The 72089-nt window shown below is 36.4% G+C and overlaps 3 protein-coding genes across 6 annotated transcripts in view; 1 reads left to right on the top strand and 2 right to left on the bottom strand.

Annotated features, from left to right (window-relative positions):
- Positions 1-4137, bottom strand: part of cobll1b (cordon-bleu WH2 repeat protein like 1b) — a 66309-nt gene extending 62172 nt beyond the window's left edge. The window contains exons 1-2 of one of the 4 annotated variants that reach the window (XM_089133435.1): positions 4085-4137; positions 1911-1982 (exon numbers count right to left, since the gene is read on the bottom strand). In XM_089133435.1, coding sequence (XP_088989561.1) covers positions 1911-1966 — 56 coding nt within the window. In that variant the 5' untranslated portion in view covers positions 1967-1982; positions 4085-4137. Of the gene's footprint in view, positions 1-1903; positions 1983-3126; positions 3376-4084 lie in introns of those variants that run through there. The other 3 variants (XM_039683503.2, XM_039683502.2, XM_089133436.1) reach the window with 3 other exon arrangements.
- Positions 4138-5053: 916 nt separating this feature from the next.
- slc38a11 (solute carrier family 38 member 11) lies at positions 5054-12711 on the bottom strand. The gene is made up of 12 exons (XM_039683168.2): positions 12300-12711; positions 11785-11905; positions 10576-10650; positions 10238-10372; positions 10081-10146; positions 9047-9153; positions 8388-8467; positions 7822-7892; positions 7571-7732; positions 7351-7463; positions 6201-6332; positions 5054-6092 (listed from the first exon to the last, which is right to left on the bottom strand). The coding sequence occupies exons 1-12, from the start codon at positions 12339-12341 to the stop codon at positions 5805-5807; spliced, it is 1392 nt and encodes a 463-aa protein (XP_039539102.2). The 5' UTR covers positions 12342-12711; the 3' UTR covers positions 5054-5804.
- Positions 12712-30011: 17300 nt separating this feature from the next.
- Positions 30012-71848, top strand: scn1laa (sodium channel, voltage-gated, type I-like, alpha). The gene is made up of 26 exons (XM_039683613.2): positions 30012-30321; positions 31717-31835; positions 33037-33126; positions 33218-33346; positions 34987-35078; positions 36533-36751; positions 39124-39187; positions 39315-39456; positions 40605-40811; positions 40993-41244; positions 42662-43021; positions 44689-44797; positions 46544-46782; positions 46871-47047; positions 48451-48807; positions 50747-51181; positions 54264-54396; positions 55632-55786; positions 56035-56208; positions 57290-57412; positions 62072-62347; positions 63134-63187; positions 63279-63416; positions 63578-63682; positions 63912-64182; positions 67675-71848. The coding sequence occupies exons 1-26, from the start codon at positions 30058-30060 to the stop codon at positions 68817-68819; spliced, it is 5829 nt and encodes a 1942-aa protein (XP_039539547.2). The 5' UTR covers positions 30012-30057; the 3' UTR covers positions 68820-71848.
- Positions 71849-72089: the final 241 nt, after the last annotated feature.

Genomic DNA, 72089 nt, shown 5'->3' with positions numbered 1-72089 from the left:
ATAACTACAATTTCGCTCCGAGGTCAAATTAACAAACTGCAGCAACCATTTTTCTAGTAATCTCCAGTCTTATCTAAGAGGGAAATGAAAACGGTAGACCCTGTTCTTCGCTAGACGACTCTTGTCCGGTAAAGTAACAAATGCAATTACATCCTCATTTCCCCAGCAAAGAAATTAACCAGGAGAATTTTGTAAGAGACTCACTCCCCCTCCCCTAAAGTTCATTTCCCATGACCTCCACATGTGTCCAAGAGCGTTTCTCAGCTCTGCTCTGCAGGCCGGAAATGCACCGAAGTCAAAGGTCGAGGCAATGCCTGCGACAACAGAGACTGTCTTATAAACAAGCACACAATGTCTAAATCTTCACTCATAAACAGCCCAGTCTACAGTGACAGATCACACAAATGTCAATCCTGTCCAATGCATTGCATTCATACATTTATTTCTACTGTACATAAAATCGCTTATGCCAGATGTCACATTATGCATGTGCAATGAATGCTTGAAAACTGGAAAATCTTGCAGGAAAAATTGTACTAACTTTCCCCCCATAATCTTTAAATCCACAATACGGAAAAACAAACACACATGCATTAGTAGTATTACAACCTTTCATTACACTTTCCTACAGACTCAAATATCCAAACTTACTGTACACAACTGTGCTTGTAATGCAAAATGTTTTTATCGATAATCAATTCATAGCCTAGTTCAGCAGAATACCTTTTACTAACAAAAGCTAGTTGATGACATCATCCTCAAGGAAGTGACATCATGTTGAACAGCACAAACATATTTAATAACATTAAAAATCTGTTTGACGTCAAAACTTTAGAGGAAACTCTTAACCTACATTGATTGTGTAAAAAGGGCCACGAAATCAACCCAAATTGCGGAATTCGATTCGTGGTGAAGGTTTCAAGCGCGTTCCGTCTTTTCCAAGCAAAGTGTTTTTTAATTAAATGCAATACATTTAATCTATTAACTCGTTTCATCTGACTCCATAAAATGAAAAGGGTTTATCAATGATATCTGTGCATCATTAAATACGTTAATACTTGACTATTCCTTTTAACTCTAATGAAAATAAAGTCAAAGTCTGTTAGAATAGCCAAATATAACAATTTATTATGTCAGGTAAATGTATCATTAGAATTCCACAAGATAATCAGAGCAAACCATTAAATGTTTCAAAGAACAAAGAACTTTACCCAACATATTACATGAGCTGAGCCTTGAAGACACAACATCACGGGCTGATCTGAATACAGAAAGCAGCCTCGAACTCTCCCGCTGCACCCTTTACATAGCCAGACCTATACCTGATATGTTAATCACCAGGTTTCAATGGAAAGTTACTGAATCCCCCTACCATGTTTATCGGGGGCAGACCATTTGCTTGGTTGTAATTTGCATTCAGACAACAAGGCAGAAGGTGTTAACTCAAAGACCACACTCCTTTGTGTGACTGTGATTCCTAAACTTCTTAAAAACCTTATTACCTTTTCTTTTATTACTTTGGGAATGAGACATTATTACCAGTCACCCTGAGACCATCAAAATGATTCTAAACAATCCTTAAAGATTATCTGATTCAGATTAAAACCATATTCGTGTGTGAGTTTTCAGTATCATTGACTGAGAGAGTGAAAGAGAGAAGATGCAGATAAGATGTTCAGAGAATAGGGGGTAGGGTGTCAAATGTTAATTTGCAAGCAATGCCTTTTGTCTTTAGAGGCCACTGGTCAGATATTTTCTCTTTAACCAGTTTTTCCAGTCTTACAATTGCACGCCATTGTAACGAAAAAAAAAATCGAAGATATCGAGACAAACAAGCATATTTAAAGATAAACAACACAAATACTCAAACCCAGAGTTAAGGAGTAAATCTTTTAGTGCTTACGGTGTACCTTCGGTCAGGCGGTCGGCTGTGCGCGTTGCCATCCATCCCTGCCGCGGCCTGCATGGCTCTGACCCTGGCACTGAGGAACAGAAAGCAAACACTACTCACTCGTGGCTCAAAGGGAGTGCTGACAGATTAAGAGGTTAAACTCGACGAGTCAGTTTTGGAGAAGGTGGTTCTTCATGCCGAATTGTCAATAATGGGCAGGTTCCCTTGTTGAAAAAACAAACATCTTCAACTTAAACCAGACTAGCTGGTTTGCTGCTCTCCCAACTTGGGTCTATGGGCTGGTTTTAGCTGGAAGACCAGCTTAAACCACTCCAGACCAGCAAACCAGCTTAGGAAGTTTGATTTATTTTTGATTTTTTTGTGTGTTCCCGAGGAGGATATTTACTGGCTGTCACAAAGAAATCCATTTTTAGTCCATTTTAGAAATCCAATTTTTTGGGGAGTGGGATGGTTATTGTAATGACAATGGTAATAAATAATAAATGGTTACTATGTTTACGCATACACACACACACACATACCCACACTCACACCCGCTCACATACACACTTAGATCAAACACTCTTGTCACTGCTGGAATTATGGATTTACAAGATTGCTCACTACTGCACTATGTTGGTTTGTTTGTATGTATGTCTGACTGTTAAATAAAAAATAAAATTTAAAAAATCCAATTTAGTCTAGTGATGTGGTTCAAACGTGAATAATATACACCTCAACATAATATTATTATTTAACCAAAAACTTACTTGCAAATTAACTAATCGGCCAGTGATTCCCCTGCAGTTTTGTCTTATGGAAAATAACATTTTGAAAACTAATTTTATATGAAACAGGCAGCTGTCAACTGTCAAGAAAATGTCAAAAAACATCATCATGCAATTATAAAAACGATATATATATATATATATATATATATATATATATATATAATAATAATAAAAAGAAATACTATTTCTCTAAAAAAAAAAAAAAAAAAAAAAAAAAAATGTTGAAAAAACGAATTCGTTTTTAACAAATTAGCCGGTGTGATTGTGCCACCCAAGTTCGAATATCCAGACTCAACTTACTTTAAGCAAAAGAAAAAATAAAATTACAGTAAGTCATCACTGGGAAGCAATTTCGGCATTTTGTATCCATAACTCATGTTGTGCTTCACGAATAAATCGGTCATACTAGTTTGAATGAGAATGACGCAACGAACGTAACGTTACCTTGATCGCCTTTGAAGTTTTGCGCGGCTGTCAACTGTCATCAGTCTCGTCAAAACACCATCATCAACAACAACTTCAGCACGTTTTGGAGCGTTTCAGCAGACTTAAAGCACTCCTTCTTGGTCCCAGCACCACTTCTGTCCCGTTACCCCATTACAATTCTGCAACTCCCACCATATTTTCCAAAGTCCTCCCCCTGTCAACAGACGCTCCTCTGTTCCTATTTAACCGAGGGAAGACGGCACTTCGCATATTCAAGTCATGACACGATGAGTTACAGTTACTCCCATCTTCACGACTGTTCACACTCCGGATTTACAAATGTATGTGTCCCCCCCGACAAGAAAAGTCCCAACAAAGCAGTGAATGTGCTCTAATAATCCTACGTACAGTAATGCCATGCGAGAGCCTTCCACAGTCTTCTCAAACACAGCATAATTCATTCATAAGTATCATTATGATATATTACTAAAATGTTAATTGACATGCCAATGGTGTAAACTAAAGGATGATCATTAAGTAGGCTACATTTGGTCATGGAAGATTTTAGATTTAGCCTACACTTGACGTGGCGAACCAAAAATGGCAAAATAGCGACATCTAGTGATAGAAATGCTGTAGTACGTTATTTATTTCTCTATTATTCAGACGCCTTCACCAAGATTACATTTCTTGTCACTATACTCACCCTCATGTCGTTTAAAAGATGTATGCTCATACATTAAAGGAGAGTTTCTGAAGAATATCCCATGAGAAATATTTCATAAAATAGTAATAGACGTTGTCACGTTTGTCAAGAAGACTCAAAAAAGTCTCGTGCTTTTGTTTTGGCCTCGTGCTTTTAGCGTGGACCTTTTCCCCGACTGTGATGACGCGTTTTAGTAAATCCTGCAGTTATTTATTTTATCTTTCTTTAATGTATGTTCATTTATAACATTATACTTTGTAATTACATTACCTTGCATCAAATGACAACAGGCTTAGTGAACGCTGCTGTGAGAGTGTTTCTTACACGGCGTTTGTGGGAGTGACAGTCAAATTGACGTCTTTCTGTCTTCTGACCCGTTATCATTCTCCCTCTATATTTTTCTTCCTTTTGAAAGTTGTGAAAATACTTTTGTGGAGTTTTGCTTTTGCTATTTCAGCAAATGGGAACACGAAACGACTTCCGCTTCTGAGAACCGGAAATTTGAAAAGTCAAAGTTTAAAAAAAGGGAAAATATAAAGGGTCAATATATTTTTCAGATTAACTGCTCAGAGTCAGCTGTTGTCAAGCAAGCATTTATGGACAATACAGGAGTTTATAAGCAAAGAGGTCGTCAAAATACATGACAGACTCCGTTTGGAGTGTCGTGCTATTATATGGTAAACTATTATGTTTACATAGCCTATTATTCACAAAGTAGCGAAATTGCGGTCGACATGAAGTCTCAATTTAATTGCTTATGAATTTCAAGTCATTTTGTTTGCGAGTCAAGTTTCATAACGTATCTCCGGTTAGCCAAAGGCGGCACACCACACTTCCCACACACACTAAGGTTATTTGACCAATTAAACCTAACCCAACTACAGACAAACACAGGGGGATCTTCTTTTTCTAAAAGTCATAACATTTCCATAACATCCTGGGGAGACAGCTCAAATATGTTTTTGAATAAACTGAATAATCTTGAGACTAATAGGCCTAGCGTTTCATATCCAATCGTAGGCCTATAGGGAAAAATGTTGTTTTAAACATGTAGCCTATACGTTTTTTTTTACGGTTAGACAAAAGATTATATTTTTAAGAATGTTGGCTAAACAGTTTCTGGTCCCCAATTATTTTGTTTTCATACTAGCCTACTGTATGGAAGTAAATGTAGAACAGAACCTTGGTTGCCAACGTCCTTTAAAATATATATATATATTTTTTTTTTGTTCAACAAAACAAATAAACTCATACAGTTGTACCGTAAAGCAACATGAGGGTGAGGAAATTATGACAGAATCTTCCTTTTTTGGGTGAACTATACCTTTAAATAATAATAAATAAATAAAAATAGTTTTAATAAAAATCAATCCAACAACAAAATAGTGGCTGAAATCAATAAACACCTCCATATAACTCGCAAATATGCAGCTTTCCGTTGTTATCTTTTACTTTGTTTATGAAACAGATTGATTATGGCAGTGAAGGCTTAATTTCTTTCATTGCAGTAATTCAAACTGGCACACCTCGTTTAGCTAAGGTTCAAAGAGGAAAAATTATCAGTGAATCAACTTAAATTTGGGTCTGTTCCTTATAATAAAGGCAAGCTACTGTATGGGTTGAAAAGACTTAGAACATGCACATACTGTATACTTTAACTTAAAATTAGTGGTGGCGGGTATGCAGATAGACCTATAACTATTATGGTAAATATTATATATAAATGTCGCAAATTTTTTCACAAATTTTTGGAAATTACCACCACAAAATCAGTCATTTTGATCGCAAAAATCACAAAAAAAATCGTGAAATCCTGGAGGGACTGTATATTGAAAATATGCCACTGACAGTTAATCACAATAACACATTTTTTTAAGTAAAATATATATTGTAGCCTTTTTATGATGTACATTCTTTAATATAACAATTGTAACAACAATGTATCACTAGAAAACAGCATATAATATGATTCCAGTAAAATAGATTTAAGTCAGAAAGTGCTGGCACTCTGTGTGGTGTTCATAAACTGCAGCACACTGGGTGAAGTGGTGCTGGGAACTGAGGTGTTGGAGACGGTACAGTAGAACATCTCTGCTCCGTGTGAACAGTCCTGAGGGAAGAGCACCATCATGACTAAGCCGATTATCATAACACAAACACCTGCCGCCAGGATGATGCTGGGAATGAGGTTTTCCCCACGAAACCAGCGGTCATCCGAGAGCTTCAGAAAGCAGGCGGCGGGGAAGATGAACATGAGAGGTATAGCACTCAAAACACCCTGAAAGAGATGGAAAAACAGACACAAGATTTACAGACATCTCTGAATGTGACTGACCAGCAACATCAACTACTGTTGCTAACCACATATCTTGTCAGAAAAACTCACATTTAGTTCCAGTACAATACCCAGGCAGTCATATGAGAGGGATATGGCAGTCGCTGCTGATATGATCACCACGGTAATGATGAAATGGACGATGTTACCGAGTTCTCCTTTAAAAAAGACATTGGAAATCACCTGGACACCATCAAGGAACAAATTTAAAGTAAGTTAAACAAATACTAAAACAATCAAGTTAAGTATGTCGGACTTTAAAATTAATTTTAAACATTGCATTGTCATTAAAGAGTCAAGATGAGTGTAAATGGCATACAGAAAGCTCTGCAAATGTCTAAAGATTTTGACAATGTGTTGCAAAAAATGATTTTAACTTTCCTTTTTTAATGAATTATAAAAATGCTATACGTTTTTTTGCCATAGGAACCAGTGTTATTTTCGTGTAATTGAGATATGATTTTTATATGTTTTTTAAAATTCGTTTTTAATTATGACTTAGACTTCCTTTATTAATCCAAGAGAGGAAATTAAGGTGTTATAGGAGCAACAGAAATTGAGACAAAATGCATAACAAAAATAGACAATACAATCAATCAATAATCTGAATATCTATAATTACAAAAAGATATGGTATATATACTAATATATATACTATATATACTAATTGTATATATACTAATACTAATATATACTAAATAACTTGCATTCATGCATCTACATAAGTACACATAAACAAATATGCAAACCATACAAACCCGTGTTTTTTTTTTAAGTTAACAATCAACTACATCAAGTTAAACCAAATTGAAATATAATAAATAAACAACTGGTACACATGTATTATTTCACTTTATTTTTATTGTATTTTATGGTTTTAGTTTTTTTTTTAGGTGTTTAAGTTAGTTTCAGTTAACTATAATAACCCTGACACATTCAATTAGTTTGGTATTTATGTTTATAAATTTTACTTGTTTTAATTTTATTTGTCAAAGAATCACTGTCCCCAATACTGATGTCATTCCCATCACAAGTAATATAGAGAACAATATATATTTGATTATGATGGAAAATCAACTTGAAGGTTCTGAAGGAAAAATATAAGGACGTGATAAATGTTTTTGTTTTTACAAGCTATCAAGTAGCCAAAAGTTCCCCTAGCTGAAGATTCACCCGATATAAAAAGTTTAAATTATCTCACCTCACGGGTAACAAAGCACTCCAGAGGGAACGTGGTGATTATACTGACACCGTAGCAGAATCGACCGAATGTAGCCAAGTTATCATTCCTGCAGTAGTTCTCAAATATATCACCTTAACACAACAGGAAAACGTAATCGTGTTCTGGTTCTTTCAGTGCATAACATATTTATCAAAGTAATAGGTGCCGATATTGTGACCCAGGATTTACAACAATTTACCTTGTGTATAACCAGTAAAAGTTGCATAACCTGCAGCTGCAAAGACAACACTGACCAGCACAGCTGAGCCCACAGATACATGCGTGACAAGAGACCAGCTGCTCAACGTGGGCTCCTGCAGTGACCCATAGATCATGAAGCTGTTATGGTGGCAGATAAAAGCTGAAAAAAAGAGAAGTTTTTCAATTGAAAACGTTGAGAATGCTCATCTCTGACCACACTGATGAAGAAAGGTGTATGTAAAACCTCACCAAAAGACATGACAGCAACTGCCTGAATTGCATTCCACCGTGCAAACACCCATGCATCATCTGATGCAGGTCTGTGGACAAAAAAAGTGTAAGTAAACACATAAAGCTAGGAATTAATTGTATAAATATTGTTTAATGTTTGTGCATGCCCATGCAATATAATTAGTTACTTTTTAGCATGCCACAAAAGAATCAGTCACGTCCCTAATACTCTAATACTATAGAAAACAGTATTATAGTGATTTTTTTGCCTGTTTAATCATCTGCTAGGTGAAAATCACATATTTGTTCTGGGTTCACACGGGTTAGGTGTTTTCCTTATGAACTGAAGCATCACAAAACGTGTGTATTGTTTCACTGGAGTGTGTCACTATATGCCTTGTTACACAGAGACAAAAATGTGATGGAAAATCAAATAACAAATAAAAAAAAACCCCCATTGAGATCATTTCTCAGAAATGAGTATTTAAAAGGGTAAATCATTATCCTGAGCTGCGGTCAGCAAACACGAGCATATGGTGGACGGTGTGAATGAATGCACACAGACGGGAAGAGGGATTTTATACATCTGTGGTCCTAGTGTCGCAGCTCTCACGACCACTGTGATGAGGATGGCAAAAGTCAAGAGCATGGACAATAAAGATACCTGGAAAAGAGCAGGGAGAGTTTAAAGTGGTAGTTGCATATACTGTAGGTTGTCAATGGAGGGACAGAAAGCTCTCCAATTTCATCAAAAACAATTGAACGGAAAGAGAAAGTCATACAGGTTTGGAACGACATGAGAGTGGGTAATTAATGACATCATTTTGTTTTTTGTTTTTTTGGGGTGAAATCGCTCTTTAAAGGAATAGCTCACCCAAAATAAAAATATTCATGTTTTCCATGATGTTATTTTTCTGTGGAGCACAACAACACCTTGGCTTCAAATACCTCAAAATAGCACACAGGTCATATGGACTCTCCTTATAAAACTTAATGTAATTGTGTTTTTTTTGGTCAGTTTTAGAGCCTGATGTAGGTAATCAGACACAGTCACTATGAAAAGCTGTTGTATGAAAATATTGTCCTTTTGTGTTCCACAGAAATACAGCAAAATACATGTTTGAAAATACATAACAGGCGAATGACAGATATTAGGGTGAAATATTCCCTTAAAGCTACAGATCACAAGTGATTATATTAGAAAAAAAGAAAAGAGCACAGTGAATAGTTGGTAATACTCAACCTTTCCCAGCTTTGCTATGTCTTTATAGAGAGACAGGGGCAGCGTGAATAGAAGAGTGGACATCAGAATTACAAAATGTCTATCTGTAAGAATGTTTCCGGGACCAACTGGAAAAAACAAAGAGCACACAAAAAAAGTCAAGATTCTGCCTTTATCAATGGGTTCACAGAGAAATAACTGCGACTAATTTTTTTAAGGGGGCCTTTCAAACCATGGACACAAGACATTTAGAGCCAAGATGAATTTATTATACTTATACATTGTACTTTACTTCTAATATACTATGTTTTATGAATATATACTGTAACTCTAAACTTTAGAGTAAAAAAAAAAAAGCGCTAATTAAAACCAAGCAGAATAACAGTTGCTATAAAAACCTGAAATATTAACACAAAATAATCCACATTTGCATATCAATTATGCCTATAAGGCACATGTATGGGGAATCCTATGCCCCGCTTAAAGGGGTCATCGGATGCCCATTTCCACAAGTTGGTATGATTCTTTACACTCTTAGAAGAAATGGTTCTATTTAGAACCAGAAATGGTTCCATCCCCCGCTTCATATATAGAACTCCAAAATGGTTCTATATAGAACCATTTTTTGGTAAAAGGTTCTATTGGCCAAGTATGGAACCCCAGGGTTCTATATAGAACCCAGAGGAACCCTTTTTTTAAGAGTGTATAGAACCTTTTAGGGGTTCCAAATACGTAGCACTGACAGAACCTTTTAAGGTTCTATATTATAGAACCTTTTCTTCAAAGAGTGTAGGGTCTTCATGTAAAGCTTGTAACATACTTTGGTAAAAATTTCTCAATGGTTGTGTAAAACAACACCCTTTTCACCTCCTCAAAAACAGCTCTGTTCACTGCGACCCGTTTCGATGCATGTCACATTAAATTACAATGAGCCATATAATGAAAATAAATTGTGTCCACACACTGCAAAGACACATTTCTATGCAAACACCATATAAAAGTGACTTTTGCATCTGATGACCCCTGTAAAAAAGTAAATGTGATAACCAGCTCACCTCCTTGGATCCTCATAAACACTTTGGTCAGCGTATCACCTGTGATGATGTTGTAGCTGATCATTGCTATATGTGGGACACAATAAAAGGCAATCATTTTCTTCTAAATGTCACTTCACCTCACAATATAAATACAAGCACAGATGTCTGTGATTACCGATGAATGGGTAAAGAAACTGCAGAGCTGACACGATCAAATATCCTATCTGGCCAAATGTGCTTTGAACCAGAGACTGATAACTCTGAGTGCCAGACAGATTTCCTCCTCTGACCAGCAGAATGATGGAGTAATCTGCAGAAAGAAAAAAATCGTATCAAATCATGATGGGATATATATATATATATATATATATATATATATATATAGTTAAACTATCCCCACAACTTTATTCTAGGCTTTCTTTGTAACCAGTGCATGCAAGTATTTTAAAAAACAGATGATTATCATCAAGATGCATTCCTGTACCATAGGGAATGAACATTTGCAGTGCATACCTGTGATAAAGGCAACCAGAAAAAGCAGTAGAAGACCCATTGGGAGACCAGCCTGACTCAAAGAATACGGTAAACCTAGATCAATGAAACCAAGAGACCAGAGATGTGAAGGACTTGTTGAACACTATAGCACAATTTTTGGAAGCCAAATATTTCATATACATTAAAGAATCCATGAAACTATTCACATAAATGTGATAACTAGCCCCAGTCTCCTCTACAGGGTAGTGGGAAAGATCAGCTGACTAGATTTGTTTTTTCCCTCTGATAAGGCAGGTGATAAAGCACAGAAATAGCTACCGCCAAGAATGCATATATGCATTCAAATGTAATGCTGACCTTTTCTGGATCCCATGTCATTGGACCAGAAAAAAATATATATTTTTCTTTTTTTTCCTGCAGCAGAAGCATGTGAACTGACTGGGGCTGTTCACTAGTCATATGATCCTGTACCGCGTGGAATCTAAGCCAGTTCTTCTACTGACCTATTAAAATATGCACAAATGCGAGAAAATAATGAACGCAAATGCATCCAAATCATTAAGCATGCTTTTGTCTTAGGTATTTTATAAATATATTGTATTAATAGCTATTAGGAATATTCTGTTTTGTTTAAAAGTAATTAGACAAGACATAAAAAGACAAAACTATTGTTAACCAAGAGTCGTCAAAACTATGGGAATTATGTAGATTTTTTTTTTTTTAAACAAATCAGATTTACTCTATATTATACCACACTATTTGCTAGACATGCTCTCAACCACCTTCCTGAGATGCTTTTTAAACACTTCAGGAGTTCATGTATGGCTGGCTTTTATATGCTCCAACTCATCACTTAATAATGTTAGCTTTGAAACAACTATATCTATAAAAAAATACAATTTATCCAATTCCCACTATATTCGTTAGTTGCTTATTAGCATTAATAGAATATTGATAGTTTATTAGTATATATTAATGCCTTATTTTGCATAATCATATTCTACATCCCTTATTCCAACCAAAAACTTAAACTTAACAACCTTAGTAACTATTAATACGCAGTAATTAGGAGTTTATTGAGGCAAAGATGACCCAATTTGTCAAAAAGTTATTAAGATCAAGAGGAAAATATATTGGATTAGATGCGTCTAAAAATTTGACTGGTAGTGCATTTATTAAATTGATATTTAATAACAAATTATTTTACCATTAACAACAAAATATTACCTATAATTCCGGATCCAATAATGGAATTGATGAAATTAAATGAGGCAGATGATATAGAGCTAGTTCCACTTTTCCCTGTGTCCTTATCTGAGGACAACAAACAATCCCGGTCATCCTCCATCTGAAAAGACAAAAACTCACATCAGGAGCATGTTCAGTCAGCCCATTCTCACTCCCAAGGCGTCACCTAACTGACGCCTTGGGAAGCATTTGACCATGCTTCAATATCTGACGCTTTAGGCGCCCTTTAGCGTCAGTTAGATGACGCCCTAGGATCGCGTGTACCCTACCCCCAACCCATACCTAAACCTAACCGCGTCCTCTAACTGACGCTTTCCTTTAGCGTCTGTTAGATGACGCCGTAGGATCGCGTCATGTAAGTGACGCTGAAGGGCGCCTAAAACGTCAAATATTGAAGCATGGTCAAAGGTGACGCCTTGGGGTGAGAATGTGTTGGTTCAGTTTACCTCAAATTTATGATTATTCATCAATCAGCAAATAATGTGCAAACTCACCTGTTGAACTGTGCCATCTTTCTCTCTTTTGTGGTTTTCCATTAAAACGATCCTTCTGTGATGTCCCAGATGGATGTTCTACATGTTATGGAGTAAAAGTGCTCCACCTGATTCAGTCAGTCCGCCCACAGAATGAAAATACGCCCCTTCTTGCGTTTAAGCATCAGCTACAGGCTATCGGAAAAGCTATTTCTGCATGAATAACTTAATCTGTGCTTGACACACAAAGCCTGTTAAACCGTATTATAGCTGTTGGCCAAACATTTGCTCAATAGTCTCCCTTTCTGCTGAAATAATGGAAAGTGACTGCACTTATGCACAGATAGATAGATAGATAGATAGATAGATAGATAGATAGATAGATAGATAGATAGATAGATAGATAGATAGATAGATAGATAGATAGATAGATAGATAGATAGATAGATAGATAGATAGATAGATAGATAGATAGATAGATAGATGAAAGGACAGATAAGACAGATAGACAGATAGATAGATAGATAGATAGATAGATAGATAGATAGATAGATAGATAGATAGATAGATAGATAGATAGATAGATAGATGAACAGAAAGACAGATAGATAGATGAAAGGACAGATAAGACAGATAGATAGATAGATAGATAGATAGATAGATAGATAGATAGATAGATAGATAGATATATAGATAGATGAAAGGACAGATAAGACAGATAGACAGATAGACAGATAGATAGATAGATAGATAGATAGATAGATAGATAGATAGATAGATAGATAGATAGATAGATAGATAGATAGATAGATAGATAGATAGATAGATAGATAGATAGATAGATAGATAGATAGATAGATACTAAAACAAATAGGGATGCACGCAAGCTCTAACCATACGCCATATGTGCTGTAGTTTACAGTGTTTTGGTGTCGGTGTGTGTGTGTGTGTGTCCTGCAGAAAGTCTGGTGCTGCTGAGCAACTGTCCCGTGACGCAAGTCCACACTCTGAGCGCAAGACCAAAAACTGCACAACTTAGATAGATCAGTTGTGAACACTGGAGTATATTATTATACATTGTTTAGTAACATTATTTATACTTAACTATGCTATGCTATGCTAAAATACGCTTCTGCTTCAAGTGAAATCGAAATTATTCTTGAAGATAATAAATGGTGGAAGTAACACTTTTTACAGGATCATCAGTAACTCAGTAACTCAGTGGTTGTTTGTGCAAGATACACGGTAGCCACATTTGTCTACTACGAATTCAACTCCCTTGGACATGGACTACACATTTACAGATTATGTGAGTTGATGTCAAATAAAAGAGATTCGTTGTCACATCCTACCCCACTATAGACCTTATTCAGAGCAACGCCATGACAGGAATGAAAGTGAGGCTGTGAGGGATAGACTTACCGTGTTTCCAATGGCATCCGCTGTAAAAAGCTGAATAAAGCGGCTAGATTACTAACAATTTTCCACAGCTTACATTGTCGGGAGTTTGTCAACTGACATTTCGTTGAAAGATACTTTTCCAGTGTTTCATGAACAGAACAATCCGAAAACACATTAAATAACAATACAGCCAATTGAAGAGATGCAAGTATATTTTTAATGTATGTGTGGGTAAAACACTGAAAGACAACCAGACAAAACAGTGAATTTCTGGCAGCCATGCACAATATTGTTTTAATAAATATAAAATGTTAAGGTTTAAAGTTTAATCCACTAGGTGTCGCCATTCGGCTTCGCTGACCTCTCTCTGAACAGTGTGACTGACGTTTTGTGACAAGTTATTGTGAAACTGATTAAAACCTTCACAAACTTGCTTTAATCAACTAGTAGCCTACAAGATTTTATGAAACCTCAAAGAACTCAAGTTCAAAATTGTGTAGTAAGCAATCCAAATGAATCAATTAAAATGACGTCTGTGGGATGATTTGAAAGTAAATTCTTGTCAGATTTTGAATACAAGTTGCTTCTTATAACGACTTATATGAGAACAATTAATCCCTTTTTCACGTTTAAGAGTTCAAACGCGGGTAAACCTTTATGGTGAATGAGAGACTATATATTTTTCAATAAACTCCACAGTTGGCAACTTTCAAAAGAGAAGAGATTGATAACGGGAGTCAGAAGAGAGATGTCAACTTACCTTCTCTCCCAAACCCTCACAGCAGCGTTAACTAGTTTCTTTCTAATATTTGGTGAACAATATAATACAAAGTATGGTGTTGTAAATGTACATACATTGAGAAAAATAAATATGTAGGCCAAGGCCTATAATAAATATATAAACGTTACAGGATTTAAGATGCCGATGACCGTTAAAACCAAGAAAACACGTACGTCATCAGTCTGTGAAAAAGGTCCATGTCAAAAAAGCGGTTAAACCGACAAAAATGCAACAACGTAAACATGTCATTTAATTTAACGTGTCTTTTTTTACTTCAACTCTTTAAACAATACACTATCCCAGCTGGAATCTAATGGTACAGAGAAAACACATATAATATGCTAATCTTTAATTTTTGTTTAGCCTATGAAATGTTTGTATGCTAGCCTAATACAGCAAAGTTATTGCCTACACACAAAGGGTGGGGCAAAAAACCAAACATTTTCGTGACAAAGAATAGGCTACACGGACAAAAATTAAACCGAGAAAAAATGAACCGCGACGTTTTTTATGAGACGTTTTGCCGTCGTACTGGCGTCAGTGTCCGTCAATATCTTTAAGTATTCCTACTATGGCGAAGGCCAAGTTTTTAACATTCATTAGCAAATGTTCTCCATTGGAAGTTTAAGAAGCAACGTCGACACAATCTAATTAATACTCACGAGGCAAAACATCAGAGCCAACAGAAGATGTACGAAGCAACGTTGTCACTTCGTACTTTAATATTCATAAGCTCAACCTCCTCAGTCATAGTAGGGGTCGGTGATTTCGCTCTGGGTCTAATGAATAACCGGAAGCGCTCATCTTCGGATCTCAGGCACTTCGCTCTTTTTCATCACAGACTTCTGCGAATTTATTTCTCGCTAAAAAAAATCCCTTGGAGTTTTCTTCTGGCTAACTTACTTGGGTAAAGTTGCCCACACTGAATGTTTTCCTCCACCTTGGATCACTGCATTAAGTTTTGCTCCTGGACGCCGAGGATTATTTTTTCCCTCATGTTAGAAGAAATTCCCTGATTTTTATTTTTATTTTATTTTTTGCAGAAAGATGGTGAGTAGATCATGAAATGCTGATGAAAGCTATTCAAATATGATCAAGAAAACATGCTTCGGGTTATAATTAAATGCAAATAACAATACAATGCCTGACGCATAAAAAGAGTTTAGTTTAGCAAGGATTTTTAAAATGTTGCCTGAGTTTAACTCAATAACATGCTTAGTTTTTTGATGATTTTCTCATTCAGTTGGTCTTTGAGAGTATGCAATCTTGACAAGAACATTCAACTCCGGTTGTTTTTTTTCCTTTAGGCCTATGTAAATAGTTTAGGTTGTGATATTTTTAGTTTCTGCATACAGTATGTCATTGTTGTCATAACCGCATCCGATGCGCATGAAAAAAAAGTTATTTACATATCTGTGCATTGATTTGTTTCGTTTTCCGACATCCATTTGTATATGTCCACACTGGCCTCTTCTCTGCGACACGGTTTTTGTGCTGTAATTCAACGTACAACATTTTGTTATAGCTCGCTCCGTCCTAATGCATTTAATTAGTGCAATGCTCAAACGCCAATAATCTTGAAATAGATTCAATTCACCGTGGGATTTATTTTGGAGAAAGACATGTCAACTGTCCTAACCCTGGTTGACGCCCTGGAAATCCACTTTTCCAGTGATTGATTGAACCTGCGGTGGAAGAGATGATGCCACAAGATAAAAATAGTTCATTCAGCTCATACGAACTTGTATTATTTTATTTTTTTTAGGCTACTACACTGCTAAACCTGAATGTAGTTTAATGAACTACGTACAGTCCGACTCCAAGAATCGGTTCTTTCGAACAGTTCATTTCAATAAACCTCATCACGTGGCATAGCCTTGAACGTGATCTGTTTATCCTGCATTGTAAAATAATAATAATGTTTTATTATCTTATTGTAACCCAATGTGTACAGGTCCAGTTTGTTTTTAGCTCCGATTTAGCTCAAACTAAAAAAATAATTTAAATTAAAAATACATTTAAAAATCTATTCAAAATACTATCGTGATGTAACGATGAGACAAAAGCGACCATACCGTCAAGTTTAAACTTACTTTCCCCCATCTATCAAATCTGCACTCTAAATTTTTTATTCAGATCGTGCATCGGTTTTTTGGCTTGACTTGACTTAATGATTGTTGATTGGACAAAGTCTGTGACTCAGGAATCGATTAACTCAGATTCGCAAACTCATTTTTCAAATCGGTTTGATTTTATTTGACTGCAGCTAATATAACAGTGGTCATTTGTTAAGAGAAGGATGCCATGTGTATGTTGAAAGCAACCAAAATTATCTCACAATCGCTCTTTAAATTGTGTGCAGGATAGATTTTATTGAATAAGGCATATTGAATCTGTTACGCCCACCTCAGCTAAGCAGAACAGTCCAGGAGACGCGGATTTAAATTAAATCAGGTATTTCTCCAAGGCAGGCAGGCAGTCAGAAAGGCTGTCTTCGGGCTACGTAAGATGAGAGAAACTGTGCTAGCATTATAATGTAGCTAGTAGTAGACTACAAAACACTTTGTTTTTCATGGAATAATACGCCAAAAATGTCCCTACCTGACAAATATCCAAATTGCAGTCCTGAAAAGCTCCCGACTCTCCTGTCAATAATTGTTTTTGGGCCCTAATCCATACAATGATCATGTGATGGCTGTAGGAAGTTAGCAAATCGACTAGAATTAATTACACGACACAAAAACTGTTCGACCCTTTACTTCTTTAATAATTTGAGGCATTTATTCAGTGAATATTCCTGTAAGAACTGAAGGGGACGTAATCATTTGATTGGAATTGATTGGATCTTGAGTTGACCGGACATTTAGTCAGGTGGTTGAAGAGAAGATGATTCTTCTATTAAAATGTATAAATTTTGACATTTTTACCTGCATTCTTGATCAGTTTAATGCCTAATAACAGTCTTAATGCACTGTTTTAAATAATAACTACAGGTTGAGTCATGCTTAAAGACCAGTGAATTATAATAGCAAAATGGGTCCATTTTGATTTTACTTAGTCGTAAAATGTAGTCAAGTGTAATTTTAGCACCCGTAGTGGCAATTTATATTGTAGTGTGTAGTATATTGCAACCGCATTTCCAGAATAGTTGTAAAAATGCAATAAAATCAAGAATGTGCTTTGTTAATCCTCTTTAACCTTTATTTAAAACTACAAAGAAAATATTTCCAATGCTTTCAACTTGATTGTTTTCTGTAAAACATATTTAGATTTTGATGGCTGCAACACACTCCAAAAAAAGTTGCGACAGAGGCAAAATAAAAGTCAAAAGGTTATAGAATATCCAAATTAAAATGTTTTGAAACCATCCAATAAGCAGGTGAACTGGTAATAGGTGAGGGTATCGTTGTGATTGGGTATAATAGAATCATCCACCAAATACTCAGTCTTTGCAAAGAAAAGATCACTTTCTGACTTTCACGAGAGAATTGTAAAACAATTCAAAAATCAAGATTACAAACTTTCTGCTATCTACCTATCTATTTATCTATTGTAAAAAAAAATTCAGGCAATCTAGAGAAATCTCAGTCCGCGCCGGACAAGGCAGGAGACCTCTGTTGAATGTGTGTAACCTTAGAGCCCTCAGATGCACAATGAAATGCAACTTGAATCACTGTTGCACAAGGAGAAAGCTATACATCTGTTGAATGAGTTCTCCTCAAACGATTAAAATGTGTAATTAAAAGGAAAGGTGATGTGACTGTGGTAAACTTAACTGTCCCAACTATTTTTGGAGTGTGTTGCAGCCATCAAAATCAAAATGAATATATAGTTAGTCAGTGAAAATATTGGAAATATTTTCTTTGTACTTTTGTGGTACAAAGAAAATAATGAATCACAGATTCTTGATTTAATTGCATTTTACAAAATGTCCCAACGTTTCTGAAAATGGGGCTGTATAGGAAATATAATCATATCATAGTAGTAGATGTTTCAACAATGGCTTTTAACCGTGTGAAATAGTCTGTTGTTTTTCTCTAATGTTCAGTCTCTTTTCTGTTCTAATCGCGTAGAATCAGTATTAAAAAGAAATGCATTATAATCTGAGAGGAGGTGTCAATGAATACAGGCTGTTAGATCCATTACTGAGAACAGTTTGTGATTCAGAGGCATTTTTGCTAAGTGCTATTGGAGGTTTTTAGTTTCACATCATCACTTGGGAAACTTAATGTTTTTTTTTTCTCTCAAGGCAATGGGAACCACTTGAAGTGCCTGGGCCTGACATGATGGCTCCTGATTGGAACTGTTTGTGGTTATGGGGGGTGGTTCTGCCTCTTTTGGAAAGTGTGGTGATGACAAAGAGAGGAGTGGAGCTATTTGCATAATGTAAAATCAATTTGTTCAGACAAGGGTGTCGAAAACTGAAACAGCTTAGCCTGACTTCGTCATACTTCTAGTCAGAATGTGAGTCTGCTCCATAGGGCTTTGATTATGAGACTTGTCTTAATCGAACCAGGGGAAAAAAAAACTCACTCAATGGACTGACTTACAACCAAATCAGGGGTGCGTTTCCCGAAAGCATCGTTTGCCAACTATGTTCGCAAGTTATGTCGTTATCAGCATAGTTCGACGAGTCGGTGTTTCCCGAAACCATCGTTTCAACGAACATTCGCAAACTGACATTGAATCAATGTGGAAACGACGTCTCTCATGACATTGAAACAACGTTGATTTTGCTCATCGAATTAACGTTGAACCAACGTCAGACGCGGCATTCTTCAAAGCTAAATGAAAATCGAAAATTGGTTTGCTTTCATAACGTTGAAACAACACGTTGATTTCAAGTTGATTTTCCGTTAGTTTTGAAAGAATGACGCGTCTGACGTTGGTTCAACGTTAATTCGATGAGCAAAACAATGTCAGATCAACGTTGTTTCGATGTCATATTTCCACGTTGATTCAATGTCAGTTTGCTATCTGGGAAATCCTTATCTTGAGCAAAATAAGCAAGCTGACATTCAGTACAACCAGTGCCTTTTATTTAGAATACATACAAATGTCATTTACGTCTTTTAGTTTTTCAAAAGATTGGAAGTAATGTGTTTGAAGAGTGCGCATGTGTGAACGTGCTCTACTAGCTATGTAAGAACGAGCCAAATATTGAGTCTGGTAATAAAGCAGAACAACTGAGAACAATTAGAAATAGTCCTCAGATGACATGTCTGTAATTTATATAAAACAAATCTAGCGTTAATCTCAAACAGTTTCATTAAAAGTAGTTATTACTCCACCATGTGCGAAACCAACGTGGTTGAACGATACTTTGCGACAATGGGTTTCGGGAAACAGTCGTGATGAGCTAGTTGATTTTTCCAACGATGCATCGTACTATGGTAGTGAATCAGCAAACTACGTTGTTGTACGATGATGTAACTCTCTGCTTCACTACCATAGTACGATGCATCGTTGGAGAAATCAACTAGCTAGTCGCGACTGTTTCCCGAAACCCATTGTCGCAAAGTATCGTTCAAACACGTTGGTTTCGCACGTGGTGGAGTAATAACTACTTTTAATGAAACTGTTTGAGATCCAATTAACGCTAGATTTTGTAATTTAAATTACAGATGTCATCTGAGGACTATTTATAATTGTTCTCAGTTATTTTGCTTTATTACCAGACTCAATATTTGGCTCGTTCATAGTAGAGCACGTTCGCACATGCGCACTCTTCAAACACACGGTACTTTAAATCTTTTGAAAAACTAAAAGACGTAAATTACATTTTTATGTATTCTAAATAAAAGGCACTGGTTGTACTGAATGTCAGCTTGCTTATTTTGCTCAAGATAAGGATTTATTACGTCCAAATAGCATGAAATATAGAAACGATGCCTCTAACCACAGGTCGAGAGCTGTCTTTGCGATGCTGTTTGCGAATGTTCGTTGGAACGATTGTTTCGGGAAACACCGACTCGTTGTACTACGTTGATAATGACAGAACTTGCGAACATAGTTGGCTAACGATGCTTTAGGGAAACTTTCGGGGGTGTGTTAGTGCTCTCCTGCAGCCCATTCTCACCCCAAAGGCGTCACCTAACTGACGCCTTGGGAAGCATTTGACCATGCTTCAATATCTGACGCTTTAGGCGCCCTTTAGCGTCAGTTAGATGACGCCCTAGGATCGCGTGTACCCTACCCCCACCCTAGACCTAAACCTAACCGCGTCCTCTAACAGACGCTTTCCTTTAGTGTCAGTTAGATGACGCGGTAGGATCGCGTCATGTTAGTGACGCTAAAGGGCGCCTAAAACGTCAAATATTGAAGCATGGTCAAAGGTGACGCCTTGGGGTGAGAATGCGTTGTCTCCTGACAAAAACAGGACTGTGCTCCAGCCTCAAGTGCAGGTTGTTTGGTTCAAAGAAAAAATTGGTTGGTTAGTAAATCTATACATAAAAATGTTTGTTTAAGTAAACGTACAATATGGATAGGCCTGTAGACCATTTTGCAAGATGTAAACTCTTGTCCAGAAACACTTCCTGTTTCAGTTTGTAAATGGTTTCTTTATTTCAAATGTAAAGAAAACATATTAAAGATGTGTGTTTAACTTTTTGATTCAGTTGCATATGTTCTGTTGGTTATATTTTATTACAACGTTTATGTACTCCCTTACGAAAAAGAAGTATATTTCAAGTTCATTTTATGTAGTATACTTAAGTAATGTTCAAGTATATTTTTAAGTATACATTATGTAGTAAGTATACTAATGTCACTATGTACTAGTAGTAAACTTGTAAGTGTACTATTTTAATACCGCTTGGGACTAAATTGGCCCACTTTTAGTACATAAAAGTATATGTTTAAGTGTACTATAAGTGTAACAGTAAGTGCACAACTAGTTCATAATTATGTATCTCATGTGTACTGCAAGTGAATTTATGGGTATACTAGTAGTTTACTTTTTTACTGTAATACTTATACAAGTATACTTTGAATACTTAATTATACTTTTAAGTATTTCTGGATCAAAAGATTGAGTACAAGAACAGGACAAATATACTTGCTTTTCTCTCAGTATAAGTCAAGTACACTTAAGTGTAGTTTGAAGTATATTTCTGAGAAGTACGTATAGTATACTTCTGAGAAGTACAGGAAAAATAAACTGAAAGTATACTTTCTTATTTTTAGTTTAAAAGAAGTATACTAATGGCACACTTGAATAAACTTCTTTTTCGTAAGGGCTGTTAAAAAACTGAAACTGGAAGTGCTTCTGGACCAGTTTTGTTTACATCTCGCAAAATGCTCTATATGGATAACATCAAAAGAGGCCTATCCATATTGTACATTTCGACATCTATCCAAAAGTACGTTATGTATGTTACGTATTAATACCTGTGCGTATTAAAAACGAGACCAGGATGCAATGTGATGCCTAAGCGTAAAATCGACTGACTCGTTTTTAGTGCTTAATTTTTTTATTGTATGGGAAAAACTATCAAGTAGTGCTACCATGTTTATTGAGCCCTGGAGTGGTACAACATGGATTTCTGTCTGATAAAGAGCAGATAAAGCTGGCTTTGGGTGGTGACAAGTGTCCATTGTCAGGTGTATTTGTCTCGCAGAAGAGTCAATATGTCACGAGGAGAGATTAGAGGCTCCGAGTGAGAGTCAGGTTTCTGTTGTCGATGGTAATCGTGTGATGAATATCGTGTAATTTGGAGTAACTTCAGCCATCGTTTAGATGTTGACTCGTGCCTCTCTGTTTGAAGTTTATTTTGGTTCTTGTTTGCATAACCGGGCCTGTCAGTCAGCTACGCAATCTCAAATTAAAATGAATGTGGAATCTGCTGGGAGTATAGATGTGGTCAACAACCTGTTAATCTCTCAGAGGACATAGTGTACGACCTGCAGATAATAATCTGGATTTATTACATCCTTAGCGAGCTGCAGAAGATAGTGTCCATTTCAAACTCTTCTAGGTGGGCTTGTAAACCTGTTGAAACCGAATTTAGATAGTATGCAAACCTAATTTACAAAGTAGGCTATGCGTCTGTTGTATTTCAGACAATTTTAGCGAGCATTTATTTTTAAAGAAAAAACACAAAGCACTTCTTTTAAAGACAAAGAATTATCGTGCTTTTGTTATATGTAAATATTAAATTGTTCAATGCGATAAACTTCACCTAATAGATTACTCTTGATGGCACACGTGAACTTGACGAGAACTGCCTTAAATCACCCAAACACCAGCTGATTACATTTACATTACTGTACAGAGATTTATTGTTTAAGGTTCAGTTTAATTGTGCAGCTATTCCAAACAGCTATTCCAAACATATCATAAAAATGTATTATACAGCAGGCTATAGTTTGCGGTAGGCTGACAGAGGTCTGTTTTTAGCCCCAGTGCATCCCTGGTGTTACTGAAGGCACATTGAAATGCAACTAATCATTTGTCCCAAGTGATGCTGAGGGAGTATTGGTTGAAAGCGCATTATTCTCCAAAGTGCCATGAACTTGAAATAGGCGATCTCTGGCCTGCTGGTACCACAGACTGTAAAAAAAAGATGGACGACGCCCCTTCGCTCTCTTCCATTGGTCTGAAGTAAGCCGAGAGTGTCTCGATATGGCGCTGATATCTTGTAACTTGAGTCTGCGCAGAAGCGATCTCGGGACCAGACCTGCGCAGTCGTGACAGTAAAGCCATGAAATCAAGGCCCCGCCCGCGATATTTTTTCCCAGGATGGTAGGGGAAGGTCCCGCCTTTTTTCGCCTCTGATTGGCTAGAAGGGCTCTCCTCCGATTGGTTATTTGATTTGCCCGTGAAACGTCATCTCACGTTCATGGCAGGCTGTCTGCTAGCAAAGCCCGTCTAGTCTGTTTTGACCCTACTCCTAAACCTACCCAACACACACACAAATCTAAACCTACCCAACACACACACACTACTCCTAAACCTACCCAACAGACACACACACACACACACACACCTAAACCTACCCAACCCACACACTACTCCTAAACCTACCCAACAGACACACACACACTAACCTACTCCTAAACTTACCCAAGCCAACACACACACACACAAATCAAATAACCAATCGGAGGAGAGCCCTTCTAGCCAATCAGAGGCGAAAAAGGCGGGACCTTCCCCTACCATCCTGGGGGAAAAAATTTCGCACCCTGCCCTCACTCTCACGGAATCAGTCGCAAGCACACGCCCCGCACTTTTTAAAATTAATTATAGAAATGTAGATATTAAATTTAAAGGTCCAATTTCCTCAGTCCTCCGAAGATCCGGAAAAAAAGTCTGTTGGTGCTTATCATTATCATCATGTTTATCAGTGTTGTAGTCGAGACCACCTCACTCGAGTCCGAGTCGACATCGAGACCAGAGAGAGTCGAGTCCGAGTCAAGACCGAGTCCATAGAGAGTCGAGTCCGAGTCGAGTCCGAGACCAGAGACGGTCGAGTCCGAGTCGAGACCGAGACCAGTGAGGGTTGATTACCTAATTTACTTTTATTTTTTTTTACTGAATTTACTTAGAGTTTAAAAAATATGATCAGTTTAGGGTAAAAAGGCCACATAGTAGGTGGTGTTAAAAGTAATTTTATTACAATTTGTCATGCGCAGTTGCGCACTAGAAAATCACCAATCACTGGGCGTGTCAATCAATTTAAAGAAATATTTTATTAACATACATTAATAATCATGAAAAATATTTTTAATTGAACTCGAGTGGACTCGGGAATAATTCCGAGTCCTCAAAAAAAAATGTTCGAGTACGAGTCAATTCCGAGTCCAAATGCACACGAGTCCATGACAAGACCATTAAAATATGGTCTCGAGACCGAGTCCGAGACGAGTCCGAGTCTCGAGTACTACAACACTGATGTTTATCATTCATCGACCTCAAGCATGGGCTGTGTCCGAAAGCTTGGGCGGCTGACTTAACTGACAGTAACTTTGCATACAGCATTTGCAAACGAAGGTGCCTGCTTAAACGGACTTCTGAGGCAGTGTAATGTTTAATAATCTACACCAAAATAGAGAGAGCTGATAACAAAGCAAATCTGAATTTGCTACGATAGTAATTTCAAATGTAATTTCCTATCAAATGTGGAAAACATTGGTCAAAAACATTTACACACACACAAACCACCAACCGCAACTTTCAGACGCCATCTTTATTTTATTGATTTTTTTTTTTGCTCAAATGCCACAGAATGGGACGCACAGGGATGTGGGATATTAAAGGCAGGGAATGATACATCTATGCTGCCTTCAAGTTGGCATGAAATCAAATTTGACAAATCTTCTTTTTATATGTAATATTATAGTGTTTATTATAAATTATTTATCTGTGCACTTCATTGTTTTTATCAGTGCACCGCCTCTCAGAGAATCGCATTCAAATCTGCCGCCATTTAGTTTGCAACGCCCAACCTCCAACGATCCAATCAATTCCCGAAGGACGAAATCAAGCCCTGCCCTACATTTTTTTTCTAATTTCAGAAGCCGTTTCACTTGGTTATACGTCACAACAGGGAAAAAACGTCAATCTCAACTTCCGTTTCACCTCGACTTGTGCAGGGTGTGATGAGTCGCTTATCACTTTTAATGTTGTGGGTTTTTCAGAATACACAGAAGAGATTTTTCAGTGGTTAGGCCTATAGTGCTTTATCTGATATAAGGAAATTATCATCAAACTATCAAGAAAATTCATCTCCTCCTTCACTAATTGCTCACGGGAACCCATTTACTCGGAAGTAACATCAATGATTGATTATTGCATGTCATTACTTTTTTCCAGCTGTTTCAGTAATGCAGATGTGTCAAAGAGTGCCTCATTTTTAATGTTGTTTAGTTATAATGTAATTTCCAGTTGTAAATGTTGGTTTGATTGCTCAAACACGGTACACTGTGGCTTTAAATGCTGTGTTGCAAATAAATGGAAAGGAATACATTATTCAACCAATTTGAAAGTTTCACCTCGACTTAAAAAAAATTGTCAGATGACAAGACAGTATGTCAGGAGACAGGACATTGGATTCGTGCATTATTTAATGCCTTTCTCTGAAGGCAGCATTTTTAAAGCTTTTGGATGCAACGTGCAACGTATAGATGGTAGCCTATCTTTAACGTTAACCTACATAAATGTGCGTGCGCTATTATTAGGTGCATATCTAAGTGTTTGCTTGGAGTGAAGCTGTATTAGTAGGACCATGTTTTACGATGTGACGTATAACTTCTCTATTGGTGCATCCACTATACTGCATAGACGATGAGTCAGAATCAACTTAATTTTTGCCACTGACACAGACTCGGAAAACTCTAGTTTATTAATTAATTATTAAAATAGTCTCTGTTTTTTTTTCCCCGACACATTCATAATCATTATTTGTGCCAGTGTCTCTGCAGCAAGCTTTATGCGTGTGCTTGAGTGCTTAATTTATATTTTAAAGGCTCATTATTATGGTTTATTAATGTTAGCAATATTACCTTCATTGTATTTATTTACACAGTATATGTTTAAAGGTACAGTTCATCCAAAAATGGAAATTCTGTCATCATTTACTCTCCCTCAAGTTGTTCCAAACGGGTGTGGAAAGAAGATATATTTGGTAACCAAACAATTGAATGACCCTATTGACTTCCAGAGTATTATTTTTTTCATACTATGGATGCATCAACTTTTTGGTTACCCATATCCTTCAAAATATTTTCTTTTTTGTTCAGGTGAAGAAAGAAATTCATACAGGTTCGGAACAACTTGAGTGTGAGATGTAATTTTTGGGTGAACTATCCCTTTAAGTAACTAAATTATGTTTAATCAGACTTTTTATAATGAGATTGGTAATTCAAATTTTATTTTATCATTTTAACAAATAAATAGGCTATATCATGTTGTATTTCCTAATCCCTATTTTACTATCTTGCACAGAGGAATGAATACTAATAATAGGGATTGGAAGTGAAGACAAATGGAGATTATTAATTTTTAAAAGGGTATCGCAAAAATAGACTAGGCGAGAGATTCGAGGAGAGAAATGAGTGATTGCCAGTGGAATAATTCATGGGATATTGTTCATTAGGTTGGGTGAGCACTGAGCAGATTGTAAGACAGAATGTGTGACTGGTGTGTTTTTGTCATTGTGAGAGCAGAATAAAAAGAAAGCCCAAGAACTGAACCCTCACATCTTGGATACCAAAAGTACAATCTTTTGCTCATTTGGTACAATTGTTGTTTTCCGACCAGGATTCTGATCTGGATCCTTCCAGCGTGATTTGTGAAGTCTGATATCTGAAGGAAATGATGTCGTCTCTTATTGACCCGAAGACATATTATGATATGGTAATGGAATTAGGAAATTATATCTGATAATGATTCTTAGTATTACAGAGGAAATGTCCTACAGTAGGACCAATGTCTGGCCGTGTGTGTTTCTCACATTTGGCTCCTCTATTGTTCTAGGTTCCCCTGCCTGATTTAGTTTAGCATGTGATGTTTGCTAGTTTTATTCAGCGTTTGATTCCTGGAGTGAAATGTGGTCCACCCTCAACAAAGTGCAGGGTGTGATGAGTCGCTTATCACTTTTAATGTTGTGGGTTTTTCAGAATACACAGAAGAGATATTTCAGTGGTTAGGCCTATAGTGCTTTATCTGATATAAGGAAATTATCATCAAACTATCAAGAAAATTCATCTCCTCCTTCACTAATTGCTCACGGGAACCCATTTACTCGGAAGTAACATCAATGATTGATTATTGCATGTCATTACTTTTTTCCAGCTGTTTCAGTAATGCAGATGTGTCAAAGAGTGCCTCATTTTTAATGTTGTTTAGTTATAATGTAATTTACAGTTGTTGGTTTGATTGCTCAAACACGGTACACTGTGGCTTTAAATGCTGTCTTGCAAATAAATGGAAAGGAATACATTATTCAACCAATTTGAAACTTAACATTACAACTAGTATCATAAACTCAACACTAATGCTGCGTTCACGTGCTATGGAAAATAGGATATTTTCCACTTGTGAACTGGTATTTACCAGTGTATTGCGTTCAAGTGCTTTTGTTGTCGTAATGTGGTAAAAAGATATAGATCCAGTTGTTTATAGAATATAGATATACAAATATAGATCCTGTTATTTAGCTAAAACTATTTTAGATTGCTTAAGTCATCTGCAACAGCAAGAAAATGATTTATCAAAACTCAAAAGTTAAATAATATGCAAGATCATGTATATTTTTACCATTCACGACTCTCGCGGTGCTCTCCGCCATTTTGAAAAGGTCAAAGGTTATCTCATCTCGGCAACTCGTCCATCAAAATATTCTACGAGTTGCCCAGTGGAAAATACCACATGAGGGGGTGTTCATGTGAATTTTCCACGTCGGCTTTTGGTATTTACCATAATTACCGTAGCACATGAACGCACCATATATGCAAGAGTTGCACTTAACTTTTTCCTTTGTTGTCAGATTTTTTTCCTGATTTGAAATGTACTTATGGGATTTTCTCTCTCATTCAAGTAGATCAAGTAGGAGCTGGAAAGCACTAAAGGTCAACTGACTTGCCTTAAAGGAGTAGTTCACTTTTAAAAAAAACTTTTGCTGATAATTTACTCACCCCCATGTCATCCAAGATGTCCATGTCTTTCTTTCTTCAGTCGAAAAGAAATTAAGGTTTTTGATGAAAACATTCCAGGATTTTTCTCCATATAATGGACTTCAATGGGAACCAAACGGTTCAAGGTCCAAAACACAGTTTCAGTGCAAACTGCAAACTGTTCAAAGGGCTTTAAACGATTACAGATGATGAATAAGGGTCTTATCAAACAAAACGATCACTCATTTAAAAAAATAAATAACAAAGTTTAAGTTTTATAAGCTCAAATGCTTGCCTAGGTCTGTTCTGTGATGCACGTTCGTGACTCTCCTATTCGAACTCGTACATCAATTTGGTTCATTCAACGAACGAAATGAATGAGTTGACTCGGGAAAAGATTCGTTCATTTTGATGAACGAGTTCGAATAGGAGAGTCACGAACATGCCGTACCAGAGCGAGGCGACCATTTGAGCTTATAAAACTTAAACTTTATAATTATTTTTTTAAATGAGCGATTGTTTCGCTTGATAAGACCCTTATTCATCGTCTGAAATCGTTTAAAGCCCTTTGAACAGTTTGCACTGAAACTCTCATTTGGACCTTGAACCATTTGGTTCCCATTGAAGTCGATTATATGAATGTTTATCAAAAACCTTTTTTTTTTTGACTGAAGAAAGAATGACATGAATATCTTGGATGACATGGGGGTGATTAAATTATCAGCAAAAGTTTTTTTTAAAAGTGAACTACTCCTTTAAAGGAGCTTTCTAGTACTTCTCCTAAAGCTTTCAAGCGATGTCCACCAAAATCAGCACAGTACTTAGCTGCTCTGAGTCTGACATTGATCTGATGTGCAGAAAAACAAAAAAAACGGAAAGTGGATGTTCAGAATTGTTATGATTTTTATTTGAACCTTCAGAACAATCCAACTTTAAAAGGTTGCCAATGCCAAAAAAACACTTCACCTTAAAGTGTTTTTGTTGTGTCAATGAACAACTTGTACAGTAACTTGGACTAGAATGGAAATGGAATAAAATAAGTGGGCAGTTGTGTAGTGATTATGGATTTGGCCTGGTTCTCTGAAGGTTTCCAATTCGAACTTCAGTTGGGGTGACCCATGCACTAAATATGAATGGATTCGCCTTTTGTCACGTGAGCAGGACCTGTCCTCCAAATGCTGCTCCACATGAAAAGCTTAACCAACAGGACCTTACATGGGAACACCTGGACCAACATGGAAATTTACATTTAAGGCCCATTCACACCAATTACGATAAATATATTAGGTCCACACCAGTGGACGATGTTGTTCTGTTTATTATCACTTTAAATGCTCGAGTACAGTGGGATTGATTCTGATTGGCTGTCAATGTTTTTATCCTTTACCAGCTCATTTCTCTGTGCCGTTATCGTTATAGTTGTGGTGTGAACCATTTCTATTCTTTAATATTGAGAACGATTTTTAGAACTATATCTTTATTGGTATCTTTATAGTTATCATCCTTGGTGGGGATGGGCCTTAAGTCTTTCAGCAGGAAAATTCATTTTGTTCTCTCATTACTTTAATAATTTGCAATGTCAAGTATGACCTGAATCTCATAAATATTCTACAATGAGCAAATGTTGTGTTCTGGATACTGGTTGACCAGTAAAAGTCAATGGCAAATTAATACAATTTAAACTCAAGCACAAGCTTTAGGTTTAAGCTGCTCTTGAAAGCATATTATTTAATTGTGTGGCATACATAACCCTGATTCCTTGAAAGCTCTGTTCCTGATAACTTGATGGTTTTTAGTACTGAAGGCGTATCCATCACTTATAGGATGCTCTTTTCTCTCTGTGGTTCTCTATGGGCTAACCATACAGTTAACGATCACATTGCGTGAATTGCTGTCTCTCTGACTCGCCCTTTCTCTCTTTCTCTGCCAGTTGTTTCTAATGCAGACGTGTAGCGAATCACTCTGAAGGTTCAGGATGAGAAAATGGCACATACGCTTACCCCACCAGGACCTAAAAGTTTCCATAAGTTCACCCGTGAATCTCTTAAGGCCATCGAGCGTCGGATCGCTGAGGAGAAAAAGAAGTCCAAGGACAAACGGGAGAGAATTAGAAACGATGAATGCGAGACGAAACCCAACAGTGGCCTGGAGGCTGGGAAGAGTCTGCCCTTCATTTATGGAGACATTCCCAGGGGACTGGTGTCCACACCACTGGAGGACCTGGACCAGTTCTACATCAATCAGGCAGTGAGTTTTCAGTTATATTTTTCAACTGGAGGGTCCATAAACCCATTCCACTGAGGTCCTTTGATTCAGAACCTAGTTTAACTTTCAGATTTAGAAAGAAAGACTTGGAAAGTTTTATGATTGGAAAAATTGAAAATGCAGATAAGTAAAATTAAATAAGAATTTTAAGAAATGTGTATATATATATATCACCTAAAGGATTATTAGGAACCCCTGTTCAATTTCTCATGAATGCAATTATCTAATCAACCAATCACATGGCAGTTGCTTCAATGCATTTAGGGGTGTGGTCCTGGTCAATACAATCTCCTAAACTCCAAACTGAATGTCAGAATGGGAAAGAAAGGTGATTTAAGCAATTTTGAGCGTGGCATGGTTGTTGGCGTCTGAGTATTTCCCAATCTGCTCAGTTACTGGGATTTTCACGCACAACCATTTCTAGTGTTTATACAGAATGGTGTGAAAAGGGAAAAACATCCAGTATGCGGCAGTCCTGTGGGTGGAAATGCCTTGTTGATGCTAGAGGTCAGAGGAGAACAAGCCGACTGATTCAAGCTGATAGAAGAGCAACTTTGACTGAAATAACCACTCGTTACAACCGAGGTATGCAGCAAAGCATTTGTGAAGCCACAACACGCACAACCTTGAGGCGGATGGGCTACAACAGCAGAAGACCCCACCGGGTACCACTCATCTCCACTACAAATAGGAAAAAGAGGCGACAACTTGCAAGAGCTCACCAAAATTGGACAGTTGAAGACTGGAAAAATGTCGCCTGGTCTGATGAGTCTCGATTTCTGTTGAGACATTCAGATGGTTTGGCGTAAACAGAATGAGAACATGGATCCATCATGCCTTGTTACCACTGTGCAGGCTGGTGGTGGTGGTGTAATGGTGTGGGGGATGTTTTCTTGGCACACTTTAGGCCTCTTAGTGCCAATTGGGCATCGTTTAAATGCCACGGCCTACCTGAGCATTGTTTCTGACCATGTCCATCCCTTTATGGCCACCATGTACCCATCCTCTGTTTCAAATTGGTTTCTTGAACATGACAATGAGTTGACTGTACTAAAACGGCCGCCACAGTCACCAGATCTCAACCCAATAGAGCATCTTTGGGATGTGGTGGAACGGGAGCTTCGTGCCCTGGATGTGCATCCCACAAATCTCCATCAACTGCAAGATGCTAACCTATCAATATGGGCCAACATTTCTAAGGAATGCTTTCAGTACCTTGTTGAATCAATGCCACGTAGAATTAAGGCGAAAGGGGGTCAAACACAGTATTAGGTTGGTGTTCCTAATAATCCTTTAGGTGAGTGTGTGTATATATATACATATGCATTGACTGACTGTTTTGTCCACTCTCTATGCATTCATCTCCCACTTATTTAGACTTTCATAGTAGTGAACAAAAAAAAGACAATCAGCCGCTTCAACGCCGCTCCTGCCTTGTACATCTTCAGCCCCTTCAACCCTCTGAGGAGACTATCAATTAAGATTTTGGTACATACATATCCTTCTCAAGTGCTAAAACATGCTGATGGGGACTGTCTTGCTGTGCTGCATGGGTCTTATGTTTATACACTTTAAGCCATATAGGCTATCAGTCGCTAATAATTTATCACACAAAGCATGTGAGTGAACCCATCCTTGATATCATTCAGGTCGTATTTTATTTGACCTTGTTAATTTTGCTCATGATTTTTAAAGATGAGGTTGTCACTGTCTAATTTGACTATTTTTGTGCCAGAATGCTGTAGTTTGAAGTGCTTTCTAGTGTTGATTTTTCTATGCATGATTGCATGGTTATTTTTACTTAATCATTTGCATTTATCAACAATTAAAACAGCCCTGCAAATCATTTGTGGGCTGTGAACTACTGAAAGCCTTTGGTTTAATGACTTGATGTGCAATATAAAATCTGATCCTGAACCAAAGATTATATCAAGATGATCTTTGATTATCTAAGAAATGATGATTTTACTAGATAATGTGCCTTTAAACCTTTTTTGATATCACACTGCAAAAAAAAAAAAAAAAAAATATATATAAATATATATATATATATATATATTAGGGCTGTGCAAAAATTAATTGCAATTAATCGCATCCAAAATAAAAGTCTGAGTTTACATAATATATTTGTGTGTGCTGTATATAATTATTTTGTATATATAAATACCTATGCATGCATGTATATATTTAAGAATTATTTGTGCTTAAATTCTGTATATGTATATAAATACATAATCTATATTATATAAATATAAATATTTTATATACGAATAACACATTTTCTTAAATAAATACATACATGTGTGTGTATTTATATATACAAAATAATTATATACAGCACACACAAATATATATGTAAACACAGACTTTTATTTTGGATGCGATTAATCGCAATTAATTTTTGCACAGCCCTAATATATATATATATATATATATGTGTGTGTATTCCAGACATATACACTACCGTTTAAAGGTTTGGGGCTGGAACGATTTTTTTTAAAATGTTTTTAAACCGGCAAACGTTAAACCTAACTTTTAATAGTAAAATAAACATAAATAACAAAACGAACCACAGGATCTGTTCCCACTACTAGGCCACAAACATAAAAGTCTTTATTGTCACTTTGAAGCCCAAACCCCAAACTTTTGAACTCTAATGTAGATCTGTCACTACATTTCCTTAACTGCAGTTTTCACATTGTTCAGTATGATTATAATGTTCACTATTCTGGCCAACTGCGCTTTCATGGTCTACACACAAACTCCAGACTGGGCCAAGAATGTAGAGTGAGTTGATCTCTTTTTTGCTTTCCAAATATACTGTAGAAATGCTGTCTATGTTTGCTCAGTGCAGTAACTGATGCTCTTGTTTTAACAGGTATGTCTTCACTGGGATATACACTTTTGAAGCGCTGATAAAGATCACCGCCAGGGGATTCTGTGTGGGACAGTTTACGTTCCTCAGAGACCCATGGAACTGGTTGGATTTTATTGTTATAGTCATGGCGTAAGTATGTTTATTTACCCCAGCAAAGTTGCCATAAATCATTAGAATTGAATTATTCTCACTGCTTAAAGGTGAAGAGTGTATTTTTTAATGTTAAAAGTGTGCTTTTTGTTTATAGAAATTCACATTTCTGTCTTATTGTGGAGGATTCGTCTGTTAAAACAGTGGTAACACATCATTAGTTAATGCATTAACATTAAAGAATTTATTACACGTTAGTTAATAAAAATACTACTGTTCACTGTTAGTTAATGTTAGCTCAGGTCCATTAAATAATATTAACTACTGTATCTGAATACATTTTGATATGGAACACCACTTTGCTCCATCCAATTAGTTCTTCATATATTAAAGTCTCACCTTTTTCGCCCCCTTTTTATAAATTCGTTTGGGAACCACTGACTTAAAGGATTAGTTCACTTTTGAAAAAACTTTTGCTGATAATTTACTCACCCCCATGTCATCCAAGATGTCCATGTCTTTCTTTCTTCAGTCGAAAAGAAATTAAGGTTTTTGATGAAAACATTCCAGGATTTTTCTCCATATAATGGACTTCAATGGGAACCGGATGGTTCAGGGTCCAAAAGACAGTTAATAACTGTTTCAGATGCAGCTTCAAATGTCTTTAAACGATATCAGACGATGAATAAGGGTCTTATCATGCAAAACGATCGGTTATTTCAAAACTTATTCCAAAAATGTAACTTTTCTAAGGACAAATGCTAGCCTTGCTTTATTCTGTGAGGCGCGTTTGTAACGTCACGTATTACGTAATTACGTTCAAAAGGTCACGGGCGACGTAGCCGGAAGTACAGAATCAAAATCGTCCGACATCGTTGTTTTTCTTTTTAATTCCTTTTTTTGTAAACGGTGTTTGAGTTAGTTTGCACGTTCAACCTATGCGTTCAACTTGTAAACACTGACTCTGTACTTTCGGCTACGTCGCCCGTGACCTTTTGAACGTAATTACGTAATACGTGACGTTGCAAACGCGCCTCACAGAATATAGCAAGGCTAGCATTTGTCCTTAGAAAAGTTACATTTTTGGAATAAGTTTTGAAATAACCGATCGTTTCGCATGATAAGACCCTTATTCATCATCTGATATCGTTTAAAGACATTTGAAGCTGCATCTGAAACTGTTATTAACTGTCTTTTGGACCTGAACCATCTGGTTCCCATTGAAGTCCATTATATGGAGAAAAATCCTGGAATGTTTTCATCAAAAACCTAAATTTCTTTTCGACTGAAGAAAGAAAGACATGGACATCTTGGATGACATGGGGGTGAATAAATTATCAGCAAAAGTTTTTTCAAAAGTGAACTAATCCTTTAACTTATGATAATTAGTCCAAAAAATGCCTATTGGCATCTCCAGTGCCCTTCAGCTTCATTTGTATCTGTGCATTTGGTCCCACAGGTTTGTTACAGAGTTTATAAAGATAGGCAATGTATCAGCTCTCCGCACATTCAGGGTACTCAGAGCTTTGAAAACTATTTCAGTAATTCCAGGTAAGCGGAGCGCACGTTTAGGTGTACAACCTCTGTGTGACCTTTTAACCTGACTGCAACCCTGTGTCGAGACCTTCCTGTGTGCCGTATGACCGTCAGTGTTTGATTTCCCACCCTCCCTGTTTCAGATATGTAACTGAGTTTGTGGATCTGGGTAGTGTGTCTGCCTTGCGAGCGTTCAGAGTTCTTCGAGCCCTGAAAACTATATCGGTCATCCCAGGTGAGAGTTGGGGAAAAGGTCAAGGTCACAGATGCTGACACTGTTTACTTCAAACATTTCATTTCCCAAACATTTGACAGTTTTCTTTTAAGGTATTTTCCTTTGAGTCGTGATTTGATGGTTGCACGCAAACAAACAAGCAGTGATGTCTGATTAACATTGAATTAATAACATGGTCAAAAATCTCACGTCTTTAACTTATCATTTGGATTCTATGCAGCGACTCCTTGAAATTTGTCGTGATGAGAACTGGAGTCTTGAGACCCAATCAGTGAACTTATTTGGTTTATATTACTAAAACAATTATCGTTAATCTTTAAGAGCTAGTGTTGCTGTTTTTGTCTCTCCTCTCCTTTTTACCTTCGTACTGTAGTCGTCTTGCATGCCTTCATGTAGTCGCTGTTTAGTTATTAAGAGCATTTATGTGCATGTGATGCATAAAAAAAAATCGACAAATCTGTAAACTTCAGTTTGTAACCTGAAATATTCAGAGATTTCCTTTTTGAAACATTAAGACCATTTAATTAGTAAAAACATTAATATAAACACACACACACACACACACACACACACACACACACACACACATATAGTGTATGAATGTGTATATTAATGTATGTGTGTGTGTATTAATATGTTAAATAATAAATAATGCATCGTAAATAAATTAATGTTCTTCTTTAAAATACAGGGTGCATAAGTCTGGACACCCCCTATGTTAGATTCCCATATAATACATACATTCCCATTTTTATTTTTAAAGGCCAGTTACTTCATAGATCCAGAATGCTATGCATCCTGATAAAGTTGCCTTGGCCTTATTAAAATATCCCCGCATTATCACACACCCTTCACCATGCCTAGAGATTGGCATGGGGTACTTTCCATAAGAAAATCTCTCAATGCAAATCAAACCTGCTATTAGGCTAACTGAAATAAACCCATGCCAATCTCTAGGTACATTTTTCAATCACAAAGAAAATGTTGTAATTAATTTTTTAATTAATTATTTTGAATTTTTTTATTAAATATTTTTTTAATTTTTAATTTTTTAATTATTTTTTTTATTTTTTATTTTATTTTATTTTTTAATTAAGGCATTAAGATCAATTTCCAGAAGATGATTTTTTTATTCCTCTTTCTAGTCAACCTTTGGGTGTGTTCACTTGTGCTAAGCACTGTAGGCGTTATTAGCAAATCAAAGTCATCCTATAAACTAAAAAAAAAAGTGTCTGTTGTGACATGCACATTTTCAAATGGCTATATTTGGGAAAACAATGAAACTTCTCACATGAAAACTTTCGTAGATAATGATGATGCCAAAAATTATTAAACATGTTAAATATACATAAAAATATAGAGAATGAAATATTTGGATTCAAGGTGAATTTTGGACTATGCTGAGACCTCATTGTGAACTTGGAAAGTGACATGGTTTCCTTTGCTTTCCACAGGCCTGAAAACAATCGTTGGAGCTCTGATCCAGTCGGTGAAGAAGCTGTCAGATGTGATGATCTTGACCCTGTTTTGCCTAAGCGTCTTTGCTTTGGTTGGATTGCAGCTGTTCATGGGAGCTCTTAGACATAAATGTGTGTACAATTCTACTCTTATTACTCTCAAGGCAGAGAATTGTACCGACTCAACCGACTGCTTTAACTACATTAACAATCAAAGTAAGTTCATTTTCATTTTTGAAATACATTTATCCATTCATCCATCCATCCATCATCCATCCATCCATCATTCCATCGTCCATCCATTATCCATCCATCCATCCATCATTTCATCCATCCCTTATCCATCCATCCATTCATCTATCCATCATCCATCCATCCATCATTCCATCCATCCATCATCCATCCATCCACCCACCCATCCATCCATCCATCATTCCATCCATCCATCATTCCATCCATCCATCATCCATCCATCCATCCATCCATCCATCATTCCATCCATCCATCCATCCATCATTCCATCATCCATCCATTATCCATCCATCCATCCATCATTCCATCCATCCATCATTCCATCCATCCATCATCCATCCATCCATCCATCCATCCATCCATCATTCCATCCAACCATCCATCCATCCATCATTCCATCCATCCATCCATCATTCCATCATCCATCCATTATCCATCCATCCATCCATCATTTCATCCATCCCTTATCCATCCATCCATTCATCTATCCATCATCCATCCATCCATCATTCCATCCATCCATCATCCATCCATCCATCCATCCATCCATCCATCCATCCATCCATCCATCATTCCATCCATCCATCCATCCATCATTCCATCATCCATCCATTATCCATCCATCCATCCATCATTCCATCCATCCCTTATCCATTCATCCATTCATCTATCCATCATCCATCCATCCATCATTCCATCCATCCATCATCCATCCATCATTCCATCCATCCATCCATCATTCCATCATCCATCCATTATCCATCCATCCATCCATCCATCCCTTATCCATCCATCCATTCATCTATCCATCCATCCATCATTCCATCCATCCATCCATTATCCATCCATCCATCCATCATTCCATCCATCCCTTATCCATTCATCCATCCATCCATCATCTATCCATCACCCATGCATCCATCCATCATCCATCACCCATGCATCCATCCATCATCCATCCATCAATCATCCATCCATCCATCCATCATTCCATCATCCATCCATTATCCATCCATCCATCCATCATTCCATCCATCCCTTATCCATCCATCCATTCATCTATCCATCCATCCATCATTCCATCCATCCATCCATTATCCATCCATCCATCCATCATTCCATCCATCCCTTATCCATTCATCCATCCATCCATCATCTATCCATCACCCATGCATCCATCCATCATCCATCACCCATGCATCCATCCATCATCCATCCATCCATGAATTGTTTGAGTATCACTGGAAAATGATGTGATGTGTATTTTTTTGCAGTTATTTTTACCTTTGATGCATGTAAACTGTTGTAGGAGACCAGAAAAAACAAATTTAAGAGAATGGCATAATAGGGGCACTTTAAAACATTCAGTTTATTTCCAGGTTTAGGTTTCATTTTGAATTCACTCTTCAATGGATGTGGCAAGTGATAATTTGCATCCTAATCCACACATTTTTTTGCTGATGAGAGGTTTAACTAGACCAGAGTGTATATGAGTAACATGTTGATCAGGGCCAATAAGAAGCAAATTTAAGAGTGACACGTCCAATATACTAGTGACCAGTCTGAAAAGGAAATATTGTGTGTGTAAGACAGCCAGCTATCATCATTCAGCATCATGGATGTTTGCAACACCACCAGCCATGAAAAACCTGTTAGAGAGAAAGAGGAATTCTCGTGGAGGGGAATATGATATCCATTGGCAAGTACTTTAGCTGGATGGGGAAAGCTATAATGCAGGAGTGAGGTAATCTTGTGCGTGTTTGCTGAGGAGGATGCCTTCCACATTACACTCTCCATTTTATTCTGATATACACACATCTTACTGGTATTTTGACATTTCCCTCATTTGCTTGGGGTTTGGCCCTGTTGTGAACACATCCCTGTTAATTCAAATGGTCAGGAAGAGTGTACTGTAAAAAAAAATATGTTCATGATTTGTTATCACAACATTTTTTTCTTTTGTCAAATCAACTTAAATAATTTATGAGGTTCGGATAACATAATATTTTGAGTTTCTGATCTCCTTCATTATATTAACTCAATTTTTCCATTTCAATGAACTTTTAAGGGAACTTTTTAATTTTAAGGGAATCAGGTTACTTCATTTTTTTTAAGTTAAACCAACAATATTTTTTTACAGTGTGGTAAATGGGCATATCATTTTTTTATTTTCCACAAAAAAAATGACCAATGAAGAATGTTAAAGTATAAGAAATATGGTATGAAAAAACCTATTGTGGACAGAATAAACAACAAAAAAAAGGAATATAGCACAAAGCAAATGCACTTTAGCTTTGTATGAGATGTTAATGAATTCTCTCTTCTTTTTCCTGTAGGTAACCAGTATTTCCTTCCAGGAAAGAAAGACGCTCTAATCTGTGGGAAAAACAGTGATGCTGGGTAAGCGAACAAATCTGAATATCCAACAATTTCATCATTAAAAGACGTTCACCAAGATTGCTCATTTCATGTTGTTGAGTTGTATGGTGCGTTTTTGACAATCAAGTGTCTCACATGTGCATTTCAGGCAGTGTCCAGAAGGATATGTCTGTATAAAAGCAGGTCGTAATCCAGATTATAATTACACAAGTTTTGATAGCTTTGGCTGGGCCTTCCTTTCATTATTCAGACTGATGACTCAAGACTACTGGGAGAATCTTTACCAGCAGGTAGAGGACACTGATCTCATATGATTATTTTTATTTCATGGAACTCTAGGTGGTGTTTTGCACAATGTCCGAGCTGATTTTCTTTTATTTAATAGGTTGTCATACTCCAAAAATGGACAAAAAATCCCATCATGAAAGTAGTGCATATGATTTTTACACTTTATTCCACACCTTCTAATGCAATACGCATTGCTGGCATAGGAACAGGCTGAAAATCTTGTTCTTCATGATGTTAAAAACTAGTGTTTCCTGAGAAATGCACAAACCTATAACATTTGTGCAGTTTCCTCTCCTTCTCTTCCTCTGAAATTTAAATTTAGACTATTTTATGATTTTTTTTTAATGTAATTTATGGAGATAGGTAGCTTAAAGGAGTAGTTCACTTTTAAAAAAAAAACTTTTGCTGATAATTTACTCACCCCCATGTCATCCAAGATGTCCACGTCTCTCTTTCTTCAGTCGAAAAGAAATTAAGGTTTTTGATGAAAACATTCTAGGATTTTTCTCCATATAATGGACTTCAATGGGAACCAAACGGTTCAAGGTCCAAAGACAGTTTCACTGCAAACTGTTCAAAGGGCTTTAAATGATTCCAGACGATGAATAAGGGTCTTATCAAGCGAAACGATCGCTCATTTAAAAAAATCAATGACAAAGTTTAAGATTTATAAGCTCAAATGGTCGCCTTGCTCTGTTCTGTGATGCGCGTTCGTGACTCTCCTGTTCGAACTCGTTCATCAAAATGAACTAATCTTTTTTCGTGTCATTTGGTTCATTCAACGAACAAAATGAATGAATTGACTCGGGAAAAGATTCGTTCATTTTCAGGAGAGTCACACAGAACAAAGCAAGGAGAGCATTTGAGCTTATGAAACTTAAACTTTGTCATTATTTTATTAAATGAGTGATCGTTTAGCTTGATAAGACCCTTATTCATCGTCTGGAATCGTTTAAAGCCCTTTGAACAGTTTGAAGTTTGCACTGAAACTGAAGTCCATTATATGGAGAAAAATCCTGGAATGTTTTCATGAAAAATCTTAAGTCCTCATCCACTCTCACTGTATGGAAAAGAAAATAATTACATTGGTTTGAATAGCATTAATCGCTTCCTGTGTTTCTCCTATACTAATCGTGGAACTGAATTACAGACTCTTCGAGCCTCGGGAAAAACCTACATGATTTTTTTCGTGCTGGTCATTTTCTTGGGATCCTTCTACCTGGTGAACCTGATCCTGGCTGTGGTGGCCATGGCATATGACGAACAGAACCAAGCCACCATTGATGAGGGTTTGAAGAAAGAGGAGGAGTTCAATGCCATGCTTGAGCAGCTCATGATGCAGGAAGAAGAAGCTCAGGTCTGTTGGGTGTTTACATATAAAGCTTTTTGCATTTTCCTGTACAGTGTAGCTCAAAAAGTAGAGCTTGGTGAATGCAATTCCCAGGGAAAACATGATAATACTGATAAAGAGGAAAATTCATCAATGTAAGCTTTGCTAACTGTTGCCAATGACGTTCTGTGTTGTGATTGGTTGACAGGCTGCGGCTGAAGCGTCCAAGTGTGATGGGCTCAGTGGAGATAGAACGGACAGTTCCTCGGACGCCTCCAAACTCAGCTCCAAAAGTGCCAAAGAACGACGTAACCACAGGAAAAAGAGACAGCGTCAGGGGGAGGGAGAGAAAGAGGATGAGTTGAAGATGGAGGGAAACGATAGAAAGGCCAGCTTCCGTTTGACAAACAATGGAAAACTTCGGCTCTCACGTGAAAGGACTTGCTCTTCTCCACATCAGGTTAGAAATCATTTGATGTTTGCTATAGGAATAAGGAAATGTCATCAACTTACTTTTCTTACTTACTTAATGTCAACACTAATGTCTAGATGGATGGATACATTTTTGTATAAATTCAGCATGATCATCAACATCATTACTGTAAAATGAGCAAATAAAATTAAAAATGAGCCTTTTAACCGTTAGTGTCCCGGTAGCGGCACTTGGCACACAATTTTAATTGCATTTTTTTCTTTAGTAATCATCATCATAAATGATGTACCAGTTACAAACTTAGATTTTAAATTTCATCTCGCTTTACCATGGAACAGTATTTTAACCTTTATCGGGCTCAGTTTTTGTGATACCAAGTTCAAATTTGAAACATAACTTGGTTAGACATGGCTTTAATTTTTTTTAGCAATTTTAGAGTCCAAATTATATAATCTATTTTATATTGTATAAAATATAATAGCGGCTTGTATAAAATATTGTTTTTTTAGGTCAGTACATTAAGTACATTTGAAGAGTTCAGATGCAAAATCCTCTAAGTGCCATTTGAAATTTTCTTCTAGAATGATCATTTTTATCAAGCTTGTATATTTAAGTTCAGTAATTTCACTTAAATGGCAAAGATAATTACCTATTAATTGTTATTTAATTTAAATTACTGAACTTAAATATACAAGTTTGATAAAAATCATCATTAAAGAAGAAAATTTCAAATGGCATTTAGAGGCTTTTGCATCTGAACTCTTCATTTATTTTACAGTAAACGTCTGTATTTTTGTTTTTTTTTACTTTCATTTTTGATATGCCTTGACTTCAGCTTCAGTGTCTTTTAAGAAAGAGACCAACCTTATGTCTGTATTCTAAAGCTTTATTCACTCTAAAAATTGCTGGGTTGTTTTAACCCAAATTTGGGTCGAATATAGACAAAAAAAACAACCTTGGGTAAAAAAATTTAATTTAAAAATATAACCCAATGGCTGAGTTTGTCCATATTTGACCCAAATTTGGGCTAAAAAGACCCTACCTTTTTAGATTGTTGCATTACTTCTATTTCTAATACACTCTAAAAAAAATGCTGGGTTGTTTTAACCCAACTTTGGGTCAAACATGAACAAACCCAGCCGTTGGGTTAAATTTTTACATTACATTTTTAACCCAACATTTGGGTTTGTCCATATTTGACCCAAAATTGGGTTAAACAACCCAGCATTTTTTTAGAGTGTAGTTTTAAGTTCAGATCTACGGAGTGAACACAGGAAAACACACTGAACTTGCATTAGAAATGAGCTTGTCTATGAATAAATGCTGGACATTTAAAGCTAAAGTTGAATGGGCGAGCAAAATGATATAGTGGGGTTTAGCGAATATTCTTCAAGTGCCTTGATTTGTTGGTCAGTGTGTTTGTAAAGCTTGTTTGTCTCCTCAGTCTCCTGTGAGCTTTCAGGGTTCAATCCACACCCCACGTCGGGGCAGCAAAGGTAGCATCGTCTTCAGCTTCCGCGGGCGTCTGCTTTCCGACAACAACTACGCCGACGATGAGCAAAGCATGTTTGAGGAGACAGGCAGCCCGAAAGACTCTCTGTTTCCACCCGAACGTCTTTACAGTACTCTTAGCAAAAGCAGTCTGTCGCCACGTATACTGTTGCCGTCTAACGGCAAAGCGCGGTATGTGGTCGAAAGCAATGGCATGGTGACGGTGTCGGGCGGAGCCTCTTCACCCACCTCCCCCCCAGTAATCCTGACGCCCGAAGTGTCTAAAAAAAGAGCCATGTTTGACGAGACTTTTGTAAGGGAAGGAACTAACAGCGCATGAAGCTTGCATGGCCTGTGTGTGCTGTGGCTGTGGATAATGCCTTGTTTTAAATTGCACATTTTTATTATTGGCATAATGCTATCTGTGTATTCTTTTGCACTTTTTTTCTTCTTTTTCTTTTTCTTTCTATTTTTTTTGGGCATGTTTTGGGTGAAAATCTGCAGCTATTTCTAAATATGGTAAAAAAGTATCAAATTATGCAATATATTTGTAAACAAATATGAACTGGCATGGATGTTCATAACTTTTTCAATGATCTGCATTCTTATTCTGTGGAGATCTGAAGAGATACACTCTTAGAAGAAAAGGTTCTATATAGAACCTTAAAAGGTTCTATCAGCGCTACGTATTTGGAACCCCTAAAAGGTTCTAAACAGAACCCTTTTTAAACGTTCAATAATAAGAACCCTTTAGGGTTCTTTGTAACCAGGAAAAAGGTTCTATATGGAACCTTTTGGGTTCATTCATAATCCTTTCCGGATTAAATTTTTCATGTTATTGACAAACATCAAGACCCTAAAATGTATTTATGAATGCATGTGAATGATCACAAAATTCAAGATACGGGGGTTAAAAAATGTGTACATTTATATCATTTTATGGAGTTAATCAATATCACACGAAGAGTGCCATTTCAGTTTTTCTCCTCTAAAAATCAGCATGATTAAAATGTGATATTAAGTTACTACAGTTTAATAAAAAACTACAAAATGTTGCAGAATAATGTAATATACAATGAATGAATAATAGCATATAAAGAACCTTTATGCCAAAAGGGTTCTTTCTTGTCATTATAGAACCTTTTTAGCTTAAAAGGTTCTTTGGAGTTGAGAACCCCAATGGACCTTTTTTTCTAAGAGTGTACTTTTAATTGTGAGTGAGCCTGCAAAATCAAGTTGTGAAACCAAATCAATTAATTTGCCAATTATTTGTTCATTTAATGAATTATATTGAAAAACTTTTTTTCGAAGCATGTTAAAGCATGCATTTAAATAGTTGTTCCGCATGCATTTATATTATGTTGTTCCAGATAATGTCAATTTTATTATTATTATTGTATTGTACATAATGAATGGACGCTTGTTTCCACCACTGAATAAAAAACGTTTTATCTCACAATTCTGACTCTGAAAAAAAAGTCAGAATTGGGAGTTTATAAATCTCAATTCTGACATTATATCTCGCAATTGTGAGGAAAATACATCAGAATTGTCCCATTTTTATTTATTTAATTGTATTATTTATTCTGTGGTGGAAAAAAGCTACCATAATAATGTCTTAATAATATTTACTAAGTTAAATAATAGTGACATATGAAGGCATTCTTAAGGTGGTTAAAATGTAACTAAATGTAAAAATGTAAATGTGCCTTTGGCTTTTAAGTGGACGCCCACCCCCAAAAAATTTAAACAGTTAATCATCAACAACAACATATAATCAAATTTGGGTTGTTGTTGTTGATTTTTGTAAAAGCAACTCAACTAATATGAATCTGAAATGTTTTATAGGTTTCCTGAATACATTTGACATGCTACTTTGTCTTCAAAATTAACCAATGAATGATTGACGCAGAGCTACGCTGTCTATCAAACACTGTCACAGTTGTTTATGTATTTGCTGATAATTGGATCTGTTTACAGTTGGACTCAGATGGACCCCGACGTCGATGTGACTCACGCTTTTCTGGGGCTTTTGACCAATCAGCGAGACAGAGAGCTTTGAGTGTAGCAAGTGTCAACAACCCTGACCGTAAGGAACCCTAAATGATGAACACACTTACAAGAAACTGAATGTGACATTTAGATTTTTTTTTTCTCTCCCTACCATTTTTAACCCTTATGCTGCATTAGGGACATTTTTGGTCTTTTGCAGTTTAATTTCTTTGACCATTTTGGCTGTTTTAATGCAAATGGTATGAAATTTGGCAAAATTGTGACTTTTTGGATACATGTAAAAAATGTGATCCCATTTTGCAAAATATGTATAACACACACTGTGTAGATCAAATAGTAACACTCAGCACCATAAAGACCAAAAATGGCCCATTGAAACCCATTAAAACGTTGTTTAAATCTGAGGCTGTCAGTAATACATGAAACATGATTTTTGCACAAACATCCTTTCATTTTGAAGCAAAAGCATTATATTTGCATTATATAGTGTATTCCACCAGATGACGTCACTACATATTTATTCCCTATGGGTGGAAATGCACCTTATTTTAGGCAATAGGCAGTGTTTAATAGGTGGCCATTTTTGGTCTCTAACGCGCTAAGTGGGATTTTTTGCAAAGTGGGACTGTGATAATCCAAATCTAAAGTTTTCTCTTTGCATTTAGTTTATTGAAAATAATTGAATTTTTGTGTTTTTTCCTCTTATACAAATCGATGGTTTCGCAAACAAAACTGGTAATTAAAGGGTTAAAATCCTGAAATTGAATACATTTTTGGTAGTTATGATGAGGACTGATGCTGGTTAAAAGATTTAACTTGGTAAAAGTGGAAAATAATCATAATATATAATATTTTAGGCAATGTTTAATATGTGGCCATTTTTGGTCCTTAATGCACTCAACGGTGTTAAAAATCTAATGCAGCACAAGGGTTAAGAAATGGTTCACAATTGTCATCCTTTTCTCAACCCAATGCTGTTCCAAAACTGTAGGACTTTAATTCTGCTTTGAATTTTAAGAGGATCTTGACCAATTTTATCAATATAATAAAAAGTGACTGAGGTTCTCAAGCTAAAAAATTATCATATATGTCGTATTAACTATTGAGGAACAGACTGAAAATGATTTGTGTTTATATTGTCGTTTTGAATGACAGCCTCAGTTTTCATTGACTTTCATTATAATGAAAATAGTGGTTTGGATATGTTTCCTTTTTGTTTTTCACAGAAGAAAGGTGAACTATTCTTTTGATTAAAGGAGTAGTTCAGTTTTAAAAAAAAAACTTTTGCTGATAATTTACTCACCCCCATGTCATCCAAGATGTCCACGTCTCTCTTTTTTCAGTCGAAAAGAAATTAAGGTTTTTGATGAAAACATTCAACATTCACTCTTGTAAGACTTCAACTTTTTTATTTATTTTTTAAATGAGTGATCGTTTCACTTGATAAGACCCTTATTCATCGCCTGGAATCGTTTAAAGCCCCTTGAACAGTTTGTAGTTTGCACTGAAACTGTCTTTTGGACCTTGAACCGTTTGGACCCCATTGAAGTCCATTATATGGAGAAAAATCCTGGAATGTTTTCATCAAAAACCTTAATTTCTTTTCGACTGAAGAAAGAAAGACATGGACATCTTGGATGACACGGGGGTGAGTAAATTATCAGGAAAGGTTTTTTTTTGTTTTTTTTAAAGTGAACTACTCCTTTAAGTGCTTATTTGCTCATTCGTATTTGTTTAGTTTGCCCAAATGATGCTGAAATACCTACTAGTTTTACCCACAGCTTTCAAATTGTCGTCTGGATTTTTTTATTTAACATGGCAGCGTGGGAGGTCTGGAAACAGAAGTGTGTGGAGCGCTGGTACGACTTTGCAGAGAATTATCTGATCTGGGATTGCAATCCCACATGGCTGAGGATAAAGAGCATCGTCCACATGGTTGTGATGGACCCCTTTGCAGATCTGCTTATCACCATTTGCATCGTGATAAACACAATTTTCATGGCCATGGAGTGTCACCCTATGGATGACTCGTTTTCTAGTATGCTTACAACTGGCAACGTGGTGAGAACATTTATATCAGCATTTAAAATGAAATCCCATGAGACATTATTGTGAAGTGTTACCAAAAGTTTTATCTCCTTGCTTACAGGTTTTCATAGGCATCTTTACTGCAGAAATGACATTGAAGATAATTGCCTTGGACCCATACTCTTACTTTCAGGAAGGCTGGAATATCTTCGACAGCATCATAGTCACACTGAGTCTTATGGAACTTTGTTTGCAAAACGTGATTTCTGGAATGGGTCTTCTTAGGCCATTCCGACTGGTAAGAGTATCCTGCTGTCATGCATTATACCCAATGACCTAGACGGCAAATAAATCCAGCATAGGTGCGCTCCTAAAGGGGTCATGACATGAGAATATGACATACAAGATGTCTTTGTAGCATTAAAACATCCTGCAAGTTTCATTGCACTTCCTCCTCGTTGTAAACAAAGCATTTATTTAACCCCCTGGGGACCAAAGTGTATTTGGGTCATTGAGATGCCCTGACATTTGTGCTTTTTTCAGTTGCTTATCAACATATTAACAGGTGACAGGTGAAATTACACTATATTTAGCACAAACAGGGCTACCATAATATGTGAGCAACATGTATGTATTTGTATTTTTGAGAGAACATTGTTTATACATGGTTATTGAAAAAAAATCTAAGTTTCTAAAATAAGGCCACAAAACACATACGGAATATGCAAGACTTTTTATATACTGTATATATATATATATATATATATATATATATAAAACAGTTATTTTCAGAAAGATTTTTGCAGAGACAGAGTGAGCTGAAAGCGCACCCTGTTTATTTTATTTCTTTTTCAAAAACACAAGGTTTTGATGTTAATAAGAGTGTACCCTCTGTAATTTATTCATGTATTGATTTTATTTAAATGAGCATTAATGACGGAGTATTTTAAGTCTATGTTGCAAATATGTGAAAAAAATGATCAAAAGGCGGGGACGCGTTTTTGGTCCCCAGGGGGTTAATCAAGATCCAAAACGGCTCGTTTTGATACTGCGGGATCTGCGATGTCACACTGCTAATACATTTACATGTCCCCGCCTCCAGAGAAAGACATGGACAAATGGCTATACATCCTCACACCATAGACCCGCCCACTGGCATTCAGTCGCCAGTTTTATTTAGATAACTGCTTAAAAACTGATCATTTAATTTTTTTTCTGCATAGTAACAATATAGTGAACGTAAAGGAACATATTCAAATAATAAAAATGACCCCCTTAATCCTAAGGTTGATTTTTAAGGTTGATCTCTTGTTCAAAATATTTTCTTTTAAATTGGTCAAAAATACAATAAAAACAGCAATTTTGTCAAATATTATAACAAATAAATACAGACCCCAAACTTTTGAATGGCATAAAACACTAAATATAATTTAAATCTAAAATAATACGCTAAAAACTAACATTTTAAATGGATTTTAAGTTCATCGCAGCATTGTAATGTGCACTTTGAAAAAAGATAAATAATTATGTCAATATAATTGAGATTTGACCGTTATTAAGTAACTCGTAAGTCAGCATTAGATGACGGCAAAGGTAATCAAAATGTAAAAAATAGAAGAATTTATCATATTAATCAATAATGGTACATTTTGAGAAGAATAAATCTATGGACCATGCTAATTTTCTATCTTATTGTCACAGCTGAGGGTCTTCAAACTAGCAAAGTCCTGGCCGACTCTGAACATGCTAATCAAGATCATTGGCAACTCACTGGGCGCCTTGAGCAACCTGACGCTTGTGCTTGCCATCATCGTCTTCATCTTCGCTGTGGTGGGAATGCAACTGTTCGGGAAGAGCTACCGTGACTGTGTGTGTAAGATTTCCGAGGATTGCACGCTTCCTCGCTGGCACATGACCGATTTCTTCCACTCGTTCCTGATCGTCTTCAGGGTGTTGTGCGGGGAGTGGATCGAGACCATGTGGGACTGCATGGAAGTGGCAGGACAGCATTTGTGCTTAATTGTGTTCATGATGGTCATGGTGATCGGAAATCTGGTGGTATGTATAGTTCACCTCAATTAATTGGCATTAAAAAACCTAGGGCCTATAAATCGATCCATTTTTAATGTGATCGTGATATATTATATTGTATACTATACTAACAATATATAGAGTAGGGATGCACTGATACCGATAACTGATAATTCTTTATACATTGCCCTATAATCTAAATCCACTTTTAATAAAAATTTTTGAGACCCTGATTACAAAAACAAAAGTCTCACCATTAAAAGTCATTTCCCAAGCACACAATAATAATGCTCTCATTATAATTGTATGTAGTTTGCGCTGCACATGTTGAACTTAACTGTATTTTCCTTTTTTAAAATGATGCCAATCATATTTCAAGCAATTCAAAACCATCACGGTGAACAGTGTACATCTAAAGTGTCTCAGCTAAAGGAAAAATCCATTGTTTATCGACTTTATGGGCCAAATTTTTTTATCAGGCGATAAAGACAACATTAAAAATGACCATATATCGGCCGATAACAATATGGTGGCCGATGCACCGCTCTACAGTAATTTGAAAGTGATTGCAGTACCAGTTTGGCCACAATCTTACAAACGGCTCCTTTAAGTACTAAGCATTTAAATTATTCATTTGATACAATGGACTTAGTGTGTACATGTCTTTACATTGTACTTATAAATATTTATATATATACTTGTATATATATATATATATATATATATATATATATATATATTAGGGCTTTGCAAAAATTAATTGCGATTAATCGCATCCAAAATAAAAGTCTGTTTTTACAAAATATTTTTTTTGTGTGCTGTATATAATTATTTTGTATATATAAATACACACACATGCATATATATATATTTAAGAAAATGTGTTATTTATATATAAAATATTTATATTTATATAATATAGATAATGTATTTATATATATATATATATATATACAGAATTTAAGCGCAAATAATTCTTAAATATATACATGCATGCATAGGTATTTATATATACAAAATAATTATATACAGCACACACAAATATATTATGTAAACACAGACTTTTATTTTGGATGCGATTAATCGCAATTAATTTTTGCACATCCCAAATATATATATGTATATATATATATATTTATATATACACCTTATTCCTACACCCCATGATGCTTTGTATTATGGGTGTAACTTCCATTTGGCTGTAAAGAGTCAGTGAAAGGCTCGCTCTTAATGTTAAAAATGTTTAAAAATGTTTAAAAATTAACTTTATGCGACACTATATCAAACACTATATCTCTATATCATTTAACAGCATTACGTGACACTATATCAAAGTGATTTCAGTCATTTTGATAGATTATAAATTGCATTTACCTGTAAAAACAAACCTGGAAAGAGACGTGAGGATTTGAGGAGAATAACGATCGAGAGATTCTTCGTGCATTCCAGTGAATTATTAATGAATTAATTCAAAAATGTAATTAAATTCAGATCAGACCATAAATGTGCCGTATATGTTGTCCTTTTTCATACTGTTACAGCGGATTGCAAAGGAAAAAATAAAAATCATCATGAGGAAAAGAAAGCAGCGACTGACTGCCATAGATTTTCTTGTTATAAGGTCACGTTAAAATACCAAGTATAACGTTATTCTCATGATGTCTGAAAATATACCATGAAGGAAAATTGACGACTCATCCAGTCAAACTGACGGATCAGCTTTATAGGGCAACCTTATGATTTGAAATGATTCGTTTCAGCCTTTTTGAATGGAAGTTCCCCAAACCGGAAGTGCCGCCCATAATTTAAAACGCTGTGAATAACATTACCCTTATCCCACCACCAAGTAGCTAATGTAAATAAACTAATATACCGTAAATTCAATTGATCAACCCATAGTATTCAGAATGTGTTTAATAAATAAGGTGCGTGAAGTGATTCTCAACCTGTCGTTGGTTTCCTTTAGGTCCTGAACCTGTTCCTCGCTCTGCTGCTCAGTTCCTTCAGTGCGGACAATCTCACAGCCAATGACGATGAGGTCGAAAAGAACAACCTGCAGATAGCGGTTAGACGAATCAAGAGAGGCTTCGCCGTAGTTAAGCCCTGCCTGCAGAGTTTCTTCCGGAGCAGCTGCGTGAAGAGGAGGAAGCAGAAGAAGAAAACTCTAGATGGGAACATGGTCACGATAAACTGCAAGGGAATAAATGATAACTCCAACCACACCACACTGGAGCTGGTTAAAGGCACTGGAGGAACCGATGCGGACAGTGACACGGAGAATTTCATCAGCAACCCGAGCTTGAGCGTCAGTGTGCCGATGGCTGCCGAGGAGTCGGATTTTGAGTGCCTCAACACTGAGGATTTCAGCAGTCTTTCTTCAGACACGGAGGAAGATAAAGAGGTACGGTTGAAGACCTCCGAATGTTTTAAAGAAAACCAATTGTGAAGATTTTAGTGGAGATGAAAAGCCCCGTTTACACATGCCATTAGCATATGTTTGGTCTCTGCTTTTGCGTATCCTTCATTCATATGTTTCTCTGATATGATAGAATAGAGATTCAAGCACAGTCACTTGAGCAAAATCCAAAATGGTACTTGCACTCTTAGAAGAAATGGTTCTATTTAGAACTAGAAATGGTTCCATCCCCCGCTTCATATATGGAACTCCAAAATGTTCTATATAGAACCATTTTTTATTTTTTTTGGTAAAAGGTTCTATTGGCCAAGTATGGAACCCCAGGGTTCTATATAGAACCCAGTGGAACCCTTTTTTTAAGAGTGTATAGAACATTTTAGGGGTTCCAATTACGTAGTACTGATAGAACCTTTTGCAGTTCTATATAGAACCTTTTCTTCTAAGAGTGTGCTGTTCAAAACTTTGAGCATCCTTACACCAGTGTCACATGATCCTTCAGAAATCATACAAATACTGACGTTATCATTATTTAAAATAGTTGCTGCTTAATATTTTTGTGGAAACCATGATGCATTTTGTTTTCAGGATTCGTTGATGAAAAGAAAGTTAAATATTAAAAGAGAAATATTTTGTAACATTATGAATGTCTTTAAAGGAGTAGTTCACTTTTGCTGATAATTTACTCACCCCCATGTCATCCAAGATGTCCATGTCTTTCTTTCTTCAGTTGAAAAGAAATTAAGTTTTTTGATGAAAATATTCCAGGATTTTCTCCATATAATGGACTTCAATGGGAACCAAACGGTTCAAGGTCCAAAAGACACTTTCAGTGCAGCTTCAAAGGGCTTTAAATGACACCAGGCGATGAATAAGAGTCTAATCTAGGACCCTTTGAGTCATGACTCGGAAAAAAAGATTTGTTCATTTTGATGAACAGGAGAGTCATTACAGAACAGAGTAAGGCGAGCATTTCAGCTTATAAAACTTAAACGTTTTTTATTTATTTTTTTAAATGAGCGTTCGTTTCGCTAGCTAAGACGCTTATTGAGGGTAAATGGAGGGTCAATGTACTTTAAATCCCTTTGTATAAAGGTAAATGTAAATGCACAGAACAAGTACAACTGGAGGAATACTTCAATAACAGTGCAAATGATGTCAACAATCCTTTGCTGCAGATATTGTCACGTACATGGCCCCCAAAAAATGAAAGCTTTCTGATTGTTTCACTTGAATTCTCACTGGTGTAATCGTGGTCAAGTTCCCCTCCGCTCGGGTTAATTGCAAATAGTGCATTGTGGATTACGTCAACATGTAGCCCGACCCATTATGGAAGAGAGGTCAGGGAATATCAGTCTTCAGATCGCATTATCTGTCATTTAAGTGCTGAGTGTGAATGTTAGCCTCATGATAACATGCTCATTTGCTTCCTGCTGGGAATCGAGGATGTGGTGGTCTGTGGTTTTGGCATAAAACGGTTTTATACCGCTCATTTGTACGGCAAGCTCTTTGAAATTGTCCGAAAAGGTCTACCGCTTTAGTTTTGTGAAGGGTGATATGCTTTCAAATGAAACTCAAAAAAAGAAAAAAATAATTGTAAGGAATCATAGGCACAGATGGTTGAATAAGGGCAGTATAGGACAGGAGTGCATGTATCCTTTGCGTAGAAGGCGTTCCCATAATGCAACAGGCTCTGTGAGCTGGTGGACAAAGCTTTATTAAAATTATAATACACCAAATAATGTAAACTGAATATAATAAAATACAAAAATATTTATATATTTGCTAAAAAGAGTGAGAAAAATTGTGAGCTATATATTTTCTGTGTATTGTACCTTTAGCTTAGAAAAATCTGTTCTTTTGTGCCGTTTGCATGACGAACATGAAGGAAAGTGTTTTACAGTAGATCATCACTTGATTGTTATCAAGATAAAGCACACAGAAAAGCAGCTCACTACATTTTGGACCAGAGCCATGATAGTCTTCAAGACATCAACAGATGATTCTCTATTATTGCTTCTATTGATTTATCTTCATCTACTGTATCCTGAGTGAGTTTGACCAATCTTTTTTTCTTCCAGACAAGACGGAGAGTGTTTTTTCTTGGCCATTTATGGTCATTTTTTCTGAATATGTCATGGTTAATTGGACAAGCGCAATAATGCATTCAGTCTATGGAAAATGTACATTTTCCATAAATGATCAGACAACATATAATACACACACTCTTAGAAGAAATGGTTCTATTTAGAACCAGAAATGGTTCCATCCCCCACTTCATATATGGAACTCCAAAATGGTTCTATATAGAACCATTTTTTTTGGTAAAAGGTTCTATTGGCCAAGTATGGAACCCCAGGGTTCTATATAGAACCCAGAGGAACCCTTTTTTAAAGAGTGTATAGAACCTTTAGGGGTTCCAAATATGAAGTGGGGGATGGAACCATTTCTGGTTCTGATAGAACCTTTTAAGGTTCTATATAGTAGAACCTTTTCTTCTAAGAGTGTATATATACATCATTTGCACTGGGTCATCTCAAGCTAAATGCATATGTGTAATTTGGGATATAATTAGGCCTTCAGAAAGGTAACATGATTTCTACAAACTTTTTTTTTAATTGTCATCAGCTATTCGTGGTTTAAATGCTTAGCAAGTGAGTGATAGCGAGAAGACAAAAACTAAAGACAAAATGTACTATATAAACCATTCAGGACAGATCTACTATGAGCAAAGTGATTGTATGTATGTTTCTGTAGTCTTTCTGATTTCAACTTCAAGTTTGTTTGTATATTTTGCATTAAACATTAAATGTATAGTATTGTGTGTACTATGATTTATCTCAGAGCTTGGCTCATGGCTTATACGTTTTGGAAATGCCTATGAACTAGTCTATGTACTAGATAAAGGGTTTTATCCAAGGCAACACTAAGCAGATCTTACTTCTCAGGCTTGGCTCAGTGACTCAGCTGAAATGATTGACTTCAGAAACCATGCACATGTATCGTCTCCTCTGCGGTTGCTATAGTAATGTGTGTGTGTGTGTGTGTGTGTGTGTGTGTGCTGTTGCAGAGGCTGTCAGACGTGGCTCCCAGCTCTTCAGAGGGCAGCACGGTGGACCTCAGACATGTGGTTAAAGAGGGAGAAGATGTTTTGGACTTTGAGCTTGAGGAATCTAACGAACCAGAAGCTTGTTTCACAACAGGTGATTCAGCTAATAGTTTGTTCACTATATTGAAGGAGTTGTTCACTTTAAAAAAAAAAAAAAAGCTTTTGCTGATAATTTACTCACCCCCATGTCATCCAAGATGTCCATGTCTTTCTTTCTTCAGTCGAAAAGAAATTTATGTTTTTGATGAAAATATTCCAGGATTTTTCTCCATATAACAGACTTTTATTCTGCCCTACAAAGGCAAAGCGCAGTAACTAAACGTTTGGTCAAAAATGAGTTAAGACTTGTAATGCCTAATGGGCTTTATGACATGTGTTCTGTCTTGTGAAAAAATATCTGGGTTAAATTATGTCCCGTTTTGGAGATGCATTACCACATAATCTACCCATAACATGTTTGACTGGCTGATATAAAAACTTTAAAGGCCCTTTTCTCCATTTCTTTGTTTGCATAGTTACTGCACTTTGCCTTTGTAGGGCAGTATTGGGGTCTAAACGGTTCAAGGTCCAAAAGACAGTTTCAGTACAAACTGTTCAAAGGGCTTTAAACGATTGCAGACAATGAATAAGGGTCTTATCAAGCGAAACGATCGCTCAATTAATAAATAAATAACCATGTTTAAGTTTTATATGCTCAAATGATCGCCTTGCTCTGTTCTGTGATGCGCGTTCATGACTCTCCTGTTCGAACTCGTTCATCAAAATGAACGAATCTTTTTCTGAGTAAATTCGTTTGTTTTGTTCGTTGAATGAACCAAATGACACGAAAAAAGATCCGTTCATTTTGATGAACGAGTTCGAACAGGAGAATCACGAACGCGCATCACAGAACAGAGCAAGGCGACCATTTGAGCTTATAAAACTTAAACATGGTTATTTTTTTTTTATTTTTTTTAAATGATTTTATTTATTTTTCGCTTGATAAGACCCTTATTCATCGTCTGGTGTCGTTTAAAGCCCTTTGAACAGTTTGCAATTTGCTCTGAAAGTGTCTTTTGGACCTTGAACCGTCAGGTTACCAGTAAAGTGCTTTATATGGAGAAAAATCCTGGAAAGTTTTCATCAAAAACCTTAATTTCTTTTCGACTGAAGAAAGAAAGACATGGACATCTTGGATGACATGGGGGTGAGTAAATTATCAGCAAAAGTTAAAAAAAAAAAAAAAAAAAAGAAGAGAACTACTCCTTTAAATGGTAAGCAAAAACTATGCAAAGTAAGTAAAAAAGAAAGATTTAGAAAATTGAAAAAGTAATTGGATTTGGTTTCCAGGGTGTGTCCAAAGGTTCCGGTGTTGCCAGGTGGATGCTGAAAAGGGCATGTGGAAGAAATGGTGGCTGCTGAGACAGACGTGCTATAATATTGTGGAGCACAGCTGGTTCGAGACCTTCATCGTCTTCATGATTCTGCTCAGCAGCGGCGCTCTGGTGAGGGGAAATACATTTGCTTGTTTGTGAGACTCGTTTTCAATAGTTTGACATGACCATGTTACTAACCTAATGACAACAATCTTTTATTAGCAGGTTTACTTCTATTTTTTGGTATCAAATGCATTTTATGCTCATTTATAATCAACATTTTTCTCATTTTGTCCACTATTTTTTTTCACTCAGTTGTTGGCATGTATACTAGTTTAATTGACTAGTTAAATCAAATTTTAACACATGTTTTTCAGGCTTTTGAGGACATTAACCTTGAAAGAAGAAAAACCGTAAAGATCATACTGGAGGTTGCTGATAAAGTTTTCACCTACATCTTCATTCTTGAGATGCTGCTGAAATGGGTCGCATATGGATTTGCCAAATACTTCACCAATCTTTGGTGCTGGCTGGATTTTGTTATTGTTGATGTAAGTTCAGCTTTTGAATTAATATGATATCAAACTCAAATAATGACAATCATTCTTTCACCCTCATGTCATTTCAAATCTGTATGACTGACTTTCTCCCATGGACCAGAATGCGTCATTTTAGTCAGATACTTTTATAGATTGTATTAATATTTTAAACTTTTTTGTATTTGTATATTTTAAATATATATATTTAAATTTAATTTTTATTAGAATTTAGAATAGTTTTTATCTTATTTTTTCATTTCAGTTTTAGTTAATTTAGTACATCATTAAACTAAATGAAAATTAGAAATGTTGTTTTGGTATGGGGTTAGAATTATCCAAATAGTATTTTTAATTAATTTATATTTTTAATGGAAACAGATAGACATGGTTGTGCATTATTTGCATGAAACTATTTTCTCAGACAATCTGCTATTATCATGATTAGCAATTCGTTAAAACATTAAAACACAGCATGCCAGAGGGAAAGTGATCAAAAGCATTGCATCCACAACAAATAAATATTTCTATTTATTGAATATAATTAATTTTTTTTTGTAACTTCTCAGTAATGATTTCATGTAGTTTAAGTGTTTAACTCCATTAATGGGAATGGCATATTTAATCTAAATGTTTATATCATTCTTTCATTTATTTAAACTGGTATTGAGAACATGCACTGTATTTATTAGGACTCATGAAGATTTACGGTTTTCATCTGCCGTTAGTTTATAGGCTATATGTGCGTCAGTTTCACTAAACGCGCTTGCTAGCGCGGACATGGCTTCAAGTGATAGGCTGTTATCTTTCTGCAGCCTATAGGCTTTAATTTTCTTTAGATTTTCGGTCTAAAAGTGACCAAAAAGACATTTAACTCCAGCTCACCATCGGTGTCGCCAATTCCCTTTGTCTCCAGAATGTGCTCAAAGTTTGCTTAAAGGTGCGCACATTCTCCTGCCACGTTTGTTTTTTATAGATCACAACCTTTGCGTGGAAACTGGCGTACGTTTTGTGCGCGTTATAAATGAGACCCCTGAGCAGGAAGACATGGATTCGTGCCTGCTTTTCTCCTAATTACCTCTGTTTATGTGTGTAGGTGTCTCTGATCAGCCTGGTGGCCAACGCCATGAATTATTCAAATCTGGGCCCCATCAAAACTCTCCGAACACTGAGAGCCTTCCGACCTCTCCGAGCTCTCTCGCGCTTTGAGGGAATGAGGGTAAAATCTCTTAATGTGGCCTTTATTGTTAAACTGATAATATAGAGGACTTCATTCAATCAAAGGCTATGTTCACCCTGTCAGTTTTTGGGATTGACAACCAGGTGTGAGTCTCGAAATGTCCCGTTCAAACAGAAACTTACAGTTACATCTCGAATCACTGTCGGTATGAACGAGCAACGAGAGTCAAACCCGTATTTTCTTACCGGTAATCATAGCAAAAGTGATTCACGTAATATCCAAGATGATAATGTCAATAAAACTGAAAGGTTTTATGACTTCTGAGATGATAAGAGAGCCACAAGATCCATCAAATCCTCATTAACCGACAGCAGCGGTTAAATCAGCGGTTTTATATCTGGGTGGACTGACAGCGGTCCATTTGAGTCATGCATAAAACTTCATAAAACACCCGCAACACACATTTGTGCTGTACAGAGCTTTGATGTGTGGGGAGGGTTTAGATTAGGCAACCAGGTAACAACCTCAATGAGCAGGGTAATCATTTGGCAAAAAATGTGGCTAAAGAAAGGCTGATTGTCTGAGAGCGGACCTGAATTCATTAAAAATGTTGGTCGTCTTTTGGGCTTTTCACACTGAAAATTGTTAAAGGAGTAGTTCACTTTTAAAAAAACTTTTGCTGATAATTTACTCACCCCCATGCCATCCAAGATGTCCATGTCTTTCTTTCTTCAGTCGAAAAGAAATTAAGGTTTTTGATGAAAACATTCCAGGATTTTTCTCCATATAATGGACTTCAATGGGGACCAAACAGTTCAAGGTCCAAAACACACTTTTAGTGCAAACTGCAAACTGTTCAAAGTGCTTTAAACGATTCCAGACGATGAATAAGGGTCTTATCAAGCGAAACGATCGCCCATTTAATAAATAAAAATCAAAGTTTAAGTTTTATAAGCTCAAATGCTCGCCTTGCTCTGTTCTGTGATTCACGTTCGTGACTCTCCTGTTCGAACTCGTTCATCAAAATGAACAAATCTTTTTTGAGTCATTTGGTTCATTCAACGAACAAAATTAACGAATTGACTTGGAAAAAGATTTGTTCGTTTTGATGAATGAGTTTGAACAGTAGAGTCACACAGAACAGAGCAAGGCGAGCATTTGTGCTTATAAAACTTCAACTTTGTTTTTTATTTCTTAAATTAGTGATCGTTTCGCTTGATAAGACCCTTATTCGTCGTCTGGAATCGTTTAAAGCCCTTTGAACAGTTTGCAGTTTGCACTGAAAGTGTCTTTTGGACCTTGAACCGTTTGGACCCCATTGAAGTCCATTATATGGAGAAAAATCATGGAATGTTTTCATCAAAAACCTTAATTTCTTTTCGACTGAAGAAAAAAAGACATGGATGTCTTGGATGACATGGGGGTGAGTAAATTATCAGCAAAAGTTTTTTTTGAAAAGTGAACTACTCCTTTAATGCTGTCAGTTAAAGATTTTCTGGATGAACTCGCAAATCAATTGGACTCGTTATATCAAAAGTTATAAGACTGTTACTGAAGTTTTATGGACTTCATCATCATAGATATTACTATGGTCACTGTCACTATGATGACTAGTAAAAGAATACAGGCTTGACTCCCGTTGCACACTCATACTGACGTTATTCCAGAATTATTTTTACAAAATTTAAAACCCTGTTTTGATAATGTTTTATAATGTTTTTTGGAGTTGTCACCGCATAAACCAGTCTGGTGAATGGAAATAAATGAAAATAGAAATAACATTAAATACAGCACTAGAAAATTTTGGGGACTTTTCTGGCAAAAGTGCATACATATTTAAAGAGCTAAGCTTGTGATTGGTTGTCTGTTGCACTTTAATTTAAGTTGACAACATCCTTTAAAAATTACAACCAGTGTGACAATTCCTTTTCAGTAGTTTTGGGTTGATAAGAGTTGATGTGTCTGAATGAAGTCCTCTAGGCAGATCAGCTCATTAAAGTCAACATGAAACTGACATAGGAAAACCAGTAGTATTGATTTTCACCAAACAGTTTTTTGTTTTTAGGAAACTCCAGGGGATTTGTTAATTGATGAAAAGCTAATAATTATTAAAATAAGGAAAAGTATAAATTAAAAGAAGGTAAAGTATAAATAAAGTATCAGTAAATAAATAAGTATTAATAAATAAAGTAAAGTATAAAATAAAAATTTTATTTTATAAATATTAAATATTTTATTTTTTTATATTTTATTTTTATTTTAATAATTTATGAATATTTTATATTTTATTAATATTTTATATGTTTTATTTATTTTTATTAATGTTTTTATTATTTTATTTATATTTTATTTTTGCTTTATATTCATGCATAAAATCAAAGCGACTTGCATTTAATTTGCATTCGATTGCATTCAATGGCGATCAAACCCATGACCTTGCTGCTACAGTAATGCCATGCTTTCCTGTTTGCGACCATGAGAAACCACAAACATGCTGATATATTAACTGACGAAAAAGTTTTGCTTTAGTATAATGTGCACATAATCCTGTCCAATAAGACCATAAACATGCATGAATGTAATTTTATGTTGACTTTAAGAGCGTCGAGAGAGAAATGTGTTTCTGTTGTACAGTAAATCATCCCTGTGGCTTTTCCCTCCGTCTCCTCCTCCGACCGTTCCAGCTATGTGTCCCAGCATGAGTCCCCAATAATCCTGATCAATAAGCACAAGATACTCACATCAACCTGCTTACCATCAGTTCATGCCGATAAAAAGGTGGATTTGTGTGGGTTCAAGATCTTCAAGACATTGGTTACTGTTACACAGCATCCCAGAGGAATTAAGTGGAGATTCTTGTGTGATTTTTCAGTAAAAGGTGCTTAGAAAGTGGGAAAGATTTATTGACATTATTACCTCATCTTAAAAAAGCTGAACACAGTGTGTTTTATGAGGCTGTCGGGAGCTTCAAACCATTGAAAATCAAGAGACATTTATAATCCAGACCCTCAGTAATGTCTCTATACAGTTCATAGTAATATTAATACATTTCTTTGTTTGATTTTAAGGACATTACGATGTAAATTCTGCTGTAATGTGTGAGATGGGGTCGGACCTGTGATATAATCCTGTCTGGTGTTTTACTAAACAATTACACCAAACTGTGAATTGCAAGCAATGATAGGAAGCATTGACGTGCAGCTTTATGTAATAAGCTCAGGAGGGTCGATAGTGCTGCTATTGACCAAACGCTTGCTTACGCTTTCCACATAAATGTGATGTTGCGATGGCTTCCCCTCACGTGGCAATCACTGATCTCTCCTCTCCACTCTGCTCTGTTTGTATCGACAATACACCATGCATCTGGTTGAGTGCCTTTAACATGTGCTTTAATTTCTTTTTGTGTTTGTTCGTTTACAGTAAACAAATACTGTGGCTTCACGGTACTTCCTAAAGGTCATGCTTTTTCACGCCAAGCTGTCAGGGTCGTGCGTCGTTCAGAATTGAATTGAGAGGCATTTCAAATCAGTTCGGTTCCTGAAATTGAATTGAGGTGGTGCAAAAGCATGCTGGAGTTGAATTTTGAACTTTGCACAACCCTTCGAACTGCATAACTTTCCCTCTCCATCCCTCTTTCTTCTTTCCCAGATTCTCCCCTCGTGTGTTTTTGTTGTTGTTGTTGTAATTGGCGGTAATAATAATAATGTTCTCCTGCTCTTGTTACTGCTAACCATTATGCATTGGCAAGTTTCTTATTACACTCGTGTGTTTTCCTCTCTTTGCCAAAAGTCAACTGAATTAAAACAGGATGCACTTTGTTTTACAGGTGAATCAGGCCTGTATATGGCTAAAAAGTCATATGGCGATTTTTCAGCCTCGATGTGTATGTGAAATGGCTTAAAGGGATAGTTCACTTTGAAATTAATTTTTGATATGTTTTAGCTTACCTCAAGGGCATCCAAGATGTGGGTGTCTTTGTTTCTGCAGTATTTTCAATTTTGATATTTTTAGGTCAAACTGTTCTTGTTCGTCAGTCATATAATGGAGGTCTATGGTCACCACCTCAAAGAGCATGCACAGAGAAGTCCAAATTAAACATGATTTAATGACTCGTAAATGTAAGTACACATTGATGGCCTAAGACTTAAACGAACAGTATTTCTATAGTTTTTACCTCTTTTATTACCACAGCCACAAAGCGCCCACGCCCTCCGATCACTTGGACGTGGCTTTGATTTCAAGAGGTAAAAACAATATAAATACTGTTCGTTTTCTCACACAAACCGCTCGTTTCGTGTCTTAGGCCATCAATGTGTACTTACATTTACAAGTCATTAAATCATGTTTAATTTGGACTTCTCTGTGCATGCACTTTGAGGTGGTGACCATAGACCTCCATTATATGACTGACAGACAAGAACGGTTTGACCTAAAAATATTAAAACTTAAACTACTGCTGAAACAAAGACAGCTACATCTTGGATGCCCTTGAGGTAAGCTAAACATATCAAAAATTAAGTTCAAAGTGAACTATCACTTTAAAAGCAGGCTTTTATTTCAGTCAGAGGGATAATCATTTCAACCAGCAGCCATTATTCAAGTAGATTAAAAACATTGGCTGTAAATACAGTTACGCTGTCAAGCAAAGTGCTTCCATTGTTATTGCATCATATTCATAACATGTTTCTGTGGACACAGGTGGTTGTGAATGCTCTTCTGGGTGCCATCCCTTCCATCATGAACGTCCTGCTGGTCTGTCTCATCTTCTGGCTCATTTTTAGCATTGTGGGCGTTAACTTCTTTGCCGGAAAGTTTTATGAATGTGTAAATTCTACCACGGACAAGCGCTTGTCTACCACAGATGTCCGTAACAGTAGCGATTGTATAAATGATGGCACCAATGAAACTCGCTGGAGAAATCTGAAGATTAACTTTGACAATGTGGGAAATGGATACCTGGCCCTGCTACAAGTGGTAAGGATGCCCTTAATAGCTGGTAAATATTAGATAGATTTTATTTATTTATATCTAGAAGATGGAAAATGTAGAATTATGTATGTGTGCCATCATGAAAATACTCTACAGCATTGGAAAATTGGCTACAGTTGGTGAATCTGATGTCATTTTTATTTGTTTAGTACTGTAATGCATCCAGGAGTATTATTTACTATTAGTACTATTAGTATTATTTTATTATTATTTAATTATTTCAAATCAAAGTATTTTAATTAGGGCTGTCAAACGATTAATCGCGATTAATCGCATCCAAAATAAATGTTTGTGTTTACATAAAATATGTGGGTGCACGGTGTATAATTATTTTATATATATAAATACACACATGCTTGTAAGAAATATTTTCATGAATATACTGTATATAGATTTTATAAAAATATAAATATTTTGTATATTAAAAAATAATTTTCTTAAATATACATGCATGTGTGTGTGTGTATTTTTTTTTATATATATATATATATATATATATATAAAATAATTATACACAGTGCACCCACATATATTATGTAAACACAAACTTTTATTTTGGATGCGATTAATCATGATTTGACAGCCCTAATTTTAATCAAAGTCAAATTATACCATGTTAAGTACTTTCACAATTTATTTAAATAAGAATTATGTTTATTATTATTTCAGTAAAAGAAAAAGAAAATTATCGTTGAAAATAATGTTATAATTCAAATAATAATAAATAATGGTCCTAAAAATTCAAAACTGTCAATTTTTCATTTTGTCAAGGCCACATTTAAAGGGTGGATGCCCATTATGTATGCAGCGGTAGACTCTCGTAAAGTAAGTCATTAATTCCTTCAATAATATATAATTTGTTGTAATTTATTGATTATAGATTAACTCAATTATAAAACTATCTCCATGTCTGCAGGTGAACGAACAGCCAGAGTATGAGGTGAATCTGTATATGTACCTCTATTTTGTCATCTTCATCATCCTTGGAGCTTTTTTCACATTAAATCTCTTCATTGGCGTGATCATTGACAACTTCAATCAGCAGAAGAAAAAGATAAGTATCTATTGGCTTAAGCTGCTTCTGATCGTATCTAGTTTGTTGTCTACTGGATGCCCTACACAGACGACTCTTTACTTGCAAAGTACAGGTTTTGGAATCTAAAATCACATTCTCCTTGGTTGTCGAAAAATGAACTTTCTGTTTTCTGTCTTTACTTTGGAGGTCAGGATATTTTCATGACAGAAGAGCAGAAGAAATATTACAATGCTATGAAGAAGCTTGGCTCGAAGAAGCCTCAAAAACCTATTCCAAGGCCAAAAGTAAGCATCCTCCTCTAAAAATTGCATTCTTGTCATCCAGAACTGTATTATCATCTCCTATAAATGCAAAAGCTGCTTTTAAAGGGCTCATATAATGCCATTCTCATACAAGTTAATTTGATTCTTTTGGGTCTAAATGAATAGTTTGTAATATAACCATCTGTTTGTAAAATCTTTGAATAAAACTAACATACCGGTATCTTCCTGTACATCTTCTCATTTATGCCAGAACAAGATTCAAGGACTCATCTTTGACCTTGTAACCAAACAAGCCTTTGACATTTTCATTATGGTCCTTATTTGGCTCAACATGGTCACTATGATGGTGGAGAGAGAAGATCAGTCCAAGGAAATGGACAAAGTGCTATCCAAGATCAACATTGCCTTCATTGTGCTCTTCACCAGCGAATGTGTGCTAAAGATGATCTCGCTACGGCATCACTTCTTCACCGTTGGCTGGAACGTATTTGACTTTATCGTTGTCGTCCTGTCTATTGTAGGTAAGATCTGCAGCATAACGAGGAACTGACCTTTTACTAAGCTCTGTCCGACATGGATAATTGTTTTATCAGTCCCTCCAGTTTTTCCCCCTCTGAAACACAATTTCAAATCCTGCATAAGTCAACATTTAACCGCAAAATCATCGAAAAAAGCGAAATACTGCTTATAAGTTGACACATTAGTGTGATAAAGAAACCACCTGATAATTTGCTACAAAATTTTGAAGTTGCCGGCCATTCAGAACTTCTAGCCAAAAGAAAAAAGAAATTAACCAGATTAACCATGTCACAGTATGTGTGTGTGTGTGTGTGTGTGTGTGTGTATATATATATATATATATATATATATATATATATATATATATATTCTATAGGGCTGGGTATTGAGACAAATTTCACAATTCGATTCGATTTAGATTCACAAGCTTGCAATTCGATTCGATTTCGATTACGATTCGATTCAATATCGATTATTTTGGATATCAGTTACAATAAATGGCAATTTTTCTCAAGGGAATCAAATCTCTTAAATCCTGTAAACTATGGTCTATATATATAGTCTAGTTGTAGCCTACTAGGCTTCATTAGCCTAATATGAAGGTAATAATGAACTTTTGTAGCTATACAAACACTTAAATTACACTTTTATTTATTTTTATAATAAGAAGATTATATGAAATATAAACATTTAAATCGTGGCTGTCATAAAAACTTGCCAGATTTATTCAAATATGCATTAAATATCGAAGAACACTAACGAGTGTGGACTAACGAGTTTATGTGGGTTTTCTGAGGTAAATATGACGATGACATTGACTACAACAGGGTTCTCAAGTTTGAGCAAAAGCTTGGAGTGAGATCACACGCGGTTAGGGGAGGAGCCATAATGAAGCCCCGCCCCACCCATCCCCGCCCCCAATTTTACCCATTGTTCATAATTAACCAGAACAAATTAAAATTATAACAATTAGTAAATCTGATAAATGACAGAGCAATTCATCACATCAAATACTCTTTAATGCAGTATTACAAATATAGCTAACCAAAAATATAACAAATTGCTCCAAACAGTTTCAAACAAATCTTTAAAAATTGCATTTTGATTTTTGAATGCGTCTTCTAGACGAATTATTTATTGTGTGGTGGGACATTGAGAAGAAATGGACAGATTAGAGTGCACCACCTCTTCCACTGTCTCCTCCTCTAATCTGGCAACCTTTTTAGGGGGCTTACCCTTTGGTGCCCAAAATGACAAAATATCTTTCTGCTTTTTTCCTAACATCTTTGAAAAATACAAATGCAACATTATGACAATGATTAAATATTACCCAGAGCAATCTGCTGTAATACATCCTTAATGTAACTAGAAAGACTATTAATATTACAGTATAATATAATTTAAAATAAAATCAATAAATCTTCATTCCTTTCCATACCCACTAACATTTCTCTTAGTTTCAGATAACGTAAGATAGGCAAACTGAGCCTGGTTGCAAAGTAGTTGTAGAGTTTTTGACTGCATCAACAATAATGTGATGGGCTACATATTAAATGTTCTAGCCCAAAAATGTTAGACGAGCTTCTTCCAACTTACCTTCTTCTCCATCACGACACCTGTGTTCGCGCGATGTTGTTGGTTACCTAGGATACCGAGGATGTTCCGTCCATTTCCGTGTGTTCGCGCTACTGAATGACATGTCATGTATAGATCAGTGGTGCACGCAGCGCGCATGTTGCCTAGTAACGAACGCAATCTGGCGGAGATACGCGCTGGCGGCAGGAAACTTCACTTTGTTTGCCTGCGTCTCGTATACAACGTTAGAAAGCTTTCAGCCAGGACAACTTGGTTGGCATTGCCTTTTCAGCGTGAGAAATACACAGTGTGGCGTGTGAGCGTGTGAACCGGTCGAAATGAGTGTGTCTCACGGCCAATGCGTGAGACTTGAGAACCCTGCTACAAGCTGTTTAATTGACGTCTTTCCACGGTTGAAACGCAGATTGAGCGAATCAATGTGACATGATACGGATTTAGATAAGTTGTACTCGATCTTTTAACTCCCTTTCAGATGCTCATTCATGTTTATTTCGCGCTGTGACTGGTATTATTAACCCGGAAGAGAGATCAGCGCTGCTGCTTCTCTGGAGCAGCGCCAGAGCGATCTCACGCCACAGCGCCAAAACGGCAAAACGCTATTCATGTTTTTGAATTTCTAAAGAAAATGGACGTAATTTGAAAATTGAGACTTTGTTTCATATCAATAGTAACAAAGCAGGACAAAGATTAGTGCGATTTGTTGGATGTGCGCAGCCGCAATACAATGTCTCATTCATTCAAATGAAACAGGATGACTAATCGATTCTTGAGATTTAAGAATCAATATCGGTTTGTAAAAATAAGAATCGATTAATATTGAGAAATCGATATTTATTACCCAGCCCTAATAAACGTGTGTATCGACGCCTACAGTGCTTAGCGCTTGCCTAGTGCAGAGAGAGAATCAATATGGAAAAAAAATCGATTCGTGGCCGTTGAGAATCGATTTTGAATCGACCACATATTAAAAAACGATTAATCGAAAAAACGATTTTTTTTGCCCAGCCCTAACAGTTACATATGGTATCTGAATAATATTTGGTTTGACTGTAGGCTACGTAACCTCTGTGTGACAATAGACCCCTTTTCAGTTGGTAAACATGGTGACGTTTTTATGTGGGCGGAGTTTAGGTGGAGGCAGAACGATCCCTCTGGCCGCTTCACTAATGCTAGTTAGCAAGTTTTATTAGCTTGTTTTTTAACAATGACTGGAGAAAATCTGATTTTATCTAAATATGTAGGGTCACTCACTCTCCAGGACCGCGATTGTTATTTCCAAAAGTTATTTTTAACGGACAGAACCAGATTGGCCGACCCGTAGCCGCCTACACGCTCGCTCAATGCATGGACGATCTGACAGGATAATGTTACGTTACCTCGGTTGAGTGGCCTGACTTCTACACCTACCTTACAGAGAAACCGATCGTAAAGAGAAACTGAGGCATATAAATCTTTAGATGCCTATAACCATATGGTCCTGTACAAGACTTGTGTGTACGATCCGCAGTTCTGCCGAGCCAGCGCCGAGACCACGACAATGTAAAGAGTGTCATTACGGTGCGATTTTAATGACGTGAATATTTTCTAGAAATAAAAAGTCCAGATACAGCATATTCATTTTTCATCGATACTTGCACCAAACAACACAATAAGATGACATTCAAAAATAATAAAAGTAATTTAAGCTCCTTATTATGTAGCCGAATCTGTGCTGGTTTGCATTGGCCGCCTCCAGTTTACACGTAACTGTGACGTCGGCGCAAAAGGGGTCTATACAGTCACAAAATAAGTGTGATTATCAATTTATGTGACTAAGTTTTCTTTCTTTGACTAAAACTAGACCAAGACATTAAAACAAAAACGAGAAATGAACGCTATTTGACTCTTTGTCGTTGCAGGCACGTCACTGGCAGAACTCATTAAGCAGTACTTTGTCTCGCCGACCTTGTTTCGTGTGATTCGCCTCGCCAGGATCGGCCGCGTACTACGTCTCATCCGAGGCGCCAAGGGGATACGGACCCTTCTGTTTGCGCTAATGATGTCACTTCCCGCCCTTTTCAACATCGGACTTTTGCTCTTCCTTGTCATGTTCATCTACGCCATCTTCGGCATGTCCAACTTCGCCAAGGTCAAAAAAACGTCCGGCATCGACGACATGTTCAACTTTGAGACGTTTGGCAACAGCATGTTGTGTTTGTTTCAGATCACCACCTCGGCGGGTTGGGATGGCCTTCTGGCACCCATGCTAAACACCGAACCGCCGGACTGTGATCCAGGTAAAGAGGACTGTGGGAACCCACCCATGGCCATTTTCTTCTTCGTCAGCTACATCGTCATATGCTTCCTGATAGTGGTGAACATGTACATTGCCGTGATCCTGGAGAACTTCAGCGTGGCCACCGAGGAGAGCGGCGAGCCTTTGAGCGAAGATGACTTTGACAGGTTTTACGAGGTTTGGGAAAAGTTCGACCCGAAAGCCACGCAGTTCATGGAGTACGGCAAGTTGTCGGACTTCGCGAATTCGCTGGATCCTCCTCTGCGAATACCCAAACCCAACCGACTCCAGCTGATCTCCATGGATTTGCCGATGGTGAGCGGCGAACGCATCCACTGCCTAGACATCTTGTTCGCTTTCACCAAACGCGTTCTCGGAGAAGGCGGCGAGATGGACCTCCTCCGCGGACAAATGGAAGAACGATTCATGGCCTCCAACCCGTCCAAGTCTTCGTACGAGCCGATAACCACAACTTTGCGCAGGAAACATGAGGATATGTCGGCCGCCATCATCCAGAGAGCTTTCAGGACCCATTTGGTCCGATATAATATGAACAATGTCCGTAAAAACCGCAAAGAGAACAAGCAACAAAACGGGAAGGTGCCGAGCAAGGAGTCCGTGGACAATGAAAAGTGCGGCGACGCCACCGCTTCGGAAGACTCGCTCGCGACGTCCACGCTGCGATCCGATGATAGTCCGGCACAGAACAAAAACAAATACAAAAAGGACAAGCATGAAAAGGAGGTGGAGGACAAAGGAGTACAGTAGCTACTCTGAACTTTTCTTTAAAACCAATAATTGTTTACAACTTAACAAGTTATTTGTCAGGGTCAGGTGACCTTGTCTCTTTGATGTGGATGTCTATGCCATACTGCCTGAGCATACTTGAACATTGTGCCTATTCTGGAGCTGTGATTAACACTAGTTAGGCAGTGAAGCTGCTACTCCTAACATGTTTCACTCGCTTTTTAACGGCGATGGACCAAATCTTGTTGAAAACTCATTTTGTCTCATGTCATGATCTGATACGTTTAGTTTGACTGTGTGTTCCTCAGCAGCTTTGTGCTTCTTTAAAGGTGAAGTATGTCATTTCTGTCCCATAAAGCGGCACCAAACCTTAATAGCAAAGTCTAAAAAGTCTGATAAATAAGTTATATATATATTTCAATCTTGGTAATACGAATAATAATGATTCTTGAGCAGCAAATCAGCATATTAGAATGATTTACGAAGGATCATGTGACACTGAAGACTTTTAAAATATATTCACATAGAAAACAGCTTTTTGAAATTGTAATGCTAGTACACAATATCACTGTTTTTACAGTATTTTTAAATCAAATAATTGCAGCCTTGGATGATCAGAACAGACTTAGTTCGTTCAAAAATACAAATCTTACAGACCCCTGAATTTTGAATGGTAGTGTTTACGTTTTGATACTGTATATATTTTGAGAATTAATTATGTAATGGTGTAATTTGTCATAATATAAGATTTGTATCAGTAACGATTGTAATATTTACACTATCAGTTCATTTTATATTCCCAGCAAAAATAAAAACAAATATACTGTAAATATTTAATACATCACCCAGCCCTGCTGGGATGACAGAAAAACCCGCAAGACTAATTCGACTTTTTATAACGGGAGTGTTAAATTCATGAGTAAAATAAGGTCTGTGGTAAACATAACTTGACAATACTTGGAAATTACCTAAAGACACACCTAAAACAAAACAAAAAAGTTTCTAATTCGTAACTACTTTAGATAAGAGTGGATGGGGTGTTTGCACGACACCGTTTTCAACTAAAAACTGGAAGCTTTTGACACGCTTTGGCCGTACATTTACACAAAAACAGCGATTTGGGGGCCTGAAAATCTTTTAAAAACATGTTTTGTGCAGTGCAGGCTTTTACAAATTATACAGTTATCATCCCCATGTACATGTGTATTAAGTCTATAGGCGAATAGTGTTTCTTTACATCGCCACCTACTGGCCTGGCAGAAAAATACAGCGTTTTTCTTCATTTTTTTCGTTCTCGCGGATCATTGTGTATGCAGATCGTTTGGACAATGTTTGCGAAAAAAGCAAAGAAAAAAAAAACTTGTTTTAGTACGCTGTAAAAAAAATTGTTTGTTTAACTTAAAAAAATTAAGTAACCTGGCTGCCTTAAAATTTTAAGTTCATTGAAATGGAAAAATCGAGTTAATACAATGAAGGAGATTGATTTAATCATCAGAAACTCTAAATATTATGTTATCTGAACTATACAAATTATTTAAGTTGATTTGACAAAAGAAAAAATGTTGCGATTACAAATCATGAACGTATTTTTTTTAAAGTAAATGTACCCTTTGTTTACTCATAACTAAAACCCATAGGAAAATCTCAAGGGAACTACTGGCGAATGAGTCATACCTGCAGCACTATTTACTAGAAAAAGGTCGTCCCATCTGCTTCAAACAAACAGGCCATTGATTGTGCATGATTCAAAGTGTCTCGCCTTTAGCTGTTAGTCACTGTTGTAACTACTACACAGTTATGGGAGCAAAATCATCTAATATAGCACTAGTGAAGGGTGTGTTGCTATTGTCAAGATGTCATGCACACTTCCAGTGATTCATACAGCCGCTGATCAACTTCCACTGAAACGAACGGGAATGTTTGGTGCTACTATTGCTGCAGAAATGACACACTTCCCATTATTCAGTGATTTGTGTTTGCATTTACTCATGTTTTCAAGCGAATGTGCAATTTGTTTGTCCTATGTTTGTTGAGACAGAGTTGATGTATTTCCACAACTGTTGCCGTCGGTACACGTGTAATTACAGTCGCATGAAATCTCACCCGTAAGCGTCCGAGTTTCCCACTCAGTATTTCAGAATGGCTCAGTGCCTCTCAGGTCTCTCTTCAACACGCTAGAAAGCCATTCGCACACGTGCCTTCCCTTACGCCTGCCTCGGTTCAGAGCTCGTAGCAAACACACAGACTTCTATCACACCCTGAACTGTGAAACCTGTCTGATTTCAGCCTTTGCTGTTCACCGTCTCACTGATTTGCACTTGAAACGGCTTTGATGAACTGTTTAGAGATCTGTGCCCACCCTCTTCACTTCAGTGGTTGCAAATTCATTTTTGTATATGAACTCGGATTTGGTCGGGTAGTTGTTGCAAGCCAAAACGTCATCTTTAAGCATTCTCGTCTTTGCATTTTTTAAAATTTCTCTCAGAAATGGTCCTTCATATGTGTAAATATTTTGTAGGAATATGCAATGTTATGAATTATAATCTATGTAGGGAATGAGAAAGGTGTAAAGTAAAAGGTTATGCATCATAAAAGCAACAAAATTATGCTTGTTATATATGCTTGTTATATTATATATATATATATAAAATACGAGAAATACTGTATTTATGTGCACCGTTTTTGTTTACTGCATATGAAGGAGTGATTGATTCTAGTTTTATATTTCTGTTTATCAATGTTTATTTGACATGCATCTCGATGACTGAAGACTGATGGGATATTTGTTTACATTTTATAGTTCTGAATGTTATCATTACATTTCATTTCATGTAAGAGACTCGTATGTTCCACATAAACACAGTAACTGCTCCATGTGAATGTGACTTGTATTGAGAAAATGAAGTCTAGGTATATATTACGAATTTATATGAAATATCAAAATAGCATAAAACATAAATCAATAGCTTTTATATGCATCATGCTTGTAGTCTGTGAGGCAAACTGCATGCGAGGGTTCTTTAAGCTAAAAGAATAAACTCATCACATACCTCAGACCTGCTACAACTCTTGTGTATTTGTCCTTTTTTTTTGTTTTATCAAATTTGGTGTGAACTATTAAGCACCATTGTGATAGTTTGAATTTTGAAATCATTTTTTATTTGTCCACTATGTTCCTATGTTCGTTTTTCACAGCCATTTTAACTGTTTACGCACATCCACATGAACTTGAATCAAGCCTACGCGAAAAAATCAAAGGGAAATACTTTTCCATTTTTAGTACATCATTGT

Source organism: Pimephales promelas, chromosome 7, assembly GCF_988280905.1.
Source record: "Pimephales promelas chromosome 7, fPimPro1.hap1.1, whole genome shotgun sequence".
NCBI lineage: Eukaryota > Metazoa > Chordata > Actinopteri > Cypriniformes > Leuciscidae > Pimephales > Pimephales promelas.
This window is presented reverse-complemented; position numbering and strand designations above follow the sequence as displayed.

What these genes read in the sequence shown, in the direction of transcription:
- scn1laa (XM_039683613.2), top strand. Translation starts at nt 30,058, where the DNA reads ATGGCACATACGCTTACCCCACCAGGACCTAAAAGTTTCCATAAGTTC. An exon ending in AGTTCTACATCAATCAGGCA is followed by an intron (nt 30,322 to 31,716) that starts GTGAGTTTTCAG and finishes CCACTTATTTAG; the next exon opens with ACTTTCATAGTAGTGAACAA. An exon ending in CCATGTTTGACGAGACTTTT is followed by an intron (nt 43,022 to 44,688) that starts GTAAGGGAAGGA and finishes ATCTGTTTACAG; the next exon opens with TTGGACTCAGATGGACCCCG.
- slc38a11 (XM_039683168.2), bottom strand. Translation starts at nt 12,341, where the DNA reads ATGGAAAACCACAAAAGAGAGAAAGATGGCACAGTTCAACAG. An exon ending in GTTTCTTTACCCATTCATCG is followed by an intron (nt 10,147 to 10,237) that starts GTAATCACAGAC and finishes TCCCACATATAG; the next exon opens with CAATGATCAGCTACAACATC. An exon ending in GCGACACTAGGACCACAGAT is followed by an intron (nt 7,893 to 8,387) that starts GTATAAAATCCC and finishes TTTTGTCCACAG; the next exon opens with ACCTGCATCAGATGATGCAT.